At 37.8% G+C, this 72,089-nt stretch overlaps 1 long non-coding RNA gene across 1 annotated transcript; it reads left to right on the top strand.

Moving 5' to 3' along the window:
- Nucleotides 1-24,187: 24,187 nt before the first annotated feature.
- LOC123567110 (uncharacterized) lies at nt 24,188-66,491 on the top strand. Its single transcript, XR_006689802.3, has 4 exons — nt 24,188-24,362; nt 25,030-25,125; nt 57,424-57,561; nt 59,061-66,491. It is a non-coding gene; the product is annotated as an uncharacterized lncRNA (long non-coding RNA).
- Nucleotides 66,492-72,089: the final 5,598 nt, after the last annotated feature.

The raw sequence follows: 72,089 nt of genomic DNA, 5'->3' as shown, positions 1-72,089 counted from the left end.
GAACACATGGAAATGAATCTCATGCTGTTGGCAGTGTTTATGTATCTGCAGGAAACCCGAGGCACAGTCCCACTATAACTGAAATAATTAAATCCTTTGCTTATGTTATTTCACAGCTTTTGCAAGATTTTGCCAGGAATGAAAACTGAGACAACTATTGGTAGATGAAAATAGTGATTTGAGGGGACCTGGAGGTGGATGTGTTGTAATGATAAAGAGACAATTTTTTAATGTGATTGGACTGGATGTAAAAGGCAGGGTGTCTACACCTCAGAGTGAAGTGGGCAATGATCAGGAGTAGATTATTGTCTGCTTCTCCTGGTGCTGCACAAAATTTAAGAGCCATTTACAAAATGGAACAAATGAAAACATAAGCTAAACATCAAGTGGTAAGAAAAGATTTCATGATACAGAAATTATTACTAATTATTTTAAATATGTAGTAGCAACATCATGGTTTAACTCATTTAATTCTGGTCTGGACAACAAGCAATGAAGGATAAGGAATAACCTAAGGAACACTATTCCTTTGGTGATAGGTTTCTAATGAGTGAAGATTTATCTGGTTCTGTGTTGTCTACACTCAAGTGTTTGGAAGACAAGGCAAAAAAGTTCCACTAATTCAGACACTTAGAGAATGGGCTAACTTTTGGGAAACCAATATTATGGGAACAGAGACACCCCTCGAACCTTTGAAGAGGTGGAACAAAACCAGGAATGGCTTGAGAATCATGGAGTTGTCCTCTAAAAAAATGCTCTTTACCTACACATAAGCCAGTTGGGCATGGGAGGGAAAGAACGTGGCATTCCTTTGTGTGTCAGAGAAGCATATTGACTCAAAAAGAAAAGGAAAAAAAGAGAGAGAGAGAAAGGAAAAGAAAGAGAGGAGGCAAGAAAAATTAAAGCAACAGGATGTAATTATTTTATCTTTTAATGTCTGTATCATCACCTTCAGAACTCTGATTTTGATTTGATTGGTTCCTTTTCATTTAGGATTGCAACTCTCTATATAGTAGCAGGTGTGAGAAGCAAAGAGTATTAGGACAATACCCCTATAAGCTTCCTTGAAAATTATGCTACCTTGTTTAACTAACCAAATAAATGAATGTATGTTGACTTTCTAAGGGAAAGATCCATGGGATTCATTCCAGAATTCTTTGACAATGCTCAGTTTTCCCAGAGAAAAATAGAAACTCTCATTACAGAAACTTTATACCTGGGCTTCATTTCTCATATTCTCAAAGTTTTCACCTCTACCATCAATGTGGCATCCTGTAACTGGCAGCCTTATCTTTGTCTTTTTATTAATATGAAAACCACACCGCAGTTGACCTTCACAGTCTTTGCTAAGCTGGTAACAGTGCCAATGAGGACCCAGAGTGGGAAATTTACCTATGTTTTCTCCCCTCAACAGCTGCAAGTGAGATCTGAAGTAAGGGGCTGGATAAAATATTCTCAGGACATTTTGGTAATTATGATTTAATCCAAAGGTACAGTTAGACATCTTTGAAAGGAATTGTGAGCATGTTTCTCTGAATTGCTGAGGAATGCCAGGGTTCTGACATACACATAGTTTTTAAGGAGATCCAAAATTTCTTCAGTATTTATCATCTTTCTGAGACATGGTTCCCACAATGCTCCTGAACCTGCTGGAAAAGCACATAGCTTCATATTTCCCTTTGCATAATGATTTATTTGTCTGTTTCAATTCGACTTAGATGTTTTCCTATAATCCTAAAGATGCCCATTTGTTATAGATGATAATGTATCTATTTCCTTTATGGGCAAATGCTGTCATTCAATGTGGAGAGAATTCATGCTTGACATTCCATGTAAGTCTTGTGAAGTGTCTGGGAACTTTCCAAGTCTATACATTCTAAGCAGTGGTGGGGAAAGAGGTAAAGAGTGTGGGCCATGAAGTCAGATTGACTGGTTCAAATCCTTCTACTGCTTCACTGTTATGCAACTATAGATAAGTCCTTTAATCTTTCTGTGCCTCAATTTCCTATCTACAAAATAAAGAAAATACTAGTATCTAACCAGAAAAATTGTTGTGAGGCTTAATTGTGCAGCCCTGCATGTATATGAACCCCTTTAGCTGTGGAAGTCCAGAAATATGCATGGAGTTTCTAGCATACTTCTGGGACAAAGTCGGGGAAACCTTTCTTAGACATTTCCCTGGAACATGTCTTTTATTGTTCCAATGCTTCTAGTCCTACACTGGCCTCCTAGTTAAAACCGGGTGGTACTGCTGATCGTTCATGGACATCAGTCATCAATTGACCTACAGCTCACAAGTAGCTGGTAAAGGTTTCACTGTTGTCATATATGCCATCCTTATTGATGGACAGAAGGTTTTAGCAATTTCAAATGTCTGGATTCTGTTTCACCACTTACTTAAAATTAGATCCAGAGTGATGAAGCAAAGATTCACCAGATGCTGCAATTGCACCTAATTCTTTTCGTTTAAAAAGCATGGAATATTAACGTTCCAATGACAGAACATTCATCTTTTTCTAGAATATACCAGGGGCACATCTCTTAAGTATAGTCTACCTGCACCAGTAATTGTAAACACTGAAAGCTTTTAAGCAAGCATATGTCAAAGTGGCCATTTGTCATCTTTGCAACAATGACCATGCTAACTTTAAAACTTTGTTCGCTACTCTTTCTTTCCATTAGCCTATTAACTAGGACACTTTAGCCCATGAATCATATCACTTATTTTTGGAACTGGAAGGGAGAAAGTCATGTTGTTTAAAATATGATTTATATTAAGGAATGTAAAAATAATTTCTGTCCAAAAATAACTGAAATAGCACTTGCCAATACTCTAGGTTCAGAAGGCCATCAAGATTTTTTTTTTTGCAAATATTTATAACCCCACATAATCTATTACCATCTATCAGGTACATTTTCTAACTTATATGTTCTAAAATCCTAAAATCCTGAAATGTTAGATGTAAACTTGGGAATCATTTAGTTCTACCACCCATTTGATGCTGAAATTTCAAACCAGATACTTTTTTAGTTGACTGACATGCTTTCTGCTCTTTTTTAAAACTAAAGTTTCTTTACAAGCTCCTTTAAATTATCTTCTACCCATATTTGCTAAAAGCAGTAATGAAGTCAAGGGTCACTGTTCTGGGCAGATGCCTGTGGATATCAGATTCCTAGGAAGACCAAGTTTAGGAATTTAGCTTTGGAGGTCTAAATTCCTTTGAAGCAACCACGTTCATGTCCTGTTGCTTTAGAACCATGAGCTCAAACAAAAACCTTCTTCTGAGGCATTACACTTTTGCTTGTAGTTATCCTTAGTACTCTTGTTGTAGCAGGTCATTTTTCTTGCTGCCTTTTCTGCTAGTTTTACTTTTTTTGAAATATATAAAATTGTTTGAAATATAAAATCCCACCTCTCCTCAGCCTTATATTTGGAGTGTTCTCTATCACATACTGAATCTTTTCATATTCTGTGGAAGCCTGATGGCTTTCTCTGGAATTCAGCAAACTGGGCACAGTGGGTCTTTCAAAGGAAAGTGAGTATTGTGAGCAACACTTTTTCAAGGTGAAGAGTGTCCCCTTATGTCCCCTTATTCAGATAGCACTGCCCCTGAGAGGTCACTTACTGTTTCTGCTAAAACTGACCTTGAGCTCAGGTGTCCTTTAGACATGACTCTGAAGCTGAGTTTCTCCATTTCCTAAGCCTGATTTTGGACAAACTGTTGGACCCTTTTGACTCTTCATTTTGCCCCTCTGTGCATTGGGAACCAGGATGCCTAGTTCAGTGGTGGCCATGAGAGTCCACTGAAGCAATGCAAAACATTCAATGCAGTGTCTGGTGCCTAGTGGGCCTTCGGCAGCCTTGATGCCTTTGGGGCAGGCTTACTTTAGAAGTTTTAAGAAATCTCAAAATGAGTTCTATGATGTTTGCCTTGCTTGGACACAAAATGAAAAACAGAAAATCTGCCTTCTCACCCTATGGGTGGAGTGTTGCTCTTCTATATTTTAATTCTTTTTAATAAGAAAAGGGCGTCTTGAATGTGGTGGGAAAGGGCAGCCCACATGGTGGGAAGTCATGTAACACAAGATACACTTTATTGCATGGCGTGTTTCTGTACCACAGATGTGCACACAGATGTGGTCATCAACAGAGATAACTAGTTTACAAGCCCTCCCTGGAAACTCCTCATCGTTCTTAGTAGAAAAGTGATTTTCAGCCAAGGCCTGCACTGAAGCTCATCCCATGATTAAAGCATTTCCAACTGTTCTACGCTGAAAAGAAAGAAAAGAAATGATCAGCAGTGCTTTTCCAGCCAAGGTGTGAGACCAGAGGTCACCTAAAAGGCTAAAGTCTATTAAAACAAGTATCTGCTGTGGCCTTTTCTTTCTGACTTTCCCTCCTTCCCTCCCTCCTTCTTTTCCTACCTTCATCCCTACTTTCTTCTTTATTTCATTTCCTTCTTTATCATATATTTTTTCTCCTGCTCTCTTCTTCTTTCTCCTCTCTCCTTCCCCTTTATTCTTCATAGAAAAATATCACTTTATGTCAAGGAAACACTGAGCAACATCTACTTATCGTTGAGCCTGTCAATGTGGAGAGGACACATTTCTTTACTTTCTAAATTGTGTAACTTTAATATTTTTTTTTTATTGGTGAGATGGGATGGAAGTTTTATGCAAATGTCTAAGGCTGCAGTTTGGTATAATAAATAGAATCTTTTTAGGATTCAGGAAAAAACTTGGGTTCAACCCTGGTTCATAATTCTCAACTATATAGTATTCTCAAATACAGTAGCTCTGTGGGCTAAATAAAATAAATGTATGAACACAAGGTATCTCTATAATACACATAGAACTACAGCTTAAGTCTCATTCTCTATAATAGAAGTAGGGCCTGAAAAACAGATTCAGGTGCATGTCATTTTGGGCCATAAACATCTCAGAAGGAAGGGGAGTGAAGGAAGCAGATGGAGCAGGTGGAGGAGCTGAGCTTAGGATATGGTCTCTTCTGGAGTCTGGATTTACCCTAATCCCACAGAGAGCTCTGGAGTGTGAATTACACACATGGAGTTGTTCCTGCCTTGACGTGGGTGCCTGGTCTTTTGTATTATTCATGTCAGTCAGCCCTTGCAGGTAGGAGGCTGCCCCTGGGCTGGGGGTGGTGAGGTAACCTCCTGGGCAAATGGCCAAGAGGAATTCTCTGGAGAAGGGGGCAGTTATGAGCCATAGCAGCCTCCGCTTGCAGCACCTGGGGCAGAGGCACCAGTCTGGTAAAAGGCGTTGGCTGGGATACCAGAAGCATCCACTATGGGGCTCAATAAATGGTAGCTAAACTTAGTATAATTCTTGGCTGCCGTATGTCTAGTTCAAGTCCTTTGCTGTGGAGGGTCAATGTACACCTATCGTAGTAGTTTATGGCCTTCTCAAAAATCGGAAAAGCAGGTTCACTTTTAACAAAATAACTATACTATTCTCTATAGCTAGGCTTCTCCATCCACCCACACTGAATTTGGTCAATTCCCTTCAATGATTCACTGATGGGAATAAAAGCCTTTCATTGCAACGTACTGAAGGTTTTCATAACTGGAGAAGAGGTACAAGTCTCGTAAGTACAACATGACTTGGAAAGAGAAAGCAATCACATACAAACCTGGGCTCTTAAAAAATCCAACAACATTATCTGCAAGTAAAGACAGTATAAAATAAGATGCTGATGAGAACCAAGCAAGAATGACTATTGTAGAAGAACAATTAGCTAGACTTGAATGTATTTTAGTTTCTCCAAACATTGGGTCTTTACAGTGGTTTGCGATTTGAATATTTTGTTTAACATTTATTGGGTCTCCTAATTGATATTTTCCATCATTTCAACTCAGTGATGGTGCCTGGGTGGAAGGTAGGGGATTTACAGAAGACATTGTCCAGATTTGTTTTGAGTCTGTAAGTCTGGCCATGTCAAAGTGTAATAAGACAAGCAGGAGAACAATGACAACAGCAGTAAAAACCTTAATTGAAATTATACCCATGACTGTTTAATCTAGCTCTGCCGGTTTTGCAGACTAGGAGCTAATTCTTCCCATCAACATTCTTCCCTTGGCTTGCTCTTGACAGCTCTTCTGTCTATATAATATTACCTTTGCACACATAAAATCCCGTTTTTTTTTTTTTTTTAACTTGAAACATATGAAAGCTTTGGAAGGGTTTTCATGGGTATCCTCATTCTCATTCCCTTCAAATGCTAGTCTCTTCTGTTCTTCAGACTGCTGGATCAATCTTTTTCCACCTTCTGATCAAATTATAAGATTATATTTACTTTCCTGTTAATGAAGAAGGTACCTGTGATAGAGCTTTGCTATTTATCACTCTGCCCTTCAAAATCTATTAAATGAGGAAAATATAAATTAACTCTTATTTGCAAAAATTATACCACATAAATATAGTTCATTTTTTATATTTTATAACCTATACACCTCTGTGGGAGACATGGGATATTAATTAGCTTTGTAGAATATAAAAATGATACTATGGTAATTAACACTTAATGTTAGCCTATGTGTGTCACCCCAATAACTTCAGATATACTTCCTTCCTATGTAAAACAATACATTTCCCTTTGTCTTCTGGAAGTTAGAATGATGGTTGACCCTTATAATTATTAAAATGCTGCCCAAAACAATAGCCTGATTTGGCTTGCTGTATAAAATAATTTATATAATAAATTAGTTACATTTTCCTGTGATTCAGAATTCTATCTTGGCAAGATACTTTTCTGGACATTGGGCAATAGCAGTGCTATCATTTTCTTGTTTGTTTGTTCCTGAACAACAAGAGGCCCTCTTTCACTATCCCTGGCTTTTTCTCCTTACATAAGTGAAATGAGTTCATGACAAAGTAATGTTCAAGAGAGCAAAATGATGACAAAGCCAAGAGCATGAAGTGACTAAGGCTTTGTTGCTTGTGGCTTGAGGGGGTGGGAGGCACCACCCTCTGAGGTGTCTGAGTGGGTCACCCAACAGACTTGCCAAGGGCTGGGAAGGAAAAAAAAAATAAGTTGGACAACTCTGCTCTTGGGACAAGTCTCAGAGTTACATCGTTAGTAGTGATAAAAATGTGTGTGGGGATTAGGGCACGTAAGTGAAAGGAAAAGAAAGGAAAGGAATGGATTGGAGTGGAACAGAGGTAGAGAAGAGAGTTTTGAAGTGTGATGACTCTGGCTTCCACTCTAAACCATACTTCTCATCTTTACAAAAATCCAGGATGCATTTTGTCTATGAACTAGCCCTTTAAGATGCCTACACACAAGCGGAAAACAGAAATGTTTGAACTTTACCATTATTCTTTTTTGGCATAAAATATATTTATGTAAACAAAAATAAGTCACAAGTTATCTCAGTGGTTGATTTTGCCTTAGAAACTTCAGCTTTTTTCTTTTCTTTTTTACCTTGAGTGTTATGCTGAGATATCGGGGGGAACTACTTGTTTGCAAGTCAGGTCATAGCTAAATCTAGTTTCAGTTCTTTTCTCCAGCACATACACTATGTGATGCTAAAAGTATAGCCATTTTACAGATAAGAAAACTGATCCCTGTATAGTGAAATGTATACTATTGGCTAAATATAGTGAAACAGAACTTTGACTCTGGGCAATGCTAACTAGGAAACTGCACTCATAAGCATTGCTCTGAGTATTGCTATAAAGGGCCCTAGCTTTCACCAGGCCTTTTAATCTTTCCTTTACCCTGTAGTCAACATGTTCTACCTGCATTGTGAATCTATTCATTTATCTTTCTGCTTAAAATCCGTGGGTACTGTTAAAAGGTGAACTGTATCCCCCAACATTTATTTGTTGAAGTCCTAACCCCCAGCTCTTCAGAATATGATCTTATTTAAAAATCAGGTTCTTGCAGATATAATTAGTTGAGGCTGTTAGAGTAGGCCCTAATTCAATATGGCCAGAGTCCTTATTTAAAAAAAAAAAAAAAGTTGGACACAAACATACATATATGAAGAACACCATGTGAACATAAACATGGCCATCTACAAGCCAAGGAGAGAGCCAGGAACAGATTCTTCCCCCACAGTGCTTAGAAGGAGCCAACCCTGCAGGCACCTTGATTTCACACTTCTAGCCTCCAGAACTGTGAGACAATTAATTTCTGTTGTTCAAGCTGCCCATTTTGTCGGGCTTTGTAATAGCAAACCAATACAGATACCTTTCCATTATTCTTAGCATGATGTGCAACATCCTACACCTGGAAAGCAAGGAGTAGAACATCAAACTAAAAAGCAAATGTGACTCAAGCTAAGCATAGTAAGATTTCTGGAACTGTGAATGGGCTTAGTAAAAATTCATTATGTAATTGTCATAATCTTACATGCCAGGAATCGTATTTACACAATGCAGGAATCTTACATGCCAGGAACTGCTGCATATTTAGGTGTGAAGTAAACTGACACAGTGCCTGTTCTCAGGGAGCTTACACTGAGGCAGGCAACTAATTACACATATAATTAATTACAGTAAGAGTGAAGAGTAGTAGCAGAATGTCCTAAAAAGTAGGATGCTAGAGGAGCCAGCCTTCTTGAAAAAATCAGGAAAAGCCAGAAAGGTTTCTGTGAGGCAGTCATGTTTTAACTTATATCTGAAGAATGAGTAAAAATTAGTTAATAAAAAGAGATGTTGGGAGAAGTAGCTCTGAGGTCAAGGGGACAGAAAATATGAAGATTCCAAAGCCAGAAGCATTATGCCACTTTCCAGAACCCAAAAGAGGAAAGTATAAGTGGAGCAGAAAAGGCGAGGTAAAAAGTTGTGCAGATGGAATAGAAGCAAATAGTCATGTCCTGTGGGCAGTGACATAATCAGAGTTGCAGACCAGAGTTAAAATGTGCCTCTGGCTGCACTGTGAAGAATAGAGCTGAGGAAACCACTTACGAGGCTACGGTAAGAAGTAACAGTGGGCCAGCAGTGGATGGATTTAAGAAGTAGTCCATTGATGGGATCTAGTTGATAAGGTCCAACTATTAAATAAATGTCATACAGTCTGGAGAAAGGGAGGCATGTGTTCAAGTTGACTGCTCATTTTCTAGCTTGGCCAACTGAGTGGAAGGTAGAAGGTTCACTGAGATAGGAAAGATTAGATGAGGTCATTTTTTTTTTTTTTTCTTCTTGGGGGAAGGAGGGAGAGAAGAAAAAGTTGAGTGCCTAATCATGCCTTTGAAGCAATTGTGAGATGTCTGATGTCCTGCAGGACCTCAGCCTCATTGGTCAGGATGTCTGAGCCACTGGAGATATAAATTTGTCTGTCATTGGGATACAGATGGTAACTGAAGCCATAGGAGCAATTGAGATCACCTGTCAATAGAGGGTAGAATGAATAAAGAGAAGACTGTGCACAGTTGAGGAATTCTAGCCTTTCGGGTTTGACTGGAGGAAGATGGCCCAGCAAGAATGATGAGTGACAGGGGGAAAAGGAGAACACCCAGAACGATGTGTTGTCATGGAAACCAAGGGAATAAAAGGAGCTTCAAGAAGGAAATCATGGCTGGTAATCTGTAAACCATGGAAGCAGTTTAAGTTTAAAAAATATTCTGGCTGTTGTAGCCATTTGGCTCTTAGCAAGACCTCTTGCAGGGGCTTGAGTGGAGGAACAGATGGAAGGTGTAGAGGATGATATTGGTGTTCTGTCCACATCCCTCTGAAAGTCACTTGCATATTCCAAGGACTGCTTATTATGAACACCTGTAACTCCTTGCTTAGGGCTTTTATTTATTTTCATTATTTTATGGCTGAAGAGTACCCTTAGCCTAAGCACAGAGCAAGTCAGAATGACAAAGAGTTTATGTCCTCAGACAGCTCTCAAACAATGACAAACAGAGATTTGAAAACTATTCCAATCCACTGACCCTCAGTTGGAATAATGCTGAAGAATGTTTCACACTGTCTCTCAGAGTTCCCCAGAGGGATCGACTGGTTTGATACTAATCTTCAAGAACTTGCTGTCCTGTCTTTCTCTGATATACTCCTCTACTCCCCACCAGTGTTTCTGGGAATCACCTACCAAATAAATTACTCACTCTTGAATCCTTGCCTCAGTGGCTGCTTCTGGGAAACCAAAATCATATAGAAGAAAAGAGTTAGACCAGTAAGTATAAACTTAGTGAGAACAGCTGAAAAGGGGTATCAGGAAGAGAAACAGGGTCAAAAATGGCTTATTATAATCAAGAAAGTGTGCTAAGCTTATTTGACGGAGGGTGGAAGGAATATAAGAGAGATAGGGGAGAGATCTTATAGGAATTCATATGCACAAATATGTTTTTTTTTCTGATGCTGTTGGTTAAAATATAAAAGGAGAAAAAAGAAAAGAAAAAATAATACAATTTGCATTATAAAACTTAGGAAACCTCTTTCTAGATAAGATAGAGGCACAAAAGTTTCCTCTTCAAAAGCATAAAAGAAGTCCTGATGTTCTTGGACTTTTGTGTGTTTAGGAATTTCCAGCATCTCTAGAATCTGTTTAACCACTCCATGACACATTTTTTCTCTCCAGATGTAAAAACTGAAGAGTCAGTTGTCAGTTGAATACTCTAGTATTATTTTCTCAGCAATTATTTTAAGGAATGCATTTGAATAAAATGCAGTTTTGGCATCATTTTAAAAAATGGATGATGATTTATGCTTTTCTTGCAGGGACAAGATGGCTGTGGGCATGAGTCATGACTGTACGCTGGGAAGATTCCGATGGGAACCTTGCTTTTGCTGGTTGAGCCATAACTTACATGGACTTGAGGCTGTGCGTGGCTTTTATTAACATGTGCATTTTGCTTGTTAAGGCTGGAACTTCATCTTTTTCTTCCCAGCTAAAGCCCTGTTTGTATTTCACACACACCTGATTCAAAATCTGTGCTTGGAACCCAGAGTGGCTTGGGAATAGTAATTCGGAAAGATATTTGATTATTTGTCAGTTAAAGTAGAATGATGTGTTCTCAGCTGCAGCTGGGAAATGGGCTATTTCTCTGCAGGGGAGTAAATTCAAATGATAGACAAAATTCTAACTCTTCCAACATCCCTGTCTTTGTGGAGAAGGTTTGGCACAAATCAAAATTGTTTAAAGGCCAAGAAAGGTACAAATCATAGCACTGATCTGTGCTTTTCTCAACTGCACAAAGAGCTGTTTTGTATACAGTTTTCACATATAATTTTTCTGGTGAAAAATCCCTGTCCTGGAGCAGATGTTCCGTGGAAACAACATTGAAGTTTTTAAGGGGCCAAGGTGAATGAAATGTAAGACTGGTTCTTGAAGTTTTCCAGGTTAAAATCATCTCTCTCATTGTCCTTGGAACTGGTTTTCAAAATGTGTTTTACAGCTTTGCTTCTCAGATTTTAACATGTGTACAAATCACCTGGGGATTTTGTTAAACTGCAGACTTTGTTTCAGTAGTTCTCGTGTGGGGCTTGAGATGCATTTTTGATAAGCTCCCAGAGGATACTGATGCTGATCTATGTTTATCCCTGAATCCTGCTTCGAGTGGCGAGTAACAGAGGGATATAGAACGTTGGTCATGCAAGATTCTGTCCAATACAAAGATTCTCTAGTCTCATAAGTTCAAAAAAATTCACATTTTTATCTTTCTCTCTAGAATTCTGCAAATTAACATATTAAAGACTCTGAGAAGATTTGCACTGATAAAGTGTGCGGTCAAAATTGATAGACCAAGAACTATTTTAATATGCTGTCTCCCAACAACCTATGGAATTTGATTTTGTGAAAGGAAAGGATAATCTGATGTGCTCTATTCATGGGAATATGTGTTCGGGCACTTAAAGAGATTGAAGGGGAATTTTAGAAAATGTTTGACTCTCTTTGTGGTGACCCTTGTAACCTTTCTCAGGTGAGTGTTACTGCTTCTCTAAATAAGCAAGATTCTAAGTCCAGCTCTCAATATCCCCAGTAGAATAATAAACTTTCCACCTAGAGTTTTGGTATTGAGAATGTATGGTGTGCCTTCTAATCAACTCTAAAAATTGTTCAGGGTTTAGGTGCCACCATGCCCTGTCAAAAGGCCAGCTTAGGAAAGTGTCAGACAGGAAAACTAGACCAAGGGAATTTAAATGCCTCCAAGCATCTTAAATTGTTTGCGAACCTCTGTGTGCCTATGAATTGATTCTCTAATAATTTCCCATGAAGATTCCTGCCTTCTGCCCCAGAAATGATTATTCTTTGAGTCTTGGGTATATCCTGAGAATCTTCATTTATTTAAGCGTTTCCAGGATTTTCTGATGCAGGTGTTGTAAGGACCACATTTTGAAATTAAGTTCTATTTCCTCAGTTATAGAACAAGCAATTGGGCCTCTTTGTTTTGGCTTTCTGAACAGGCACCTTTGTGAGTCATGCTTTAATGTTCTACTCTGGATTTTTATGGAGACTATATATGAATGAAGGAGAAGGCGTTAGCATTTTCTCTGGAAATGTTATTAAAGATACTGTCATTATGCCAGGCTTGAGAAACTTCTGTAAAGGGATCCTCTTGGCAGTGAAATATAACCTTGATCCTGTGGTTTGGAGTATGAGATCACTACGACAGATCATCACTTGACATGTCTTATGGTAAAAGTAAATGCACATTTTGCTCCTTTTTTCTTAAGAAACTCATTGGCATTACTACAAACACATAAGCTTATGTAAATTTTACCCAAAATTGTTAAGTTGAAACTCTAAGTCATCTGTGGCTTTAGGCACACCCTGGCATATCCCCATACTCTGGCGATATTTTCTCCACAGCTTGAGAAATATAGGGCTGTATCCTGATTAGGGACCCAGAAATAAAGAATGAGTACATTCGCCTTACAAGGTTCTTTAGAAATAAAGACTTTCTGATATTAATATTTTTATATTGAGATACTTTATAATAAGAATTACATCATTTTCTTTTTAAAAATGTCAACTTGATTGGTTAGAAATTCAGAGCAAAATTAAATGCTTAATTAAGGTAATGTTTATTGGTCTAGTTGTTTAATATATTTGTAAAACATTTCCAACTTTTCTATATACATTTAATTTCAACTTTTCTGGTTAATTATCTTACTCTATATGTGATTTTTAAAAATTATACTTTAAGTTCTAGGATACATGTGCACAATGTGCATGTTTGTTACGTAGGTATACAAGTACCATGGTGGTTTGCTGCACTCATCAACCCGTCATCTACATTAGGTATTTCTGCTAATGCTATCCCTCCCCTTGCCCTGCAACACACAACAGGCCTTGGTGTGTGATGTTCCCCACCATGTGCCCATATGTTCTCATTGTTCAACATGTTCTCATTGTTCATATATGAGAACATGTGGTGTTTGGTTTTCTGTTCCTGTGTTAGTTTGCTGAGAATGATGGTTTCCAGCTCCATCCATGTCCCTGCAAAGGACATGAACCCAACTTTTTTATGGCTGCATAGTATTCCATGGTGTATGTGTGCCACATTTTCTTTATCCAGTCCAATATTGATGAGCATTTGGGTTGGTTCCAAGTCTTTGCTATTGTGAATAGTGCTGCAATAAACATACATGTGCATGTGTCTTTATAGTAGAATGATTTATAATCCTTTGGGTATAAACCCAATAATGGGATTTCTGAGTCAAATGGTATTTCTAGTTCTAGATCCTTGAGGAATCACCACACTGTCTTCCACAATAGTTGAACTAATTGTCACTCCCACCAACAGTGTAGAAGTGTTCCTAGTTCTCCACATCCTCTCCAGTATCTGCTGTTTCCTGAATTTTTAATGATCGCCATTCCAACTGGCATGACGTGGTATCTCATTACGGTTTTGATTTGAATCTGTCTAATGGCCAGTGATGATGAACTTTTTTTCATATGTTTGTTGGCTGCATAAATGTCTTCTTTTGAAAAGTGTCTGTTCATATCTTTTGCCCACTTTTTGAAGTGTTGTTTGTTTTTTTCTTGTAAATTTGTTTAAGTTCCTTGTAGATTCTGGATATTAGCCTTTTGTCAGGTGGATAGATTGCAAAAATTTTCTCCCATTCTGTAGGTTGCCTGTTCACTCTGATGACAGTTTCTTTTGCTGTGCAGAAGCTCTTTCATTTAATTAGATCCCTTTTGTCAATGTTGGCTTTTGTTGCCATTGCGTTTGGTGTTTTAGTCATGAAGTCTTCATCCATGCCTATGTCCTGAATGGTATTGCCTAGGTTTTCTTCTAGAGTTGTTATGGTTTTAGGTCTTATGTTTAAGTCTTTAATCTGTCTTGAGTTAATTTTTGTATAAGGTGTAAGGAAGGGGTCCAGTTTCTGTTTTCTGCATATGGCAAGCCAGTTTTCCCAACATCACTTATTAAATAGGAAAACCTTTCCCCATTGCTTATTTTTGTCAGGTTTGTCAAAGATCTGAGGGCTGTAGATCTGTGGCATTATTTCTGAGGCCTCTATTCTGTTCCATTGGTCTATATATCTGTTTTGATAACAGTATCATGCTGTTTTGGTTACTGTGGCCTTGTAGTATAGTTTGAAGTCAGGTAGCATGATGCCTCTAGCTTTGTTCTTTTTGCTTAGGACTGTCTTGACTATATAGGATCTTTTTTGATTCCATATGAAACTTAAAGTAATTTTTTCTAATTCTTGAAGAAGGTCAATGGTAGCTTGATGGGAATAGCATTGAATCTACAAATTACCTTGGGCAGTATGGCCATTTTCACGATATTGATTCTTTCTATTCATGACATGGAATGTTTTCCCATTTATTTGTGTCCTGTCTTGTTTCCTTGAGCCGTGGTTTGTAGTTCTCCTTGAAGATGTCCTTCACATCCTTTGTAAATCGTATTCCTAAGTATTTTATTCTCTTTGTAGCAATTGTGAATGGGAGTTTGCCCTTGATTTGTCTGTCTGTCTATTATTGGTATATAGGAATGCTTGTGATTTTTCAACACTGATTTTGTATCCTGAGACTTTGCTGAAGTTGCTTATCAGCTTAAGGAGTTTTTGGGCTGAGACAATGGGGTTTTCTAAATATACAATCGTATCATCTGCAAACAGAGGCAATTTGACCTTCTCTCTCCCTATTTGAATACGCCTTATTTCTTTCTCTTGCCTGATTTCCCTGGCCAGAACTTCCAATACTATGTTGAATAGGAGTGGTGAGAGAGGACATCCTTGTCTTGTGCCGGTTTTCAAAGGGAATGCTTCCAGCTTTTGCCCATTCAGTATGATATTGGCTGTGGGTTTGCCATAAATAAGCCTTAATATTTTGAAATATGTTTCATCAATACCCAGTTTATTGAGAGTTTTTAGCATGAAGGTGTGCTGAACTCTATTGAAGACCTTCTCTGCATCTATTGAGATAATCATGTGGTTTTTGTCATTGGTGCTGTTTGTGTGATGGATTACGTTTATTGATTTGAGTATGTTGAACCGGACTTTCATCCCAGGGATGAAAATGACTTGGTCGTGGTGGATAAGCTTTATAATGTGCTGCTGGGTTTGGTCTGCCAGTATTTTATTGGGGATTTTCACATTGAGGTTCCTCAGAGATATTGGCCTGAAATTTTCCTTTTATGTTGTGCTCTGCCAGGCTTTGATATCAGAATGATGCTGGTCTCATAAAATGAGTTAGGGAGGAGTCCCTCTTTTTCTATTTTTTGGAATGGTTTCAGAAGGAATGGCACCAATTTCTTCGGTAGAATTTGGCTGTGATTCTGTCTAGTACTGGACTTTTTCTGGTTGGTAGGCTATTAATTACTATCTCAATTTCATATCTTGTTATTGGTCTATTCTGGGATTTGACTTCTTCCTCCTAGTTTATCTTAAGATGTGTATATGTCCAGGAATTTATCCATTTCTTTTAGATTTTCTAGTTTATTTGCATAGAGGTGTTTATAGTATTCTCTGATGATAGATTGTATTTCTGTGGGATCTGTGGTGATCTCCACTTTATCATTTTTATTGTGTTTATTTGATTCTTCTCTCTTTTCTTCTTTATTAATCTGGCTAACAGTCTATCTATTTTGTTCATCTTTAAAAAAACAGCTCCTGGATATACTGATTTTTTGAAGGATTTTTCATGTCTCTATCTACTCTCTGATCTTAGTTATTTCTTGTCTTCTGTTAGCTTTTGAATTTGTTCACTCTTGCTTCTCTAGTTCTTTTAATTGTGATGCTAGGGTGTTGATTTTAGCTCTTTCCCGCTTTCTCCTGTGGGCATTTAGTGCTATAAATTTTGCTCTAAACACTGTTTTAGCTGTGTCCCAGAGATTCTGGTATGTGCTGTTTTTGTTCTAATTGGTTTCAAAGAACTTATTTATTTCTGCCTTCTTTTCCCTATTTACCTAGTGGTCATTCAGGAGCAGGTTGTTCAGTTTCCATGTAGGTGTGTGGTTTTGAGTGAGTTTCTTAATCCTGAGTTCTAATTTGATTGCACTGTGGTCTGAGAGACTCTTCGTTAAGATTTCCATTCTTTTGCATTTGCTGAGGAGTGTTTTGCTTCCAGTTATGTGGTCGATTTTAGAATAAGTGCTATATGGTGTTGAGAAGAATGTGTATTCTGTTGATTTGGGGTGGAGAGTTCTGTAGATGTCTATTAGGTCTGCTTGGCCTAGAGCTGAGTTCAAGTCCTAAATATCCTTGTTAATTTTCTGTCTTGTTGATCTGTCTGATATTGACAGTGGGGTGTTAAAGTCTCCCACTATTATTGCATGGGAGTCTAAGTCTCTTTGTAAGTCTGTAAGAACTTGCTGTATGAATCTGGGTGCTCCTGTATTGGATGCATATATGTTGAGGATAGTTAGCTCTTCTTGTTGTATTGATCCGTTTACAGTTATGTAATGCCCTTCTTTGTGTTTTTTGATCTTTGTTGGTTTAAAGCCTGTTTTGTCAGAGATTAGGATTGCAATCCCTGCCTTTTTTTTTTTCTTTTGCTTTCCATTTGCTTGGTAAATTTTCCTCCATCTCTGTATTTTGAGCCCATATGTGTCTTTGCACGTGAGATGGGCCTCCTGAATACAGCACACTGATAGATCTTGACTCTCTATTCAATTTGTCAGTCTCTGACTTTTAATTGGGGCATTTAGCCCATTTACATTTAAGGTTAATATTGTTACGTGTGAATTTGATCCCATCATTATGATGCTGCTGCTTATTTTGCCCGTTAGTTGGTGTAGTTTCTTCATAGTGTCGATGGTCTTTACTTTTTGGTTTGTTTTTGCAGTGGCTGGTATAGGTTTTTCCTTTCCATATTTAGTGCTTCCTTCAAGAGCTCCTGTAAGGCAGGCCTGGTGTTAGCAAAATCCCTCAGCATTTGCTTGTCTGTAAAGGATTTTATTTCTCCTTCACTTATGAAGCTTAGTTTGGCTGGATATGAAATTCTGGGTTGAAAATTCTTTTCTTTAAGAGTGTTGAATATTGACCCCCACTCTCTTCTGGCTTGTAGGGTTTCTGCAGAGAGATCTGCTGTTAGTCTGATGAGCTTCCCTTTGTGGGTAACCCTATTTTTATCTCTGACTGCCCTTAATATTTTTTCCTTCATTTCAACCTTGGTGAATCTATCAATTATGTGTCTTGGGGTTACTCTTCTCATGGAATATCTTTGTGGTGTTCTGTGTATTTCCTGAATTTGAATGTTGGCCTGTCTTGCTAGATTGGGGAAGTTCTCCTGTGTAATATCCTGAAGTGTGTTTTCCAGCTTGGTTCCATTCTCCCCGTCACTTTCAGGTACACCAATCAAATGTAGGTTTGGTCTTTTCACATATTCCCATATTTCTTGGAGACTTTGTTCCTTCTTTTTCATTCTTTTTTCTCTAATCTTGTCTTCATGCTTTATTTCATTAAGTTGATCTTCACTCTCTGATATCCTTTCTTCTACTTGATCAATTTGGCTGTTGATACTTGTATATGCTTCACGAAGTTCTCATGCTGTGTTTTTCAGTTCCATCAGATCATTTATGTTCTTCTCTAAATTGGTTATTCTAGTTAGCAATTCCTCTAACCTTTTATCAAGGTTCTTAGCTACCTTGCATTTGGTTAGAATATGCTCCTTTAGCTCGGAGGAGTTTGTTATTACTCACCTTCTGAAGACTACTTCTGTCAATTTGTCAAACTCACTCTCCATCCAGTTTTGTTCCCTTGCTGGCAAAGAGTTGTGATCCTTTGGAGAAGACACATTCTGGTTTTTGGAATTTGTAGCCTTTTTGCACTGCTTTTTCCTCATCTTCGTGGATTTATCTACTTTTGGTCTTTGCTGTTGGTGACCTTTGGATGCAGTTTTTGCATGGCCATCCTTTTTGTTAATTTTGATGCTATTGCTTTCTGTTTGTTAGTTTTCCTTCTAACAGTCAGGCCCCTCTTCTGCAGGTCTGTTGGAGTTTGCTGGAGGTCCACTCCAGATCCTGTTTGCCTGGGTATCACCAGCGGAGGCTACAGAACAGTAAAGATTGCTGCCTGCTCCTTCCTCTGGAAGCTTCTTCCCAGAGGGGCACCCACCAGATGCCAGCCAGAGCTCTCCTGTATGAGGTATCTGTTGACCCCTGCTGGGAGATGTCTCCCAGTCAGGAGATATGGGGGTCAGGGACCCACTTGAGGATGCAATCTGTCCCTTAGTAGAGCTCGCGTGCTGTGCCGGGAGATTAGTTGCTCTCTTCAGAGCAGGAAAGTTTCAGTCTGCTGAAGCTGTGCCCAGAGCTGCCTCTTCTCCGAAGTGTTCTGTCCCAGAGAGATGGGAGTTTTATCTATAAACCCCTTACTGGAGTTGTCACCTTTCTTTCAGAGATGCTGTGCTCAGAGAGGAGGAATCTAGAGAGGCAGTCTGACTACAATGACTTTGCAGTGCTGTGGTGGGCTCCGCCCAGTCCAAGCTTCCAGGTAGCTTTGTTTACACTGTGAGGGGAAAACCGCCTACTCAAGCCTCAGTAATGGTGGATGCCCCTTCCCCTACAAAGTTCGAGCATCCCAGGTTGACTTCAGACTGCTGTACTGGCAGTGAGAATTTCAAGCCAGTGGATCTTAGCTTGCTAGGCTCCATGGGGGTAGGATCTGCTGAGCAAGACCACTTGGCTCCCTGGCTTCAGCCACCTTTCCAGGGGAGTGAACAGTTCTGTCTTGCTGGCATTCCAAGTGCCATTGGTGTACAAAATAAACTTCTGCAGGTAGCTCAGTGTCTGGCCAAATGGCTTCCCAATTTTGTGCTTGAAACCTAGGGCCCTGGTGGTGTAGACACCTAAGGGAATCTCCTGGCCTGTGGGTTGTGAAGACTATGGGAAAAGAGTAGTATCTGGGCTGGAATGCTCCATTCCTCAAGGCACAGTCCCTCATGGCTTCCTTTGGCTAAGGGAGGGAGTTAGCTGACTTCTTGCACTTCTGGGGTGAGTCAATACTCTGCCCTGCTTCTGCTCGCCCTCCATGGGCTGTACCCATTGTCTAACCAGTCCCAATGAGATGAGCTGTACCTCAATTGGAAATGCAGAAATCACCCTCTGCATTGGTCTTTCTGGGAGCTGCAGACTGGAGCTGTTCCTTTTTGGCCATCTTGCCCGGGAATCATGATTTTAAAAATAAGGCACATTACAGTATTATAGCTTTAAGTTGATAGAGGATAAGTTATTAATGATTTTTGATTATTGACTTAAATTATCTCATCCATTGATATCTTCTTACTATTTAAGAAAATATTGAATACTCTTCAATATTACTGTGGTTGATTCAGGAGGTTCTTCTTGAGGGTTCAGCATGTAAAACTTGGAGCTGCTATAAGGCAAGGTGATGTAGAGGTCAAAAGAGAACAAAGATTATTTTTCTGAGGACTTCTGGGTAGCTCTGCTCCTTTACGCAGAGTCCCAGAAACCGTATCACTGTATTCCTCTGCCTTTACATATCCTGTGAAGTATTTTTGCATACCTTCTCTTATTCAACCTTCCCCAAAGCACTATAAGCATCATCTTTACCTTAAAGGCTGAGGATTGAGGCCCAGAAGACATTGAATGACCTGCCCAATGTCAATCAAGGAAGACACAGAACTGACATTGAAATTTGGTCTTTAGATCCCAAATCCACAATTATCCTCCTAGAGCACAACTCCGTATAGTATGCCTGAATTGTCTCATTTGTTACAGCCTCTTGACTTTGCCATTTGTTCAAAAGGCAAAGTGGTTGGATGAATAATAACTAAGTAAAAGGTATGTGTAAGAAAGCAAAAGAAAACACGTTTGTTTTAAGAAATCAACATGCCAGAGTTTGACAAAGTGCTAACTGAATGCTTCTGTTTGGTTATAAGGTATTTGGGTTTGTCTTGAAATAAAATACAGGGATGACTTTAGCACAAAGGAATTTTCTAAAAATTTCAATTCATTGGCTAAACAAAGCATATTATTTTAATAGGAATAAAGTCCACATGAGTATTGCATACAGATAATTTTTCACCAACAAACTGCATTATCCCCATGCCTTAGTGACGTCCTAGACTAGGAATTAAATGACATCCACCGAATATCATGACAACAGTTAACACTGGAAACAGTTAACACTGGGAAGCAAAACCAAACAAAACAACCAACAGCAACAGTCAATTAACGTATTGTTTGTTCCACATTATCTCAAACATTTATTCTGATTTTAAATATCTTAATTGCCTCCTTTATTTGATGGAGAAAGTACTCAGTTGTGGACCATTTGAAGTGCTGCATTGATCCTTTCAGGTTGGAGAAATTTAAGTTAAACTGACAAATACAGTCAGTCTCAGTCTCTCTGTCTTTCTTATACATGTACACACACACCCCCCGCCCCCATACACACTCGAGAACAAATATTGACATATGCAATGGGGCATGGTGAATACTTGATAAATAATTATTGAAGAAGAAAGATCAGTGAGATTGCCCTCTGTCTTAGCCATTCTCACCATAGCCACCCAGTGAGATGCACATTGACCATGGGTCACTATGCTGATGAGGAAAAGGCTTTATATAAGTGACAAAATCCCAGGGCAGAGCCATTGTGGGGACATTATAAGTGGGTAGTAATCATCTGGAGACCAGAGACATGTCTGACACTTGCTCTATATCATCCACACTATCTAACACTATCTAACATATCTAGCACCTAGAAGATGTTCAATTAGACTTCCTGACTGGCAGAGTGAGAGAACCAATGTCAACTACTTTCATTGTCTGATACTGGTGAAGTGGGAAGGGAGAAAGGTTGTGTAGCAAATATGTATGGAGTAAATGGAAGTCAGGAAAAAAGTGAATATTTTCACTTTTACCTCTCCCTTCTATGTTTTTTCTTAGAGCATATATTAATAATTATAACAATCAATGTTTGTATTGGAATATGGTTTATTATGTAACTTATACCAGTTATTATTTACCACTATTTTTACATTTCTTTATGTACAATTATAGCACATTTATAAATAATACACGACATATCCATTAGATACTTATGTGTAAAAGTTATACATATTCAACATTTAACTTCAAAGTCAGATCCTGTAATATGAGAAATTTTACTAAATGTAATGCTCTAGTCCAGTGACAATAAAACTTATAACATGGAGTTGATTCTCCCGCAAAGGCAACTTCCTTTGCCTTCCTAGCGGAAGTGAAAACTTTGACCTAATGAAATAGTAAAACAAACCCCCACTTACATTCAGTTGCCAACAAGAAGGTCCACAGCCCGAACACAGGAACTGAGCACAGGAAATTCAATATTTGTTTTGCATTATAAGACTATTGGAGCCATAAAACTATTTTTTTTTTAAATTTTTGATTATTAGAGATTTGAACGATGTTTATATGCAAGATACCAGTCCATAGGACACTATATACTGGCAGAATGCCAGCCTGTACACATACAGCCTCTATTGTGTGCACAGACAGTGGCCATTGGGCTTTGGCTTTTATAAATTGAATTAACAAACATTTAATGGAAACCAGGTTTAACAGATAGCTTGGCCAGATTGAGGAGGAGGTTTTTTTGTTGATGATTTTTTTTTTAAATTCCTTCCCACTGACAACTGTTACAAAAGCAGACAAATATTAACTCTTCATCTTGTCTATCAACTCATAGCAACACACATCTCTTGCATCTACTTAATTTTTTATTTTAAATTTTAATTTATTTATTAATTGTTTTTACAATTTTGGATTCTCCCAGACATCCATTTGCTTCTTACCTTCAAACAATGAGCTCCGATATGGTGGTCATGGGCATTGTGGCTGGGGTTCTTAGGAGGTGGGTGTACAGAATTGAATCCACAAGTACTGTTTTCTTGCCAGTGAACACTTTGAAAGACACTGAGAATAAATTGTTAGGGCTATAAAATCTATATCCTCTTATCACATCTACTCTGCGGGATAGACTTTTCCACAGTGGCTTGTGGAATCAAGGGTTCCTGCTCTGTTTTCACTGTCAAGTCCATCAAAGGCACAGAGTAGCCCCAGAACATTAATGACTACATGAACACTTATAAGGTTCAATTTCTATTCATTCACTCCCTATGGTGAAATTAATTGTCATATATGCATATGAAATATGAAATCCTACTGTGCTTTATTAATATAACTTTATGGAAAAGTTTGTTTTGGAAAACATTAACTTATATGCCAAATTCAACAATACTTTTCATTATAAATTAGTGTCTTTATTCTGAATACTTACAGTAATTCTCCTTGAAAAAATCTTCAAGAATATAACTCCTTGTTATTGATGGTTTGTGGTAGATTTAGGGTTATCAGATAAAATAGAGGATGACCAGTTACAATTAAATTTCAGATAAATAAGGGTTTTTTAGTATAAGTGTATCCCTAGAAATATGCAGGACAAAAATATTCTTTGTGTATGAAATTCAGATTTAACTGGGCACCTTGTATTTTTATTTGCTTAATCTGGCAACTCCAAATAGATTGTAAATGTCTCCAGCTATCAGAGTTTAGGCTTTTCATTGTCTAATACTTGCCCGGCTTGCATGATGACCTCTAATGATATAAAATCTTACTAAGAATAGAGATTTTTAAGTTTGGTTCAAAGCTCTCTACATTTACTTAATAGACACAGTATTCTTAGGCACTATTTTAGAGAGTATGAGTCATATTTGATAATATTGAAATTGATTATGGGACATTTTTATGAGTCATTTCATTGTTCTTTAATCAAAAAAGGCAGTGGGATGTCAGGAAACGAGGAGCAAACCAGAATTCTGGAGATCTGAGTGCTAGTTTTGTCTCTGACTCAAACTATCCCTGGGTCCTTCTATTACCTGTGATTGTGAATACATCAATGACTGTGGTGGATTCATTGCACTAAGGACTCCAATTATTTTCCCCTTCCTGCGTTCACAACTCTGACAAAAAAGGATGGTGGAGCCTATTTGCCTACCCCTTGATTCTGACTGTGGCCATGTGACTAGTTTTGGCCAATGAGATATTAGCAGATGGAACACATGCAGAGGCTTGAAAACCAACTTCACTTCTATGTTTCTGCTTTTAACTATGTGCTTCTGCCTTTGCTAGGAGAACATGCCAGGACTGGCCTGTTGGAGGGATGGGAGAGTGAGGTGAGGAGCAATATTTAGGTTTTATGCATTCCTGACTCTCACCCAAGAGAGAAAATAATCAGATTGACAGATTTCACTTTTCTCCAAGACTCATTACTCATTTGTTGTGTGTAGATTTCGGCAGGGGTTCAAGAAAGCATATTGATGCATGTATGTTGCAGTCTTAATGCAAATCTGATCTGGCCTTAGAACTCTGAGCATACCAAGAACCTAAGGGTAAATTTATTTTTCATACTGCATTATCCCTTTGAAACTTAAAGAAAGACAAGGAGGAATATAGAATAAAAAGCAGATTAAAATGAAGGGTGCATGCTGAAAGCTGGTTGGTCCATATGGTAAGAGTTTTATGGGCATCTTAAGTGGGACATGTGAGGGTGTTTAGGTGTTCATTAGTGTGGTCATGAGATTGGCTGAGTTTGGAAATGAATGCTGAATGGAACTTATTTCACCTAACTGCATGTCCAAGTTTCTATGACTCTCTGACTTGTTATTTACAGCCATCAACAAACAGAGTAGGAAGATATGAATGTTTTTGTTTGCCATGCTTGACAGAATGTTGAATTAATATCTGAGCTCTACATGTTAGCAACAGAACTTTTCGTCCTGATTTACAATTAAAATATTTGATTTGTTTCCATTTCTTCCAGGTTAATTGAAAAGCTAGGATCATCCAGATCAGACCCAGCTGGATGTCTTATATCTCCTCTTCTTTGTCAGTAGACTCCTGAGTTACTAAGTTCAATAAGAAAGGAAAGGGATGGAAAGGAGTGCCTCATTTCAGGTGTAAGCCTTTATGATGTCTTCATATACTCCTGTACCAGTAAGTAAATTGAAGTTTTACAGAAGGTTACAGCCCAGGCTTAAATAAAACATGCAAGGTACTATAAACCTAAATTCTCATCAGACTTTGACAAGGGTTCAAGAGTGTATATTCAGAAACCTGTGCAAATAATAGTAATAATAATAATAGTAATAAAATTCACATTACTAAGCAGCTCTAATCTAAATGTCAATATAACTCTAAATAATATAAGCAGATGAAAGCAGTGTGCATTTTCTTCAAAGTTTCTAACTTTGGAAGGAATTCCTAGATATAATAGGTATGTGGGAAAAAAAAATCGTGTTGACAGCACAACAATTCATTCACTTCCTAACATGACTAGTCATGTACTGTACTTTAGTGCAAACAATAAGGTTATTGTTCGGATGGGAAAACAAGCAATTTGTTGGAAGGTGAAAATGTTCTATAACCTGATTTTATTTTGGCAGCCTGCACGTCATTTTTTAGTCTTAAAAGATGTATTTAATAGACACACGTTTAAAGATTTGGCCATTTGTGAAAGCAAGGATTCCTTCTAGTTTTTTTACTGTTTTTGTGTGGGATTTTTTTTGCCTTTTTATTTTTATCTGTTTAGATCCAGTGGCCTAACATTCTGATCAAGGATAGCAGGGTCCCAGATAACACTGTCTGTTCTATTTCTCTCTAGGGTGCAAGCGTTGGAGGTTTGTAGTTGGAAATCCTTCAACGGTGACAATATGCCAATGAGTTGATATGAACCAAGACTGGATGAATGAAGCTACTGGTAGGTTCGGTTTATGCTCCAATTAGAGGACTTTGCCAGAGCAGGCTCATGGTTGGGGCCACCTCCTTTCCTTATTTTGCACCACTTTCTTGACTGACTATGGTCCAATAAGAAGTGGAGCAGGGAGGAGAGAAGAAAGAGCCAGGTACTTTGAGAGAAACGATAGAAGTTTCCAAGGCCTTGCATCATGTCTATTCCCACATTTCTGAGCTCTACAGAATTAAGGCATTCTGTTTAAGTTAATCGTGTCTGGATATTTGCAAGGTGGCTTTGGGGGTCCTTAATGATCTCTGAATAAATACCACTCACATAATGTTTAGAATCTATTTTAAGCAAGACACCTGAATTTAGTCTGAGGTTTTTCTGGAAGTTTCTAAACCTAAAGACCTGTTTATGTTTTTCTTTTTTGTGGGGGAAGGGGTTGCCTTTTAGTTTTAAAAAATACCCTATTTGTATTTTCTTCCTTTGTTTTGTTTTGTTTTGTTTTCAGTGGCATGATCATAGCTCACTGCAAACTGGAACTCTTGGGCTCAAGCAACCTTCCCACCTCAGCCTCCTGAGTTGCTGTGACTTTAGGCATGTGCGGCCATGCTAGAATAATTTTTTCATTTTTTGTAGAGATAGGATCTCACTCTGGTGCCCAGGCTGGTCTCTAATTCCTGGCCTCAAGCAGTCATCCCACTTCAGCCTCCCTAAGCACTAGGATTACAGGTGTGAGCCACTATGCCTGGTCCTGTATTTTCTGTCCAAGCAGAGAATGGCAGGCACTTAGCCCTTTCAGGCCACCTTTTTCCCGCCAAAAAAAAAAAAAACTTTAGGTACACACACACACACACACACACACACACACCCCCGTTAATAAGCTCTTCCCAACCTGCTCCTCTCAGTTTCCATCCTTCCATCCTAGTGTGAAATATAAAAATATCTAAGAAAGATTTAAGGCAAGTTCTTAACTAGAAGGGGCTGGATTTCCAGCTCCTTATATTCTGTCTACAGAAACTGCTGTGGGCGCCGTGGTCAGACGAGATGCTTCTTCCTACATTTGTTTATAGGTTCCTCCCAAACATTTGGATCACTCTGGTTTCCATTTGAGTGTCTGCGGCTGAGAGCAACCATGTGAGCAAAAATAGTCCAGGGGCAAAACAAACTCAGACAGGCCGTAGTGTGCAAGGAACTGCAGCCTGAAATATCTGCATTGTCATCAGTCAGTGCTAAAAGGAGGTCAGTGATGTTTCTGGATTTGAGGCATAAGCAGGATATGGAATCTTGGAAGGTTTTATTCTATTGATATCCATGTGATTTGGGGGTTTTTGCTAATAGTTCTTGCTGCTAACTTTGAGTGCCAGAGTAAATAACAGTGGCCAAGGAAAAAAGACCTCTGGAGCTCATTTAAAGAAAAATGAAAGGAGTTTTTTCCTGCCAACCTGGGCTTCATCTTTCAACCCACAATTAAGAGAGATTGAGACTGAGACAGATATGCTGCAGTCTGGCGGACAGTTTGTAAAAGAGGAGTAGTCATTTTCAATTTAATTTTTATGTATTGGTCTTGATGACTGACCTGATGATTATCGTATTATTGGGTGTTTACTATGTGCCTGTCATTAATTATGACATTTAGTTCTCTCCAACAATACTTACAAGTAAATGCTGTTACTGACCCCAATTTGCAGATAGGAGAACTGACAGATAAGCTATAAGTGGTTTGCCATTGATATATGGTTGGAATGTAGGGAAAATGAAGATGGATCTGAACTTCAGGAAGGTTGCATCCAAGTAACGTGCCTAGTAGTTACCCAACATTTTTGTTAATCTAGCCTTAGTTTCTCAACATACTTTACTTTTTCCCCTTTTCATGAGGCTACTCTGAAAATACCTGGGATCTAGATTAGAGAGTATGGAGAAATCAGTCATTGACATGGCTGTTAAAGTTTGAGGGATATTAGGGGATTTCAGTGGTTTCTGCCAACACTATCATCAATAAATGCAGATAATCAGGAACTGATTCTATCCTAATTTACACAGCCATCTTACTCTTGCTAAGACATATTTCCCTTTAATGTTTTTCCATTCAGAAAAGTAATTTCTGGGATTTAGAGACACACCATCTTCCGAGGAACTCCACAATCTTTATATCCAGATTTTTTTGGTATATAAAACTTGGTACCTGTTTGACCTTAGAAATGGCCTGTAGGTTAACTAATAGGATGAAGATGTCAGGGAGGAAGGGGATGCCGCCTAGCATAGTGATGATGATTATTGGCTGTGATACCACTAACCAAGTCCAAATATTGATGTTAACACTAATTTTTGCCTTTGGCAAGTTAAGTAGCCCTTCTATGCCTCAGTTTCCTTACCTGTAAAATGAGTGTAATAACCGAGCCTGCTTCATGGAGTTATGAGGTTTATAATGGGCATTTTAAGCATTTTAAATCACGTTCTTTACCAATACTCAATACAAATTAGATATTTTTACTCGTTCTTAAAGGTGTGACACTTCAGTGACACTAAAGTCACCAGGTGTAGATTGTGTGTACTTTCTGAACAAAATATTCTAGAGTTTTGCTTATCAGTGATATAAGATTTTCTGTGTTCCATGCATTTAATTTCATATGTAGATGGCATTGCCTCTCTGCAATTAGCCAGGTTGGAAAAATAGGTGTCATTTTCAGAATCTCCTTCTTCCTCCCTCTGTGCATACAATTTGCCACTCAAACTTATAGACCATCCCTCTGTTGTGACTCTGAAATTGCCTCCTTTTTGTCCACCAAGTTGAAACTACTTGGCATCTAGTGCAAACCAGTGTCCTCATATCCCCACCTCCTGCTCCCACATGGATCCACCTCTTACTCAAAGCCTCTTGGCAGCTGTTCCATATGAGATTCCTTTGCCCTCTCAGCTGCCTTCTGCAGTTTCTTCAGATGCCCTAACTCCAGCCATAACTTTATCCCTTCTACTCACTTTCATGGCCCTTTCATTTCTTAGCAAATTCTTATTTCCCACCTGTACTTGAGGTCCTTCAGCCTTTGCATTATCCCCCACTTCCAGAGTGTGCCCCCATCCTGCATATTATTAATAATTTCACATTTCCTTTGCTCTTCACTCAAAGTTTTGGGACAGGTCTAGCTCTCTGAAATCCAGCGTTGCTCAGAGTTATGGTCCATAACCTTGCCAAGATGGGAATATGCAACATTTTCTGTTAGACCAGTGTCTTTCATACTTTACTCTTTCAGGGATTTGACTGAAACAGGAGATTCTAGGTTAGTAGGTCTGGGATGGGGCCTGAAATTCTGTATTTTTAACAAACTCCCAGGTGATGCAGCAGCTGCTGCTGTATCTCCTACGGAACCTCTTAATGTTTCTCTCTTCCTTTCACCCTCACTCCTCCATCAGCTCTGCTGCCAGAGCTGTTCCCTTAAATAATTCTGCTTAGTTATTATTAATGGTTCCGCATGGCTTATAGAAACAATCCAAACACATGTGTGGAGCATTCAAGGCACTCTACTTGAAATCCTACTGAATATTCAAGGACCAGATAAATATTAATAACAACTCCTCCGCAACTGACCTCTACTCCTTGTCAGCCTTCATCATCCCTCTGCACACAGGTTCCTACTTTGCACCTCTGTACTGCCCTTTCATTCCTTTACATTCATAGATACTAGGTGCTCTGAAGAGCTCCTTGAGCATCCCCCACAGTCCCAGAATAAGCTAAGAGCTGGGGGTATAGCCAGCACTCACGAAGTGCCTGTTCACATGAATTGTGTTAGACTTTGAGTAACCAGGGCAAGGCCACAGGGGTTGGTCCAGCAATGGAGTCCAGGCAAATGATCATGATGAAAGGTTTTGTTATAAACCAATTAAAAAAAAAAACTGGGGAAGAGGTCAGTTGTAAATAATAGAGCTATGCATACCAGATGCAGAACAGAGAGGAAAAAGTACTAAGCCTCAACACTGAAAATTTTAAGCACTGATTGAAAATTACTACCAGCTTCCCTCTTTGGCAGATGGTATTTCTTGAAAAGTGTTGTTTCTATGACAACATGGATCTGAGAGAAATATATCATTAATATCTGGGTGTTAGATTTGAGGGTTGGTAGGACATTATTGATTCTGTCTTCATGGTTTTATAAGAATATTTACCCAAGATTTTGAATCCCTTTCTTTTTCTGTCTTTGATAAATTCTTAGAACTCAATGGGTAATAATTCATTACTTCAAGGATGGGTGAAGATCCATTTTTTCCCATTATAATCTGCTTTAATTATGTATTTAATTATACTTATAAAATGTAAAGTTACAATTTTTTAAAGTATTACTTTTTTGTATACTAGGAAAAAGTGAACAGTTTTACAAATGAGTTTAGTTGTTATTATAATAATCCTGAATTACTGAGTCATTGGTTCAGACTCATTCTCTATGATTAATTTATAATCCCAGCAGCCAATACCTACTTTAGGAAATTAGGATTCAAACAAGCTTTCCATTCTTAACATTATATGGATACATTCACCGGAAGCTGCAAAGACTCCTTTAACTCAGGACTTGCATGGAAGCTGCTGTGTAGGCAAACAGTGGCTCCCCAGATCCTGTTTTATTATTTGGTTCAGCCACTAAATAGTGTGTGATCTTAGACTGTCCCCCTTAATTCCCTGAACTTCAGTTTTCTCACATACAATAGGCTAGATCTGGAAGAAATTCATTCAATCAGAAGTATGTATGAGATGCTGGTAGACCAGGGGATATGCTTGTGTGATTAGAGTCCTGTCCTCCAGGAACTCATAAGATACATATATAAGTTGAGTAGATGAGAGATAGAATGCAATGGGAACTTGTGAGCTAAGAAGACAGGATTTTCCTAGATTCATGAGCTCTGTGTTCTTACCATATTGAGTTTTTAAAATTTCTGTTTTTTGTTTGTTTGTTTGTTTTGGAAACCGAGTGTCGCTCTGTCACCCAGGCTAGAGTACAGTGATGCGATCTCGGCTCACTGCAACATCTGCCTCTCGGGTTCAAGTGATTCTCCTGCCTCAGCCTCCTGAGTAGCTGGGATTACAGGAGTGCGCCACCATGCCAGCTAATTTTTTGTGTGTTTAGTAGAGATGGAGTTTCATCATGTTGGCCAGGCTGATCTCAAACTCCTGACCTCAAGTGATTCTCCTGCCTTGGCCTCCCAAAGGGCTGGGATTACAGGCATGAGCCACCATGCCCAGCTGAACTTTTTAAATTTTATAAACACAGAAGCGTCTTTCCCATTCTGTGGTTTGGTGCCTTCTGCCTTTGCATAAATGTGACCTTTTTCTTTCTCTCTGCAACTCTTTCCTTTGTTTTTCTACCTTTTCCTGCTTATCCTTTAAGATTTACCTCAAGAGTTACTTCACACGACTAGGTCTGGACATCCATAGCCCTCGTCTTTGAATTGTATCTCAGCAGCATATTATGGTATCTATTTATTTATCTGTTTTCTGACTAAATATAAACTCATAGGACGGGATCTTTTCAAAAACCTGTGATAGTAATAACTACTGCATAGTAGATACAATACATATGAATTAACCAATTAATGAATTAACTAAAAAGGGTCCATAATTGGTTAATTATTATTAGTATTATTATTCTTATTTTGAGACGGAGTTTTGCTCTTGTTGCCCAGGCTAGAGTGCAGTGGCACAATCTTGGCTCATTGCAACCTCTGCCTCCCAGGTTCAAGCAATTCTCCTGCCTCAGCCTCCCAAGTAGCTGTGGCTGGGGTTACAGACATGCATTACCATGCCTGGCTAATTTTTTATATTTTTAGTAGAGACAGGGTTTCATCAAGTTGACCAGGCTGATCTCGAGCTCCTGACCTCAGGCGATCACCCACCTTGGCCTCCCAAAGGGCTAGGATTACAGGCGTAAGCCACAGCGCCTGGCCCCAATAATTAGTTAATTACCAGTGCTTGATAATGTCAGTACTTTATGTCTCTCAAAATATATCTCTTTATAGCTCTTAGGTCCTTGTTTACAGAGCTCAAATGATTTTATAGTGATGTGCATCATATAAGGTAGTATGTGACTGTAGAATTGTTCTATTTTGTAACAAAAATTCAAATAAGATGAGTTTTGGTTTGACACTTTATTCTTATTTCATTTATGGAGCCTTCACCTTGCCTCCCAGCTGTCTCTGACTTTGGACTCAGAACCTTGACTGAGTCTCTGACTCCTATTTGACCTTTCTCATATCCAGCTTTGATTTTCTTTCTGTTTAATGTATGTGTAATCTTTACCAATGCTTCTGTGACCTCCCCTGGTCCCTGAAACATGTATAGTTTAATTGCTCTTTAAGAAATTTACAGCACCCATGAATATAAAACTAATTGTTTGTTGGCTGCATATTTGTAGCCATTAAAGTGGGCAATATACCAACTTGTGGCAGGTAATCAATGACACTTTGAGAAAGAATAGACCCTCAGGTTTGGTGTAGTTAAGACAACCATTTGCAAGTTACTGCTTTATTTACTAAATCTCCACATATCTGAAGGATCATGGAGAGGAGGATAAGAGCCGTGTCACAGAGGTGTAAAGGACCAGGCATTCCAGCCAGGGCTACATCAGAATCACCTGTGGGCTTTTAAAGCATCAGATGTCCAGACCCTTTCCCCAGAGAATCTGACTTGGGAGGTCTGGGATGGAGCCATAGCATCATGGTGCGTAAAACCCCTACAGACAGCACTGACAAAGAGCCAGGTTTGGGAAGCTCTGTGGTAAACTTAAGACAATTAGGATAGATTTGTCCCAAGGACTTCATGACTCCCTCAAGGGATGGACAAAAGTTATTGCTTTTGAAAATGTGACCCTGAGGGCTTCCATTGTCTTTGTTTCTGAGAATATATTTTGATTTTAAAGCTGTTCGTGTGAGCTAACCAGTTTTCATGAGCACAAAAACAATGCATTAATTAAAGTCAACCATTAAGTTGAAGCAGAAATGCCAGTCTATGGACTTGTTGATTGTTGACAGATTGTAGCTGAGGAAGTAGAGCCAGTTCACAGCCTATGCATTGTACCAACAGGATTAAATGAGTTGATCTTTAAAAATTCTGTAGCAGACGATTTAAATGTATTCATGGACTTTCTTAGAAAATAAGGAGGCTGTGTGGTCTCCAGAAAAAGAAATCAGGACCTTGGACCTCCTCCCAGGGCTGCTACTAACCACACATGTGACCTTGGGCCAATTATTTAACCTCTTGAGGTCAGTTTTCTTATCTGTAAAATGCATGGACTGTATTTATTCTCCAAGTCCACCCTCAATATAAAACTCTATAATTTAATATAATTTAAAGAATTTTCTTATATTTCTAAAACACCTAACAAGGTAAAGTTCTCCCTGGAAACAAAAGCCAAAAACTGAAATATAACCAATGTTATATTTTGTCCTGAATTTCATGTATCAAGATAATTTACGTTGGTTCACCAGTGTTTCTCAATGTGGACTAACAGAGGCTTCCTGCTAATACTCCATACTTGGTTTAATCTCTCAGCATTTCAGTAGTGACATTCATGGAAGAAAGATAAATCTGAACGACCCCAAATAATAGATCATTCAGTTCAGTTGAGTAAGCTTATTCTCTTACATCTTTTTCTGAAGAATAACATGCAGAGAGGTGCAAAAATTTTATCTATACAGTTTGATGATTTTTTCCAAAGTGAATGTGTCCGTGTAACTAGCAGTCAAGTCAAACCAATAAACAGAACATTAAAAGTGCCTCCAGGTGCCACCTGGCATGCTCCCTTCTAGTGACCATCTCCCACGCTCTAAAGGGTAAACTCCCATTATCCTGACTTGCAATATTACAGACTAGATTTTGCCTATTTTTATGCATATTTGTGTTTGTCTTCTATTGATATTATGTTTTGAAATTTCATTCACATGGCAATGTGAAACGGAGATTGTTCATTCTTAATTGTGTATAGTACTTCATTGTATGTGTATGTCACAATTTAATGTTGATTAGCATTTGGGCAGTTTCCAGTTTGAGGCTCTTACAAATCATGCTGCTATGAACACTCCACTCATATGTCTTTTGATAACATATATCTGCATTTCTGCTGGGTGTATTCCTAAGAGAGGAATTGCTTGGTCATGAGGTACATCACACTGTTGTTTGATTGCTTCGTAAGAAACTGGTGTATTGCTCTGTGCTGAGGTCCTAGATATGTTCTAGCACTCAGGGGTCCAAACCATCACTTTTGGGTTCGAAATGCATGAAAGAAACATGCACATCTATCTGAACTACAAATAAACTTTCTGCTTAAGTCTACTTAGGCTAATGTTGAAACATTTGTTCATTCAACACAAACCACATGGTGGCAGAAGGAGAGAGACCCTCATTACACCACATAGTAGCAATAGGACCTGCAATGTCATAATGAGTTAAAAAAAGAATGCCTCTTTAAAAGAAAAAAAAACAGGAAAGAAAGAAAAACATCATGTTCTGCTAATAATCCCATTTAAAGTCATCTGGGGGGTATTAGGTACGGCGGGACTGCACTTTGTTTTGCTTTGTTTTTAGTTTAACTGAGGTTGTAGACAATACACTCAGGATCTGGAACAAGGGCCCCCCACACATCAGTCCCTCCACTTGATCCTAAGATTTGGTATATAAAAAGTGTTATGGTTCTTTCTTCCAAAGTCTCCTGAAGGATCCAATTTTAGGTCTCTCAGGTCACGTGCTCACTATTTCCACTGTGCATGGGTGGAGCAGTTCCGCCTGAAGGACAGTTCCAATGCCTTTTTGCTACTATTATTGGAGATTTGTTTCTGCCTGAGGTCACGTCCACCTCATCAGTTAGTGGCCTGCTGGCCCTTCAATGAAAGGGGCCACTTTAGGTGATGCATTTGGCTTAGATTTGCAGCAGATCCTGAGAAAGTCTGTGGGTGACTGAATGGGTGTCTTCAGGAAATTGGAAAGACCTCACTTATCTTTATCAGAGACTCGATCAAGGTCTGGGAAGGACTAAATGAGTCATAATGCCTCTCCCTGTCAGCTTATGAAGAAGGTCCACTCCTGTTGTACATATAGGGTCTTGGATGAGCTTTGCTGGAAGCAGAGCCTGAGACAGATTTGGGTGCACATGACTTAACGAGGATGAGCTTTTGTAAGAAGGCGATGAGTGAAGCAGAGTAAGGCAGTGGAAGATATCAAATGTGTCATTTTGCCTGCTTCTATAGCAGAAGGAGGAGCTCTAGAACATAAATCGTATGACCCAGAGGCTTAGGGGCCAGCATTTTGTACCCTCTTGTCATTCATGTCAATTAGTCATCGGTTGTAATGTAGGCTGCCAGTGAACAGGGCATGTGCAATCTCTTAGGCAGGGACACTCTCTTTTGGCCAAGGATATTTCTTCAGAGAAGTGGACAGCTGAGAGCCATTAGTAGCCAATAGAAGCAAAGGGATGGACGCAGGAGTCAGGAAAGGGAATCCAAGTGGGGATGGTAACAGCATCTGCTGCATACAAATTGTGATTCTTAGAGACCTTTCTCCAGGGCATAGGAGTAGGGGGACCATTTTTTTCTAAACGTCTGGTTGGTCTTACTTTATGATGGCATCTTCTGCTTGCTGATAGGTATCTGGCAAATTTTCATCAAACTCGTTCTGGGGAAAAAAACTGTCCCTTCTCACCCAACTCCCAGTTTCACAAACACTCTATACTCTTTTCCTGATTCCTAATATCACTCACCTCTTATATCCAGCTGATAATCTACTATATCTCTCACAATCTGGCAAAATATCTCACCTCCTCTCCAAAATCCAAAGTATGTCTCTCATCTTCAGCCAAATTTATCTCCTTATTCTATGGCAGTCAGCTCCTGACACACAGTCTAACATTTAAACGCTGGTGTTGTTCACTTTTGAGATGTATTGTATTATCGTCATACATAGACTATAAGACTGCTTTAGGTAGGGATTCTGCAGACCATGAGACCGTGAGAGGAAGATTTAAGTGTAAAGATGTGATTCCAGGAAGCACTGGTAGAAAAATGTTCAAGTGAGACTGGGGAGGGCCGACAAGCAATTCAAAGTACATTGCCAAGGTTACCACTGTCAATGATTGGCACATAATTCCACCAAGGACTTGTGGGATGATCTTCAGTGCATATCTTAAAATTGCACCACCCAAGGGGAAATAAATGGGACATTTATCTTCCAACTCTTGTTCATTATTAGTGAAGGCTTCACCTGGGCAGCTAACTCTTTGGTACTACTAGTGTGTATAGGCCAACCTCTTCCTACCAGAGAACATACTTAAGCTGATAGAGGTAGGTTCTCACAATAAGAAGTCTGTGAAAGTTGAGAAGATATGGGTGGGATATCTGCCCTGAGCTTCTGGAAGACAAGAATGACATATGCATCAAATTCCTCCATTCCAGTTTACAGAGATCATGTATTAACATTCTTGTTTCACTGATATGTTGGTTGCTGATAACTGAGAAGTGGTGTTAATGTCAGTGTTAAATACATATTTATATTAGCAGTCTTGTAAGATTTAAGGAACCTAAGGAAGTAACTCAACAGATGAAAACTAAACTTTTCCAGGATTAAATGTCACTATATTTTTACCACACCAATTAATGGAAGTTGTTTATCAGGAGTTTCATGAATTTGATGAGGCCGTATCATAGGTTGAATACTCAAGCATATTGTATTTGGGGGAATATTAGACATCTATGCAGTTTGGAGCATCTACCACAAAGGCAAATTCCTAAATTCAGCCTCTAGTTGTCACGGCACTCAATCACATTTCTCATACTCTTCTTTCTCTAGGACAGTTTTTTATTTTCATTTTTTCCAATTTTTCTCTAATGTTTTCCAAATTCCTATAAACTAGTTTGGTTCTAAAAACAGATGTAATGTTGGTCGTCTTTCCTTTCTGTGTCAATACCAAATGCACCCATTTTATAATTGGGAATCTCAAAGTTTAAGTTCTGCGTGCAAACTTGCCTCTTTGAATATTGTGTTTTTTATCCTTTCATGCATTCAACAAATGCTTTTTCCGTGCCTGCTTTGTGCCAGGCACAATTCTAGATGCTTGAGATACATCACTGAACAAACATCTATTTACTTTCAGTGGGCTTATACTGTAGATGGGGAATAGTGTCATTCAATACGCAAAATAAATGAGTAACTAATATAGTATATGAGAATATGTTGTATTATGGGGTGAAATTAGGATGGGATAGGGGTATAATGAACATAGGTGGGTGAGTACAATTTTTTTAAAAGATTCTAAGCAATGTTTACAAAGTTTTAATCTAAACTAAGAAGTGAAAAAAGGGAGGTTTGTCAATCTTTTTATTTCCGTTGGCTGGAAGCTACATTATTTCCTTTTCTTTGAAATATCTCTCATGTTTTCTTTTATGTCTTCTAGTTCCTGAAATTAACCACCAAACCTCCCTTCTCCTGAATGCTCTTAGCCCATTGTTACCCATTTCCTTTCACATGTAATAATTTTGACTCTCATGACTTTCGCCTGGCTTTTTCTAACACAAATATCACTTCACAGAAGCAAAGCCAATTCCCAAACACTCTATATTTCTCCTACTTTTACAGTCAATCTTATTACTTCTTTTGACATGCTTAACGTGTTTCTTTGGATGTCAACCTTGTTTTCTTTCCTTTTCTTTGCTTAGACTATCTCCTTTTAGGAATAGAATTTCTTCTTGCTCATTTTCTACCCTCCCTCCTTCTCCCCATGCCCATCCCATACAAAAACACCACCCACAGAGGTAAAAACATAAGTCTACACAGTTCATATGCTTAATTTAGCTGATTCTATGTGTTTTGATGCACACGGGACCAAATGGCCAAGTGCTACTTATGACTTCTTTCCAATCTAAATGACTGCTTCTTCAAGGAACATTTCTAAAACATGATCACAGTTTGTTCTCATGCTTTTTTTGGGGATGGGGTGGGTACATTTCTAATGAATCTAAGCAATGCAAAGATTGCATTTTTCAAGAATATCCCAAATGAAATGCCTTTTCCTGCCTAATTGTGCTCTGTCAGATGCTACAGACATTTGGTTTCTTCTTGTGGGATCTCTGCCCAGCATATTGCTTTATTCAACCTTGTATTTATCCATCTGTCCTCTCTGGTCTTCAACAGATATATTGTACATTTATAGATAATGAGGAATTCATTATTTCAGAACCCAAATATGAGAAATGTCTCTGAATTCATATCGAGTTGTAAAAACAACAGAGTAAAACTATTTTTGCTTTCTCTTGCTTTCCAAACATATTTAGGACCAGGAACAAGTTTTATTACATTTGCAACTCATTGGAGCTTTACTTTATGACTTAAGTTAAATATAAGTGAATTTATTTTTGTAAGATCCAGAAGAAATTTTTGTTACATAATTTTTGTAAAAGCTGCATATACATTAGATTTGCATAAATCAAATCTTATTTTAAATGTACAAAATGGCTCAATGTACAGGAAATTTATCTTGTCTACAAGTAATTCTTTTAAAAATTAATATCCAAGTTCTCTATGGTGAAATGTTTCAAATTGTTTCCTCCTCCTCCTCCTCCTCCTTCTCCTTCTCCTCCTCCTCCTCCTCCTCCTTCTCCTTCTCCTTCTCTTTCTTCTTCTTTCTTCTTCTTCTTCCTTCTTCTTCTTCTTCTTCTTCTTCTTCTTCTTCTTCTTCTTCTTCTTCTTCTTCTTCTTCTTCTTCTTCTTCCTCCTCCTCCTCCTCCTCCTCCTCCTCCTCCTCCTCCTCCTCCTCCTCCTCCTCCTCCCTTGGATAGGGACTTGCTCTGTGCCCAGGCTGGAGTTCACTGGCATAATCAGGGCTTACTGCAGCCTCAACTCCTAGGCTCACGTGATCTTCCTGCCTCAGCCTCCTGAGTAGCTAGGACTACATTAATGCACTCTCCAGTTATTTTATTTGTTTGTTTGTTTGTTTTTGTAGAGACAGAATCTCACTATGTTTTCAAGGCTTTCTTCTTTTTATTTGATTTCAAATTAGGTAGCCTAAAACTGGGATGAGACCACCAATACAATTTTTTTTCATTGCGACATATTTATAAGTAATAAATTTAATTTATACAATTCATCAGAATGTATAACTCTGAATTATTTTTATATTCTTTATCCTCTGATTGTCTTAAGGATTTTATGACTTGTCTGGTGAATTTCAAGACTTGCCACTGTGGAGTGGTAAGGAGTAGAGTTTGGCCACAGAGGTAGTCCAAACCACTTGAAGAATGTGCATTAACCCAAACACCTCTAACTAGACATGTTCACGTGTCAGAACACTGAGTCCAAACTTGGACTCGGTAAAATATTGGATGCAACAGCTTAACTGGTTTAGGCTAAATCTCCCCTTGAGATTTCCACTGCAGTTGGAAAGATTCACAAAGAAATAATAAAGCTTTTTGGTTATTGTTTGGCCTTAACATCAGAAAACACTGAGTTTTTTTTTCTTTTTGTTTCTCCAGTTTTTGTTTGTTTGTTTTGTTTTGTTTTGTCTTTTTGTTCTTAGAGAGAAGGACTCATTGATATATTTCCTAAACTCTTTTCCTGCTACCCAACCTACCCCAAACAACAAAATCCAGGGGAAACTAAAAAGACCTGAATCCCATTTTAAACTATGTGAAGTTTAATTTTTTTGTTACCAAAAACAAAAACAAACAAACAAAAACAACAACAAAAAAATGGTGATCTGTATTTTTGTCCCGGGATTTGGGAAGCCTGGACTCAAAAAGTGGTCATTAATTGGTATTAGAGTTACATTTTTATCTACTAAAGATGTGAACTAGAGAACAAACTGAGGCAATGATTAAGATTATTTGCTTAATTGAAATCAGAGAACCCCCTAGAATTTTGAATATGAATCCATATCAGAGCCTTAAAGGTTTATAATGCTAGTGTTATAGATGCATGTTTTTCTTTGACTATATTGAAGAAATTTTGAGTTCAAACACAGAGAAATGCACAATTCTAAAACTATAGCAATAATTATTATTAATAGTCCACCAAGAGTATCCTGATATTTATGGCTACCTGTGCTCCCTGGCTCCTGAGCACTTCTGTTTCAGCAGACACAACTTAAGAAATTAATCAGTAGGTTAGGATTTTTCTATGTGCTTCTCTCACTAGGTAACTGGTTGTAAAAAAATGGACATTCTTAAATTCCCTTGGGGCTTTTCTTTCTCCATTTGTGAAACGGGACAAATACAACTTGATTTTGTCTTTAAAGCAATGATTAAACAAAATGAAAACGAAGTGGCTATTGTACAAAGAGTCTCTCTCAGTATAAAGTGTCTTTATTAGCAGGCCCATTTTGAGGATTAAAAAAAAAAAAGCATTGTGATATTGAGAAATCCAAGGTCCTTGGTTCAAATCCCAGGCCCATTGCATATTTTATTTTTCATTCCAATCATCTGTGCAAGTCCTTTCTTATCTCAGAACTTCCATCTTCTCCATTGTTCGCTAAAGTGACTAAAATCTACTTTTATCTCCCATTTGTGAGAATCGAGTAAAAAATATGAATAGGAGCATGTTGTAAAAGGCAATGAGCCCACTTACCTAAACGATTGTTGCTGTTACTTTAGTTGTTTTTGTTGATATCATTATTACTATTGCTGAAAAATAAAATAGTGAAGTCATCCTGGACCTGGACGTTTGAGAGATAGTTTGCATCCATCTGAGGAGGACATAGCAACAGCGTTCAGCTAAAAAATAATCACAACTGAATAAAAATATCTCTTTAAATATTAATTTTGAAATTTATGCTCTCACTTCTTCATCTTCTATAAAATTTCTCTTGAATAATTATACTTGTTAAACAAATAAATAAGTGAATGAATGATTCTACATGCTGCTTAAATGTTTTTAATTACTCTATTATTCTGATCAGTGCTTTGCCTGCATTCACTTAACCTGTATACATTTTACCCATATAAAAGTGTGGCTTGATGGTATTCCCAGCTGACTGCATAAAATGAAAAAGACAAATAATATCAAGTATTGATGAGCTTTCCAACATCTTACGTGCTGTTTGTGGAATGTAAATTGATACAGATCCTTTGGAAATTGGGGAATGTTTGTTACAGGTGAACATATGAATTCCCCCAAAACCAGTAATTCTACTACAAGGATTAAATATCCCCTCAGAAATGCATGTATTTGTACACCATACAAGAATGTTCATAGAAGATTTATTCCAATAACCAGAAACCTGAGGCTACTCTGACACCTTTCAACAGGTATATTGAAAAAGAAATTGTGGTATATTCATACAATGGTAAACTACATAGTAATGACACTGAATGTACTACAACTATCCAATGACATGGGTGAATTTCACAAACATAATGTTGAGCAGAAGTACCCAATCATAAGACTATATAATGTATGTTTCCATTTGCATGAAGTTCAAAAGCAAGCAAAATGATCCCATGGTGTGAGAATTCAGGGTTGTGGTTACCTTTGGGGACACGGGCTGTGATAGTGACCAGAAGTCATCATAAACATAGCTTTTGGGACATTAGCAACTCTGTCTTGATTGAAGTGTTGGCAGCTTATGAACGTGATCTCCATATGTGAGAGTTTTCCAAGCTTTATGCTTAACATGCATGACTTGATTTGGATCCCGATCTCGAGACTCTAAGAATGACTATGACTAGTTAACCAGTTTGGTGAGATTTTTTGGAACTTAAGGAAAATTTATTTCCTTTGTTTTCAGAATTAGGTTGGCATTTTGGTGACTTAATGCTGAAAGAATGACTCTATACTCTTAGTCTATTTGTCTTCAGGACAAACTGGAGTTAGAAGCCCCTAAACAAATGGTGATTATGACATCTAAACTTTGACGGCAGAGCCATGTAGGTCCTTAGTTAGACCATGTATGACATAACTCAGTTAACTGAGGCAAGGTCTGTTTCATGGCCATGCAGGGGTCATGTTCCTTGGGACACGCAAGTGCTCTGTATGAAGCCAGGATGGACGTTATTTCTCATGCAGTTATGTGGGGACAAAAAGCTGATGAGGCCCTGTTCCAAGTCCTTCAGAAACTTACATAATGTAAATCCATTGACAAAGTCTTTATTACTCTCATCTCCAATTGAAAGTGGCTGGAAGCATCACCCTGCCTCTCTTCAAAGCAGTGTAAGATGCACCAGCTTGACTCAGAGCTGGAAGCAGAAGTCATGCATGACTCTATATTTGCACTGACATCAGTTCTACCACTAAAATACCTGACCAGTGGCTGGTGTTTGTTATTTCTGTGGTGCCTAACATCTGCATCATACGGCAAGATTCATCTCAACTTCTGGGCAGTTCCCTACTAAACTCGACCTGGAAATTGATTGCCTCTGTGCAGTTGATGCCTGCACTTCCGGGCTCAGTGGCAGGGTTGACTCGTATCATGGCCTACAAAGCTCCTTGTGCAAAGAGCTCTCCAGTAATCTGGTTGACCTGGAGCCTGTTTCCACCAGTTGATAATTTTGCTCAAGTGCTTTCAGAAGCTAGAATGGCCTGATAAGTTGGTCTTTGTATAGAAAAAAAATGCAAAAAACTAGAAGACAACTTGTTCTCACAAATCATGTTTCAAGGAACTATTTTTATTCCAAGATGTGAGAAGCAGTACTTCTGACATGTTTTATTGTCTGGTGGCTAAAGTCAGATTCTTACATAAAAGTAAGAACTAAAAAATGTTAATGTTATTCGAGTATGTAGAGACCACCCTTGTCAACACCAGCATATTATAGATGAAGGAACTAAGACCAAGACACTTGCTCTGTCATTATCTCTATTACTATGAACCCTCAAATGGTGCCTGTCCTTCTTGTTTTATTTTCATATCCCTCTTTTCTCATTCTTACTCCCCTCTGTATTTCCCTTGTCACTCTCCACTTTATAGCCAAAGAGAAACAGAAAGAGTGTAACGTAAATGTGGGAGGTACACATACAATTTTCTTCTGTCACGTCTTTTAATCAGCATCTCTTTCAACTCATACTATTCTCACTTTATCATCTCATGTTTTTTTTAATTTGGACACTTTCAATGTAGTTTTATCATTAAGAGACATAAAGGTTTCAATAGCCAGTGGTGATTTTTAGGATTACACAGCTCATATTTTTGGCTTTTTAGTGTCAAAAATAAAACAATATGGAAAGTGCCCAAATCAGCAGTATAAGCCCTTGTTGCAAAATTATACCCATATTCAAATTACAATATTGGTAGTCAGATTCTTTTTCCCTTAGAAAGGACATTTTTAACAATAGTTTTCAATGACAGCAAAGAGTCACTTATGTGTAACAGAAATCATAACCTAAAAAAAAAGCCTTGAGAAATTGACACTTACTTTAGAATATCTTTTTATATTAATTGTCCTAGTGCCAATCTGGTAGATTTAAGCTAAATTACTTTAGAAAGCATTCCCAGGCACAAATGTGGCCAGGGAACTCTTCTACAATTTGTAAATTTTGCTGGAGGACAAAAAGTGGAAGTGGTAATAAATTGAATTTAAAGTCACAACTAAACAATGGTACTTGTATGTGTGTCTGTGTGTGTCAAACGTAAATGCAACTGGCTCAGATCCACAGAGCACACAAGAGCAAGTCTTCTGAATTTCAGAACTGACCAAAGGCAGAACGAACTTCAAATCTGGCACGTGACACTCTACAGTGTCTCCATCTGATGAGTTTGCAAACTTCCAGTGAAAAAAAAGCTATGTATTATTCCATTCATATAGCTTTAGAGTATCAAGTTTTTAAGTACTGTAACTGTTTGACCTCCATAGAAAAAAGGATAGTTTTAATTCTTTCCAAAGCTGTAGTTTGTGCATCTGTGGACACTCCTTCAATATTTTAGGAGAAGGTATGAGGCATATTTAAAATAATACCATATTATTACTCACTTTGTCAACAAAATTTGGTGGTTTTTCCAAAGTGCCATATGAAGCCACATGAGATTTCTCTTGATGGGCTAAAAACCTGGCATCCCATCAAGATGATGCTGTTTACGCATTCAATCATCATTTACTTTGTGGAGGCAGAAGGAAACTTTTCAATTAATTTTTAAAAATTGATGTTTAACATAAATTCATAATTTCTGACATATGTATTTTCTGAACCAAACAATCAATTTCCCTTTTCTTTTTTTCTCTTTTCTTTTATTTTCCTTCCCTTCCCTGCCCTTCCCTTCTCTTTTCTTTTTCTTTTTTTTTTTTTTTTGAGACAGAGTCTTGCTCTATCGCCCAGGCTACAGTGCAGTGGCACAATCTTGGCATACTGCAACCTCCACCTCCCTGGATTAAGCAATTCCCCTGCCTCAGCCTCTCAAGTAGCTGGGATTACAGGCGCATGCCTCCATACCCAGGTAATTTTTTTGTATTTTTAGTAGAGATGGGGTTTCACCATGTTGGCCGGACTGGTCTCAAACTCCTGACCTTAGGCAATCTGCCCGTCTCAGCCTCCTAAAGTATTGGGATTACAGGTGTGAGCCACCATGCCAGGCCTCTTAATAAGAGGCATATCAAACCATTTACATTTAGAAAACAAATGCCAAATGCCAGGTGAACAGCCTTTTGCCATGTGTCATTCAGTTTTAGAATTTCTGCTCACTTTAATTATATTTCTGGCAACACTCAACTGCTTCAGATTGTACCATGAAACCTACACTTACGTGGAGCAGAAATTTTAATAGAGCTAAGGCATGTGAGCAAGAAGTGCTTTTAAAATTTCCACTGAGGGCATTCTCTACTTTGGGGACTAAGGAGAGTTCTACATTTTACCAGTTATGGAAGGACTCTCAAGTTGAAATCTAAGTGAAGTGGTTCCATTAATCCAATTTATCACTGTGATAATGTAATGTACTGTATGGATTGGTGATCAGGGCAGTCGACCAGTTTTCTCTCCCTTAACCTGGCTTAGTTTCCTCATAGAAGAGACATTTTAAATATACTAAGTTTCGGCTCTTGCCTAGCGAGTTTTTTCTTCCATTATTCTTTATACTGGAAGAGTAGCTGGTTTCAAAGACATAAGTTTCCCAAATCCCCTAGCTGATGTTTTCAGGGCTTCTCCCACATCCTTAGTCTTTACCATTTCGGTACATGTTTGCCCGAATCCCGACTGCCAGAGAGCTTACTCCTTTGCCTGAGGACTTGCCCTGGATCCCGAAGCCTGTTTGCCCATGCAGGAGGCAGGTTGGAAGTCCCAGGAAATTAATGATCCTTTGGAGAAGTCTTTAGTCAATGGCTGAAGAAGTCAGTGTATAAATACCCCAGCTCTCTCTCCCGTTGGGGAAGCTAATCCGGAAGCATGTGCTCCACAGGCTTCCAGAGTTCCCCAATAAGACTGAGATCCAATTGCCCACAGTGATGACTTGCTTGACAAAGCACCCCTATTGGTTATCTTCCCTTGCTAGTCTGACTGCCCACCTCCCCTACTAGTATTTCCTAAAATCACCTCTGAAACAATTTCTTCTTGAATCTTTGTCTCAAGTTCTACATCTAAGTCTACATCTGGGGAAGTTCTGAATAATTTGTAATAGAAACATCTTTGGCTTTACTCTTCCCCCTTAAAAAAACTAAATAAGCCACTTCTCATCCCCAATTATGCAGGGGCTATGTCTCCACTTTAAGGCATATTTTCTAGGTATTTTTTGTGGCATATTTTTGCCTTGGAAAATCTGCCAATATATATATAAAATGACAGCTCACTTTAATCACACTTAATGAACACTTGCTCTGAAACTCTGGCTAGCAGCCAGCTGATACCTGGATGCTCCAAACTTCAAAAGTTGTACAGCTCAGCGGCTCTGGTAAATGCAATTCAATCTTGAAATTAAAATGTTGCAGAGATAGTTTCTGATATTGTTTTCCAGATAATTGGCCTTAATAGAGTAAAAATAACGTTCATATTTAATCTTCTTTCCTTTTCCTCTCAGCAATTTAAGGAAAAGTTTAACTTAGTTTACCAAGGCCCAAGGCAATGCTCAGCTATATCAAAATAAAATATAATAAAGCTTTCTTAAAATACATTTCTCTGAATTCTATCTCAAATCTGTAAAATCAGGACCTTTGAAATTGAGGAATTAATGTTTTACAATTCCCCAAAAATAATTTTTATACAGTCTCAGGTTATATTGCCTTGGTGTGTGATAGTCGTTTTTTTTTTTGTTTTTTGTTTTCACTTTTCCTTTCTTCTAATCTCATAGTTAAGTTGAATCAGATTGCCCTATTCTTTTGACAATCTAAAGGAAACATATTTGTATGTACACCCTGTAGAACAGTATTTACTTAAGTCTAGGTTTAATAGAAAATAATAAGTCTAATAAAATACCCAAGTTCCTATAATAAAAATGAAACAATAAATGCATAGAAATATGAGGAAGAAATTACACCCATTAAATGCACCTAGCCTGATGAGTGATAGGACGGCTGCTTATTCAAGTTGCAAATTTTACACATGATCGAAGCTTTATTTAGTCGAATGGAATGTGCTTCCTGAATCTGGCTTCTAACTAAGCCAGAGCACAATAGCAAGTATTATGTGATTGGACTGAGCTCATTCCCTTCTCTGAGTCATTGTGATTCAGTCTTGACTGCCTCGTTCTCTCAGGTAGCCTATCACCTTACTTTTCCCCTCTGGTTTAGAAATTCATTCAGAATGTTATAGAAACCAACTTGATCATCCTTATACATCATGGGTTCACGCTCCAGTCTTTCTCTAAAAACTTCTGAAATCACTGGGAATATTTAGCCTTATTTTACAGTTAGAAAACATAAGCTCAGTGATTTATAGAGATAAAATTCACAGAAAGTGTCCCACTAGAGGCCAAGATGAGACTGTCTCACTGCTAGAGGATCACATGGGTGGATGAATGCCATGCTAATTGCACCAGCAAAGTAGAGATGACTCCAAAATATATTTTTAGGATAATTTAATATTTGCAATTCTCAAGAACAATATTAAATATATCATCTTTAGAGGTTTCTGAACACTCATATATGTCCTTACATTTATTAGTCTTTATTTTGACATATTTAGAGAAGTAGGGATATATCAAAATCAAATTATAACTTGTGGCTTCTGAATATTCTTAATCCAAATATTTCCTATCTCCATGCATTGCTTAGCCACTGAGCACAAACCCATAAGATATAGTATGAGGAAAGCATTGTCAAGATGATTATATATTCTGGAAAGAATTTTGGTTTTCTTACTGGTTACCCTGGGTTTTCCATGCACTCATCCAAGTCAATGCTAAAGTCTCAAATTGTTTTGAGCATCTGAATTAAGGAAACTTAATATTAGAAGAAACATACTCCATTCCTAGACAGGTTCTCAAGGCTAACACATTTCTAATGCAGATGGAAAGGTTATTTATTGGTCAGGGGTGTTATAAAGTGGCCCATCTACCATGGCTCTTAGACTTTCCAGGAAAGTGGCAAACCTCCCTGTCTTTGTTCTAACACTCTGTTTAGGTCTTGCCTTTCTAAGACTTCTCCTTATATACTGTATCTCTGAGTGTGTCCCCATACAGCAAGGAGATGTTAGGCTCTTACCATCAATGGAAGAAGATTCCCATGTTTCTCTCAAGTCATCTTCCTCCAAAATTCAATATGAGCTCATTCTGGGCCACTGATCTGACTATGAATTCTGGGAAGTGTGCAGTTATCAGATAGTGATCTAGAATTCGTACAACCTACAAAAGACATTGTTTGTAATAACTTAAACCACATCAAAGCTTCCCCTCCCCTGGAGACTGTAGTGAAAGCAGAGCATCATTAGGCAAGATGCCTGACAGAAACATTAGATGCTGGTTCCAGTTCCCCAACAATAAAAAAAAAAAAAAAATCCCAAGGACTTTAGCCTTGCTGACCACATTGCTAACATTGTTGATATCATAGGGCTTCGTGGATAGTCCAGGCTGGCTTCCATCTATTTCCCACCTATAGTCCTTGACATCTTCCATGCCAGTGTCACATTGCTGTGCTCAGGGTGAGAACTCCTTCTTCTTCCCTCTAGCATTAACTTGTAATCATTTTGATCAGATCTCTGACACAGAAGTTTTGGTGACTTAGTTTGGCATAATTCTTTTAGCATAACCACTCACATTTAACTCATTTTTCCATTTTTTATAGCCCCAAGTTCTCTTTGGAAATACAGGTTGGCTTCTCTTGGAGATAGTTCTAAAGATGATCTGAGTAAAAATATACAATAGGATACATCGAACAATTCCCTTACAGCTAAAAATCCCTGGACTAAGCTGAGTTTCTTCTGAATCTAGAATGTAAGCACTGGGGTAGCAGATTGGGAAGAATATAAATTCACTGAAATGTAAGTTAACACATGAAAAATTCCACTCTCCAAACAACCAATTTGCTGAGAGCCAATCTGGCTGCCACTTGCATATGTACATTGATTGTTCAAGAACTATCTAGGGCTCTTAAAATGGGAAAGCTAACTTTTTTCTTACCCTGTATTATCTGAAAATCACTACTTGATATGGTTGGCTGTGCCCCCACCCAAATTTCATCTTGAATTGTAGCTCCCATAATTCCCACATGTTATAGGAGAAGCCCAGTGAGAGATAATTGAATCATCAGGTTGGTTTCCCTCATACTGTTCTCGTGATAGTGAATAAGTCTCATGAGATCTGATGATATTATAAGGAGAGTTTCCCTGTACAAGCTCTCTCTCTTAATCTGCTGCCATCCATGTAAGATGTGACTTGCTCCTCCTTGCCTTCTGCCATGTTGTGAGGTCTCCCCTGCAACGTGGAACTGTAAGTCCATTAAACTTCTTTCTTTTGTAAATTGCCCAGTTTGGGATATGTCTTTATCAGCAGCATGAAAAAGGATTAATACACTACTAAATCAAAGCAATTTAATTGTACTTTGCTTTTTACAAAGTATAAGTAATTTCACCCCTGTCTTTTTACTTCTTATTTTCTACTGTGATGCAACCTATATATAATTTAAACAAGCAAATAATTAAGTAAATAAGTCAACAAATAAATCTCAAAAAAACAAATCTTTCCAAACAGTGGCCAGAAAATATCATTGGTCCAAAGAAGCAATATAAATTATATAATACAATAAATACACACAAACACACCATCTTTAATACAATTCACTGACTTTCTCTATAACTTTAATAGATAATAGTACAGTTCAATTGAATGTAGATTAATTTAGTGTTTTGGATTTGTAAACTTCTTCTCAATCGTTTACCATTTTATAGATAAATGAGAAGTTGTATTAGTCAGCATTGCTGAGATATCAAATGATCCTTACATTTTAGTGGCTTAAACCACAAACATTTATGCCTTGCTCACATTTCATGCCAACTAATTTGGGACTGCTCCATTGCATTTCTTCTCATTTTGGAACTGAGGATCAAGGAGAAGTGCTCTTTTGGCTTTGCTATTCTCTTGGAAAAGGAAAAAAGATGAAAGTCATTTGTGCAGTATCCCCTAATGCTTCTGTTTACATGTCATGACAGTTTATATTCCATTGAATAAAGCAAGTCATGACAAGGTTCAAAATGAAGGGGGCAGCAAAGCACATTCCACCCTTGGAAAGGCACAGAAATCACATAGCAACAGATGATGGTGCATATTCTTACAGGCCAAAGAGGCATGAATAATTGAGAACAGCAATATAATCTAATACAAAATTATTTTTCTTAAATGCCATTATTTTTTCCTGGATATAGAAAAATGAAGAAGAAGATGGAGCTTCATTACTGATATACCAGTTTTACTTGATTCTGGGTGTGTATTTGTAAACAAGAGTGGAAGGTTCCATGTGAACATGAATATGGATGCGGTCAGGGGCATGAGCCTGATGAATTAAGTAGGTCAGCATATATAACATAATACAAAGGAAGACAGAAAACCATCCTGCAGTTTCTATCATTCTTTACACTTGTGATATATAAAACACTAGAAGTTAAGATGCACTGGAAGTTTCCATTTCAAAAATGACAGTAGGCAGTACAATCACAATGTAAATTGTTATATGTGTCAATTAGTAATGACTGTGTACCAATCCTACCCAAATCTCAGTGGCTTAAAATAATAAGATTTGTTATTTTCTTAAGTATATGGAAAGATTGTGTGGTTTTTATTCTCTTAGCTGTATTCACTCATACATCTGCGGTCAGGTTTTTCCACCTATTTGGAATGCAGCTGGATGTATGTAGACTGACCTAGAATGATTATAGCTGAGGCAGTTGGTTTGTTGTCCATATCTCTCATTGTTCAACAGGACAGCCTAGGCTCGTTCACATAGCAGTGACAGGGTTCCAAGAAACAGAGCAGAAGTTGTGAGGCGTCTTGAGGCCTGCCTAGGAACTTGCACAACAGCACTGTTGTCATCATAGCCATTCACCAGATGAGCCCAAATTCAAGGAAAAGGGAAATAGGCCCTACCACTTGAAGGCAGAAGCCAAGATATCATATTACAAAAGATAATCCTTTTAGATTAAAAAATGAGTTATTTTAGAATACTTTTATGTATACTGAAAAATTATGAAGATAATAGAGAACCATATACCCCAAGCCCAACTTTTCCTGTTATTAACTTCTTATATTACCATTGTGCATTTCTCGCAACTAAAGAACCAATATAAATGTATTATCACTAGTAAATTCCATACTTTATTCAAATTTTCTGAATTTTTATCTAATGTTACCTTTCTCCAAGGATCCTATCTAGAATACGTTACATTCAGTCATTAAGTCTTGTTAGGCTCCTCTTGGTTGTGATAATTTCTCAGCCTTTTCTAAGTTTTGATGACCCTGACAGTTTTTGTTAGAGTACTGCTCAGGTATTTAGTAGCAATTTTTTTTTTTTTTTTTGCTGGCAAGGGAGTCTCACTCTGTCACCCAGGCGGGAGTGCAGTGGTAGGATCTCAGCTCAGTGCAACTTCTGCTTCCCGGATCCAAGCGGTTCTCCCACCTCAGCTTCCCTAGTAGCTGGGATTACAGGCACCCGCCACCATGCCTGACTATGTTTTGTGTTTTTAATACAGACAGGGTTTCACCATGTTGGCCAGGCTGGTCTCAGACTCCCGACCTCGGGTGATCCACCCACCTCAGCCTCCCAAAGTGCTGGGATTACAGGCGTGAGCAACTGCACCCGGCCAGAATGTTTTTCAGTTGGAATTTGTCTAATTTTTTTCGCATAATCAGATTGAGGTTATCAGTTTTTGGAAAGAAGACCACAGAGGTTAACTGCCACTCTTATTACATTAAAACAAGAGTACCTACTATTGACATGCCATCACTTTTGATATTGACCTTGTCCACCTGAGCAGCATAGTTTTGTCAGTTTTCTCTGCTATAAAGATATTCTCCTCCCCTTTTCTATATTGTAATTGTTGGAAGGGAGTCGCCTTGTACAAAACACAAATAAGAGTAAAAAGTTATGTTCTGCCTCCTTGAAAGTGAAGTAGCCAAATAAATGAATTATTTGTAATTCATCTGCATGGGAGAGTTCTCTATTTTTCCTATTTATTTATTTATTTACTTGCTTGTTTAATTATTTATTTGTAACAGTATAGACATACGAGTATTTATTTTCTACTTTGGGTTATCATTTAAGAGTATTAATACTATTTTCATTATTTTCTTTCTCAAGTTGTTCCAGCTTTGGCCGTTGGGAGCTCTCCATTTCTTCTGCGTCTCTTTGTCATACTTCTATTATTGTGGAGGATTTTTAAAAAACGTTTATTTTTTAGCATTCCCTTAATTTTTGGCATTACAGAGACTTCAGCCTTCTCTTTTATATTTTCTGAGTTCCAGAATCAATCATTTCTTCACGAAAAACTTGTTCCTTGTGTTAGAGAATAGTATTACAAACTAAAAGCTGGGTCCTGGGTGTGCTCATTACTGCTGGAGTGTTGTTGCTGCTAGGCCCTTTCAGCCAACAGAATGATAAAATGCACGGGTGTATACTCACCTGTGCATATCCTTGTATCTCTGAATATTTCTATATGCAACCCTGTGTACCTATATTAAGCAAAACATGAGTTCTTACTCATATCTCCAACTCTATTATGATGTGGATCATTTTAGCTTCCTCTCTTTGCTTATTTGTAACCTCTTACTCCAACACTAAGAAAGCTGTCACTTTCCATCTGCTATCAATTTACTTGATTGTTCAATTTCAGCATAAATGTATAGTGGTTTCAGAATTGTTAACTTGAACTCTTATGGGAAACAGCTTTATCAAGTAGAATACAGTGCTTATGTGCAGTTCTTTTTCATCTTTTCTCTCATTTCCAAAATTATTTAGGTCAGCACCTTTTCTTCTATCCTCTTCAGTTAGATTGTTTCATACATTTGTAATATAGTTAGATTCTTTTGCCACATTGTAAATTCCATTCTGGAATTTCCTGACCTCCTAATTTTTTTATTTGCATGCACTGAGGTTCACTCTGTGTTGCAAAGATCTAGGAGTTTTAACATATGCAAAATGTTATATGTCCACAATTACTCTATCCTACAGAATAGTTTTACCTTTCTAAAAAACAAACCAACAAACACAAATACATTTTCACCTATTCAACCCTCTTCCCACTCAGATGACCAGCAACCACCAGCCTGTTTCCTGTCTTTATAGTGTTGACTTTTCTAGAATGTCATGTTAATGGAAGCGTAAATTTATAGCCTACTTAGCCTGGTTTCTTTCACTTAGCAATACGCTTTTAAAGATTTATCCATGATTTTGCCTGGCTTGATAACTCACTCTTTTTATCCCTTGATAACTCACTCTTTTATATACTGTGAAGGATGCAGAACAGCTTGTTTGTCCATTCATCTGTTGAAGGACATTCTTATTGCTTTCTATTTAGGAAGATTAGGAATAAAGCTGTTATAAACATTCGCATGCAGGCTTTTATGTGGACATGTTTTCAAATCAACTGGATAAAATCCCTAGGAGCACAATTAGTGGTAAGAAACTGTCAAACAGTTTTCCAAAGTGGTTGTACGAGTTTGCATTCATATCACCAATGAATGAGAAATCCTGTTGCTCCACAATCTTACAGTAATTGGTATTGTCAGTTATTGGATTTTAGCCATTGAAATTAGTGTGTAGTGCTATTTCATTGTTATTTTCATTTGCATTTCTCTAATGATCATTTTTATAATCAATCTACTGCATCATACATAGCAATCTTTAATGAAATAATTTTTGATTATTCATAAATTGTATGAATGGTTATTCAACATCTTTTAGAATATAAATTATTCATCACGTAATGGTTGGCTAGTTTAACTCTGGGGAAATCTGCGGCCCTAGGGATTATATATTTATGTTGCTTACTTTTACATCCTCAGCACCTGATACATGTTTAGTGCTCAATAAATTTCCTTCTATGAATGGACAAGCTTAAATTCATCCCTGCTAAAACATTTAAAAAATCAAAATATTAATTACTGTGCCAAGAGACCCAGAATTTCTTTGGGATACTTCTCAGTTTTTTAAGGTGTATTTTTTTTTCCTTCTTATTCTTGATCATCCTTTTCCTAGACCTTGATGGTAACACTTGGAAAGATGGAAAAGTATAAAAAAAGTGTATCTACTTCCTACTCTCTTTTAGCACTCTTTAGCTGATATAAAAGCACTAACTTACATTAACATATTGGCTTATTGCTGGAAGTCTCTATGAGAAACTGGAGATTCTAAGGGAAGGCAGTTCAGTGATGGGGAGACAGGGAGAGAGACAGTTCTTTAGTTTTTACGTGTAGTTTTGATATCTTCTTTTCCGTGTGCATTTAATTACTTCACACTGAATGCATGCAAAGTAAAATTTTTTTGAAGACAAACATTCCACATGTATTTTCATGCCTTTATTCTTGTTCTAGCCTGAAAGTGCATACTCTGTGTAAAGTTCATTTTACCATTTCCTGTCATTATACTTTATATCCACACGCACAACTGACTTGGATTTTTTTATTGAAGTGAATCATTAATTTGCCAGTAAACCACTGTTAAACCTTATTAAGAAATCAGTTATTTCTCAATCATCTGTTTAAATAATTGCCCCTTTTTAATTAAGGTTTTGAACCAGCTTGGCCTAAGTCAATGGCGTTATCCACACAAGTACAGTACTTGAAAACCAACAATATCAACAACAATAAAAATAATTTAAGATTGTTTTTCAGGAAAGACTTTCTTGAACTGTGTAATTTCTCTGATTTCACATCACCACAGCAATCATCAACAGAGAAGACTTCTGTAACCAAAGATGTGGATTTTTATTTCCCCACACGCCAAGCAGCAAACACCAGCTGGGTGTCCCCCAGTTCAATTCCAATGCTATCTACCTAGACATAACATCAGATCCCACAGAGTGGGAGCTCTGTCTCCAAACCTGCCTGCCTCCAACTCTTTTCGAAAATTTTTATGTTTAAGTTGCAAAGTACATGTATAGGATGTGTAGGTTTGTTGCATAGGTAAATGTGTGCAATGGTGGCTTGCAGTACCTATCAACCCATCATCCAGGTATTAAGCCTAGCAGGCATTAGCTATTTTTCCTAAATAGGAAAATATTTAGGAAAAATATTTCCCCACCCCCTGACAGGCCCTAGTGTGTGTTGTTCCCCCAGTCCCCTGTCCATGTGTTCTCATTGTTCCCACTCATAAGTGAGAGCATGCAGTGTTTGTTTTTCTGTTCCTGAGTTAGTTTGCTGAGGATAATGGCTTCCAGCACCATCCATGTCCGTGCAAAAAACATGATCTCATTCCTTTTTATCTGCCCCCCACCTTTTTAGACATCAGTTTCATGTCTAGGCCTTTGGGACTTCTGACTGGCTGATTTCAAGTTGAAGTTCCCACAACCCTCTCTTTGGGTTGGATTAATTTGTTAGAGAAGCTCACAGAACTCAGGGAAACAGATTTACTGGTTTATTATAAACAACATTACAAAGGACACAGATGAAGAGATGAGTAAGGAGAGGTAGGGGAAAGGGGTGTGGAGCTTCCATGTCCTCCCTGGGCAGCCACCCTTGTCCAGCCATCCAGAAGCTCTCAGAACCCTGTCCTTTTGGGTTCTTATGGAGGCTTTATTACATAAGCATAACTGATGACACTGTAGAAACATGACTGGACAAAAAGTGCATGATTTAAGCCCAGCAAAGCCTGTCTGTTCACACTTTCTTGGCCTCTTTGGGTAGCATTCCTTCCTCTAAGGTCTGGGGCAGAACTCTGGCTGGAACGAGGGTCTTTTGACTCACAATCAGATTAGTGTCCTACCTTGCGCTGATGAAGGGGGACAGAAGAAAGTCAGAGAGAAAGAGAGTGAGGGAGAGATTTTGTTTCCTGAGGCCTAAAGTGCCCCAATATTATAATGAAAGACCATGGCAAGGGTTATGGGAGTTATAAGTCAGGAACTATGTACGGACACACACAAATACGTAAAATATCACAAATTGACTCTCTGAGGGAAAAACTGTCTTGACTAATTCTTTTCTTTGAAAAAGCTGTTACTTTTCTGTAATAAAACTGTTTAAATTTCCACCACTATGGAATTCCATGGAAACTGAAACACCAAGTGATACTGGTACGCTGGTCTTTGTGAAGACAGGGCAGCTTTCTTGTCTTCTTGTTACGAACTCAGGGTTAGAAGACAAGGCTTTGCTCCTAGAATGTCAGTTTCTTTATTTCAAAATGAGAATAAGAAAACTCATTTTGTTTCGTACTCTCTTCCCCTACCCCCATTTTATTGAGATATATTTAACAAATAAAAAATTATACATGTATTGTATACAACGTGATGTTTGATGTTTTGATATATGTGTACATAGTAAAATGATTAAGTCAAACTAACATATTCATCCCTTCAAATACTTACTGTTTTTTTTTTTTTCTGGTTAAATCTACTTTTTTTTTTTTAGCAATTTTCAGGCAAAGTATACATTATTTTTAACAGGAGTCACCATGCTCTATAAGAAATCTCCAGAACTTATTAATCCTGAGTATAAAACATACTGCATATTAACTATATTTATACTTCGACTTCAGTTACACCAATTGTCAATATTGATAACTGAAACTGTACCCTTTTGCTTGTTTCATTTCTTTCTAAGTGGTATAAAGTCAACCTCAAATGTGGACCCATAACACAGGTACCACTTGTGGAGCTGAAATACGTTATCTGATTTTTATGGTGGCAAAGCAAGTAATATAGGGGGCAAGAGGAATTTTCCATGGTTTGCTGATGACTGAGTGCATGAAAAGATAAATTTAATCTGATGGCTATTAATACAGACAACTCTGGGTAGACCAAATCGAATAAACCCTAAGCAAATATTTAATCAATATATTGTGGTTTGAATAAAGGAGACTGAAAATGCCTTAGCCCAGGGCTCAATGTAATCATGCTGACCGCAGTTCTGAGAGCTGGTTGCTGTCTAAGGAGAATGATGATCAGCGTTTCCCAGACGCATCAGTCTAACACTAAATCCACCTATTTGACCGGCCCTATTAAAACCATATCAATCATTGGAAACTGTATTCCCAGACTATGCTATTTAAATTGCTGCTTAAAAAATCAGCATTTTCCATTATGCTAAACATCTCAACCCGTTCGTTCTGCAAAGCAATGTTTTATTTTTAAACATTGGTTTATTTCACATGGAGGAATCAGTCTATACATAACTCTAGAGAATATTCTTTTTTCCCCTTTAATTTTAGAAACAAAAGGAACCAGGTTATTGTGGTCTATTGTTGTATCATACCCATTATTCAGTCTCCTCTTGTGAGAAAAGTATAACCCTCAACTTGCTGCCATGCAAATTGCAGTGATTTCCCTTGGAGGGAGGACTTCCTTAGCTCAATAACATCATTCTGCCCGTGTGACTTGCTTTCATCAGTGGAATGTGACCAAAGTAATGCATACCATATCTGTAGTTTTAAGTCATTTATGATTCCATCATCTTCATTTTTCTTTTGCTATGAGAAGGGTATGTCCCCAAGAAGGGCCGATTCTACATCTTGGATTCTGGGATGAAGAGTATGTATCAAGCAGATTTGTAGTTAATGTGCAGCTTCCATAACCCAAATATAAGGCAAAGAAGAAAGTAACCGATATAAACCTTTGTAGCTCAGAGCTGCTGGGTTTTGGAAGCTGTTGGTTATTGCAGCATAATGTCGTAAATATTGGCTTACGCGTTTAGCAAGGATTCCGAACGTAGTGAAAAAAATCCTTTTCTTAGAAACTTGGTGATAGCCAAGATCTTTCTCAAGCTACATTTATATTTATCTATTTATTATTTTTGCAAACATACAAAACATTTCAACATTGTGAAATTTCTTCCTTTAAAAATAATACTTAGGACACATAGGTTGATACTTTGTTTTTAAATATCAGGTTGTGTTATATTCTCTACCAGGTCCTTATAAATATTTCCAAGTCTTAAAATACCCCACTGATAAGTTACTTTGGAGCTCCATTTTACAGAGAAGGAAGTTGAGACTCAGAGGTGACATTCTGCAAGCCACAAAGACAGGGTTAGGATTTCAACCCATGCCACAGCCCCCAGCCATGCACATTTTATCACCTCTGTCACTTAATAATCTTTCAAATTAAATGATGTTTTAATTATTCAACCAACCCCCACGAACTCCTCCAGAGCTCCATTTGAAGGATAAATTGGTCTTTAACAGTTTTTTTCAATGCCAACATTCTGAGGCATATCACCTTTTCCGTATTTATCTTAGACACGGAACATTTCCATATTCCAGTGTAATCATGCAGATTTCAAGGATGCAATTTAGAAAATTAGACAAAAATTTTAGTAGGATGGCATTTCCTTGAGTTTCATTTTATTAATATTTGCATTTCTGTTACTTCTAATAACAAAAGTAATTCACTTTTTTGTAGAAAATTGAAAAATGCAACAAAGCTGTAAAACTAAAATAAAGAGTGCTATGATTGATGCATTTCTCTGAGTATAATTTATATTTCAACAGAAACTTTGCATACATTTAAAAAATTATGCCAAAACATTGATCTAAAACTTTTAATTGATAGATGCATTTATTAGCAATTTATTCAATACTTATTAGGTAGCTACTCAGTGCTAGACTGGGCCTTCGGATACAGTGAATCCAACAGACACTCAATATCATTGACATTCTACATGGAAGACAGATAATAAACTGGCTTTAAAAAGGGACAATCAAAGCTGTTAAATATTGGGGCATATCCCCTAAAGAAATTTATCAGGGTGAAGACAAAGATGACTCTTTTGGATAGAGTGTGTAAGAAAAGTAACAATTGGGTTTCATTTTAAGGGATGAGAATGAATCAGCCATGCCAGGAACTGGGGAAAGACCTCCCAGTCAGAGAAAAGAGAGAGCAGAAGGCACTGACCAAGGAAAGAGTGACTTCTATAGCAGGGACAGAAGGAAGCCTGCACGGGTAGAAGTACAGTGAGTAAGGGTGGGAGCAGTCTCGGGTGGTGAGGAGATGGATATGAAAGTGGAGTTCATCTCACGTGGAATCTTGTAGGACGTAAGTAGGAGTTTGGATTATTTCGGGGTCAGGGAGAAAGGGAAGTCATCAGAGTGATTATATGACTAAAGCTTTAGCATGTTCACTTCAGACGCTACATGGCAAAATGCACCAAGAGAAGGCCAGAGTGGAGACTTCTATTTTATTTACACATTTTGTCTGTATTGATCGCACAGTTTCATCTCGGAACCAATGACAATAACTTATTTTGCAACGATTTGGCTAATAGAAAAGACAGAAAAGGGCCGGGTGTGGTGACCCACTCCTGTAATCCTAACACTTTGGGAGGCCAAGGCAGGCAGATCACCCGAGATCAGGAGTTGGAGATCAGTCTGACCAACATGGCAAAACTCTATCTCTACTAAAAATAATAATAATTAAAAAAAACTAGCCGGGCGTGGTGGCAGGAGCCTGTAATCCCAGCTACTCAGGAGGCTGAGGCAGGAGAATTGAACCTGGGAGGCAGAGGTTGCAGTGACCCAAGATGGCGCCATTGCACTCCAGCCTGGGTGACAAGAGCAAAACTCCATCACACACACACACACACACACACACACACACACACACACAACAGAAAAGGGGAAATTGCAACTGGACATTTTTTACAGGATTCCAAGTAATAGATAAGGGTAGTTTATCTGTTACTTGGATCGAGATACACGTCATGACAAAATAATTTTATCATGTGATATAAACTACTCTTATCTATTACTTGGATGGAGAGAAATAAATAGATTTCAGGTTTGTTTTGGGGAGAGAATCCATAGAATTCAGTGACAAATTAGATGTGGTGTATAAGAAAAGATCCCTCAAGCATAGTTAGCAGTTTTCTAGCTATAATGACTATGAAAGACATGGAAGTATTTTTTCAGATGGGGAAGATGTAGACCAAAAAAAGCAGTTAGAGAAGAGAATGTTGGACACTGAAGGTTTTTGAGGGACAAATAGAGATATCAGGAATCAATTGTGAGATCCAAATGTTAGGTATTGGCTCAATACATAAATTTGAAGAACTGAGCATTTAGACCAGAGGTTAGCTAACCCTTGCATGTGGGCCAAATCTAATCACTGTCTGTTGTCTTACGGCTGTGTGAATGTTTTTCATGTTTAAATGGTTGGAAAAAAATCAAAACAAAAAAAAATTATGACATGTGAAAATTAAATTTTAGTGTCCATACATGAAGCTTTATTGGAACACAGCCACACTCATTTGTTGATGTATTATCTATGGCTACTTTTATACTACAAAGGTGGAGTAGAGTATCTGTGACAGAGACCATATGGCCTGCAAAGCCAAAAATGTTTACTATACAGCTATTTATAGAAAGACTTTGCCTACTATTAATTTAGATGGTATTAAACCTACGAGACTGGACTGTACAAATCCTAGAAAGTTTTGCTTTGTCTTTGCATCCAGCCAGCCAGATGTCCTGGAAAAATGTGGGAACTTGGAGAGAGGACCATCCATTCACTTGCCTGCTGTGAGTCTCACTTGTGGACTCTCTAAGGAAGAAACAACATCAGAAGAGAATGATAAATGACTGAAGCCAGACAGGGTTCCTGCACTGCAAGCTCCAAATTAACTCTAGAGTGAACAGATCTGCAAAGTTAAAAAAAAAAAAAAAAAGAAAATATGGGAAAAGGGCCTTCTGTTTATTTTTTCCCCCTTATTAATTTACCACAACCACTGTCAAGTATCCCAGTTTCTGTCTGGGAAGAGCAGCTGGCGGGGACAGTGATCAAAAAGCAGTTGGGAAACCCCAAGAAACGATGGAACCCTCATAAAAGAATCAAAGGACAATGTTTTTCAAACCACTTGAAAAACTAAAGCCTCCATTCTGGTCATGCCATTGTGTTTTTCGTGATGTGTTAACTGCAATGAAGGACATGGGCAGTTGTGGATTGGGGTGGAATATTTTCAATGAAACACCAGCCTCCTGAGGGACAAGATTTGCAGGAGCCTGTGCTTTAGCATGAAAATAATGTCCGCAATGTATCTTAACTGAGAACCAGACACGCATTTGTTTAGTAGAACTTCAAACAAGTGTTTACAATAGAGTATAAAACATATTGCATATTGGCCGGGCGCGGTGGCTCAAGCCTGTAATCCCAGCACTTTGGGAGGCCGAGACGGGCGGATCACGAGGTCAGGAGATCGAGATCATCCTGGCTAACACGGTGAAACCCCGTCTCTAAAAAATACAAAAAGCTAGCCGGGCGAGGTGGCGGGCGCCTGTAGTCCCAGCTACTCGGGAGGCTGAGGCAGGAGAATGGAGTAAACCCGGGAGGCGGAGCTTGCAGTGAGCTGAGATCCGGCCATTGCACTCCCGCCCGGGCGACAGAGAGAGACTTCATCTCAAAAAAACAAAAAAACAAAACAAACAAACAAACAAACAAAAAACATACTGCATATTAACTATATTCACACTTCTACTTGAGCTACACCAGTTGTCAGCATTGACAATATATTTACTACACATCTTATAGGTAGTAATAATTCTTTTGGGGAAGGTTTAGCTGATAGAAGGGAGACGGGGATGGTAGTTATGTACCTCAGGATTGCAACTTGAGAGTGAATGGCAAGGAAATCACTTAATCTTTAAAACACACACACACACACACACACACACACACACACACACACACACACAGTATTTCAAAATCTTCACTAGGTATTTGAAGTGGTTTTTTATTAGTGTTTTGAAATATTGACTGTGACTCAAGAAAGGCTAGAAGATGCCACATCCATTCATATTTTTCTGCTAGGATTCTTATGGCTTCTAATTGTGGTGAACCAACCTCATTCTACCAGTCATACAAGCTTACAATGACTTGTCAGCTTTTCCATTCCCTGGTCACTTAAGTTAAGTGTATCCATTTATTTACTTCTCTTCAATATTGCCCAAATCTACAGGGAGGAAAAACATTATCTGAGCCATTATATGTTGAACTATTATTAGGAAATATTTGGCATTTGTGTATAAATAGTTCCAAGTGTAGAACAAAATGCCTATATTAAAATTTCTGGAACTTCTTTTTCAGAAAATTTTATCCTTTAAATAGGCTCATAAAATTATTTTGTCATGACGTATATCACAATGTAATATAATCTGTTTATTTGTATTTGTGTGCATATACACACACACACCATACATCAGACATTATGTTATAAATTTCCTATAGCCAGTGGCTATTCAATAAATTTTGGAAGAAAGAAATACAGACCTATCCATACATCTGGAGTAGCTTTGACCTTGACCAACTTAACTTCTACTGTCCATAATCATGTAGTATTCTATTTAGAGCATCCCAGTGTTGTTATTAGAGCACCTTGCATATACCAAGTGCTCAATAAATGATGGCTGAATGCGGAATAAAATCAGTACTGACACTTTCCTTTTTAATCCCCAAGGGCATGGCACATATTTCAGTAAATACCAGGTAATTTCAACTGAAAATAATTTTACTGTAAAATTTACAAAGTGTTTAAGTATCCAGTATCTCATTTAGTCCTTACTATAGTTCTACAAACTAAGTAGTTTTATCCACATTTTAAGATGAGAAAATTACGCCCAGGGAAGTTAGATGACTTGCTCAGGGTCATCAACAAATAAGTTATCATGAAGGGAATGAATCCAAATTTGGTGCCTTTGCATCATCCACTTTTTGTGTAGAGTTGATAAGTCAAAAGCCTGTCTCTCATTTTTAAGTCAGGGTGCCAGGCATACGATCTTGAATGTTGAGCCTCAAGCAATTTGTGTTGTATGAGCAATTTGTGTTATAACCAAATAGTGTTGTTTAGCCATTTTAGATCAGCATGTATGGTATTCATGCCTATGAACCTACCTCCTTTTCTCTTTACAAACTCATAGGCTGACAATTTTTGTGTGTGTGACAATTCATTGAAATGAGATTATTTCATTTTTGCCTCTTGATTTTTGGTGTGCTTTCTTGTTCTTGTTTAAAACATTTGTTTTTGTTTTGATATTAAGTTTCAGTGTCACTCTTGTGAAGATGTAAGATAGAATCTATACATGTACAATACAATGCATACTCCCAAAGCTACAATAAGCAGTAACATTTTTGGAGGGAAAAATCTTGGTAAAGTGAACAACACGTATTTTGGGGTTTGAGATCTAGGTTTGAGGCCTAGCCACAGCACTATCATGTTCTTTTTGACCCAAGCCAAATCACTCAACCTGCTGCAATCTCGGTTTTGTTTTCTTTTTTAATCCTGGGTGATGGGCATGATGCTGACTGTTCCTCTGGGTGGTTCTGAGGATCTTGGGAGGATGGATATAAGTGCAACTTAAACTCTGGAGCCTTTATAACTGCCAGGCAGCATTATTCACTCAAACATAAAAATAGGTCATTAAGCATCATCAAAGGGAAAAGTAAATGTTCAGGGATCATCTCTGCTGCACTGTTGCTGGGGAAAGAGGCTCTTTGTCCCTTTAAGAGCTCTCAGACACATCTCTAGTCACATCCTAAAAGCCTTCCTAGTTGTGTAGCTTAGGTGCATCCGGTAGCACAGCCGTGTTCTGATCTTCCTGGCAGATGTCATAATTTACTGTCACCCCCATGCAGGAATGCCGGGCGAGGGGCCCTCATGCCGGCTCTGTGATCCATTGCCTGACAAGTCCTGAGTGTCAACCTCAGGCAGGCCCAGCGGAGGTGGAACACCATTTACCTGATAGTGCCTGTGATAAAGTGGGCAATTAGACGCACTTGGAAAAGCCTGGCTGGAAACTGGCTGGCATTTACAAAACATTACAACCAAGTCAGGCTTCATAAAAGTTAATGGAGAAAAATGAAGTCCTTCAAGATCTACCTTGCTCTCTAAGGAAGTCAGGAACACAGGACTCTAGCTTTATTTCTTTTTGTGTCTCTCCCACCTTTTCACTCTATTTCCCCCAGACAGGGTAATATATTCTCATTGGAGATGGGAGTAAAGAAAAGCGAATTGAGAGTTAAGGTCTTAAGTGTTTGATCTCAGAGGCATGCTATTTCTTTAGTCTTCAATCCTCTCTCTTCACCTCCTCTCTCTCTCTCTCTCTCTCACACACACACACACACACATGCACACACACACTCTCTATACTTCTACAGAGTACACACACTCCATATTTCTCTTTCTATCCCTGTCTCTCTCACACACACATATGCACACACACAGACATACACAATCACAGTGCTAGGATTTAACTTGGCACCTTGGCTTACAATTTGCCTCTCACTGGAGTTTCTAGAGATTGGTGCCAGTTCAAGAGCGTGATTTGTTTGACATGAATTCTACAGCCCCCCTTCATTTCCTCCTAACTGGATAGCTTCAGTTTGCCAATGATTAATGAGTCTGGAAGGTGAGCGACAGTTATCTTAAGGGCTCTCAAAAGTTTATTTCAAGAGACTAGCCAAACTCTCCTGCTACATTAACTGCAGTGAGGTTTCCTGTTTAACAGCCCATGGAAAATAACTGCCTGCCGCCCAAACTGCCATGAGCGCAGCTCTGTTTATTGGCCAACAGTGTGCGTGTTCTCCCTACCACTTCCTTTCAGGCAGATGAACATTTTACCTATGAGAAGTGGGAAGTCCATTGTGAGGCTGGTCCAATACTGGGACTCATTTGGACGTAGAGGATTTCTGAAATTGGAAAGTCAGGACTGACCTGGAAAATGTGCTTACAGATAGTGGAACAGGAAAATGATTCCCTCCCCAAGGCCAGTTCCTGCTCCTCTGCTGGGTGGAAAAGGTGGGAGGAAGGGACAGGGTGTTCTCTCTGTGATTGGAATTCCCCTGTAGAGTCATAGAGGATGAGCAAGCCTTTGGTTTTCCTTTTTCATATTTTATTTTGCACCTACAATAATAAGCGTGCAGAGAGGAGACAGAGAGGCCTACATGAGTTTTTTTCCTTTCTAAATAATGACCAGCTCTATATCAACCTGAAGGCTACTGAGGGATGCTGGTGGCTGGATGGTGGGGCCTATTTAGGGTTTTGGCCTGATTAAAAGGTAGTCCCAGGGACATGGAGGCCCACAGGGTGCACACTGGTGCCAGCCACTTATTGGCACCAGTGCCAATATTATTGGGCCTGCTGCCTCAAGTTTGAGAGGACATCTGGGATTCTGGTCCAACAATGTCACAGTGTCTTTAACACGAATAAATAGGCTTGTTTCTGCAGTTGTAGGTTGGGGAAGGGTAAGCTAAAATGGAAAATAAATACTTTAAGACCCCAGAAAAGTTCTGGAGACTGAAGTAGAGAGATGATGGAGTGCTCTTCATCCATGTACACTTCAGCCTCTCATGTAATCTTGGTGACACTGCCAAAATAGACCCAAGTTACATTTTCCTTATGATCTCATTTTACTGGGCTTGAAGCCTACCTCACTCAACATCTTTGGAGAGTACATTGAAACGAGCTGTTTGTAAGACAGTGTTAAAGGAAGTGACATTGTGTGTGTGTGTGTGTGTGTGTATTTGTGTCATATACATGTATGAAACAAAGATATTTGAATATATACATATAGAAAGACAGTTTCCTAAAAATCCATCTCCCTTGGGGAATAGTCTCACCTTCAGGGAGAGGTGCTAGAGAGGGTCAGAGATTCTCCTGCTCTATGCCATAAGACCAAAGATAGATTGCAATTATGATCCCAATTCTTTGCCTCTGCTCTATCTATGCTATTTGAAAGCCCCTCCCATCAAGAGGTGAGGTCTGGGTCTATTTCTCTACTCTTAGATTATTGGCTGGCCTTGTGACTTGCCTGGGCCTATAGTGGAGGTTACACTGTGCAAGTTTTGCCTAAGCCCCGAGATGTCTTGTGTGTCTCCTCTTGCCCACTCAATCCCTGTAAGTTGCAGCCACGACATTATGCCCTGAATAGCCTTCTGGAGGATGAGACATGAGGGGACAGAGCCACGTCATCCCAGTGGGTCTAGCCAAGGCTGTCCTAAATCAGCCAATGGCTAACAGATCCCTGAAATATGAATGGGCCCAGCAGAGCCCAGGCTAAATCACCAACCTACAGACACAAAAACTCAGTAAATCGTAAATCTTATTGCTTTGAGCCAGAGTTTGGGACTGGTTTGTTATGTGTGTTATTTATTATCACAGCAATAAATAACTGATGCAGGTGCCTCCGCTTAGTGTTCTCTTTCCAAGTCTCACTTTTTTTTTTTTTTTGGTCACTCATTTACATCTTTGGTAGTGAGGCAGTCTGATAGTGCCCTTTATCTCACACGATTTTTCAGTCCTTCATTTGGCTTTACCTTCATTCTCTTTTTCTTTCCTCACTCCCACTCACTTTGCATAAGAACCCATTTTGTTTTTCTGTGACACTCTTAAGTTAACAACAGACAGCCCTGTCTTTAGTAGGGAATTTTTCTCAGTTCTTCCCAAGCATCTTCCACATTTTTGGTTCTTTTGATATTTGAGAGAAAGAAACAAGCAATAAACAAATCTGTGATGCATCAGGTGATACATAGTGCTATGGAGAAAAATTAAGCAGCATCTGCCAAATAATGAGAGTTGAGGAGAAGGGTGCTGAGTGGGGAAAGGGGTGCTTCTTTTTCATAAAGAGTCCCTGGGCAAGGCCTCTCTGAGAAGGAGGCATGTGAACAAATTCTAGGTGAGTTGATATTTTTCTAGACTATATTGGAGTAGGATGAAGGACATGTAGGTCACTCCCCTGGTTACCCATTTCAAGGATTGATATGGAGACGTAAAGAATCACCATGTAGACATAAAGAATCACCATGACTTGCCCAATAAAGTGCCACTCATCCATGGTCACTGTGGGAAGGAGGCAGCATTTCAGGGCTTGCAGTCCTTTACGTGCTTAATCCTTCTAGTATCAGAACTTTACCAAGCACCTGCTGGGCCTGAAGTCTAAAGAGCTAGATTTTTACATCTATGCTGCCACAAGAAAGTCATGTAACATTGACAAAGTCATTATTTTCTCTGGGTTGATTTTTCTCATCTGGCAAGTGAAGGATTGAACGAGATGCATTTTAAAGAAACTACCAAGTCTGTCATTCTATGGTTTTATGAGATTATGTAGCTGGTGCTACATTGAGTTTTGCAGGTGAAAGAAAAGAAGAAATAATTGTGATAATAATATTGCCCTCCTCACCATCCCTTATAATCTCCTCTAATTCTTCACAAAGACGAGAGAGAGAGAGAAAGAATAATACAAGGGGGTAGAAAATAATACATGCTTTACGAATCCAAGCAATACTTTTTCTCTTCCTCATTGAGTCTTTGTGCCTTCTGTCCCAAATCCAGAAGAAGCTAGTCTGCTTTCTCAGAGCTTTCCTATATCTAGAGGTATTTACTCCTTTAGGCATCTGCCAGATCCTAATTCTGAAGGATGATGTAGTATTTGCATGTTAAAGTTGCTACTGTGTCCCCAGTTCAGGGCTCTGAAGTGTCTCTTGGTGATGGGGCACGGCTGCTGATAATTTTGGATGAGAGGTTACCCATAGTGAGCTTCCACTCATTTTCTACTCAACAATAAAGGATTTACATGACATGTGAATAGAGGGCGGGATGGCTGGCAAGGAGGAATGAGGCCAGAAATGGAAAAGAATACATAAGCCAGAAAAAACCCAGCTTCTAGAGGAAGCATTGATAGCCAAAGCCTGCCTGCTTGGGCCTGGCTCAGCACACACCCTCCATTCTTGATGCAGGTGTTGTCAAGGTTAGAGCACGCTGAACTGCTGGAACTGCACAGAAAATGTCATTCAGGAGACAGTGAGGGAGAGGAAGTGGGGCTGCAGCAGCCAGAAATGGGCATAGGGCCTTCCTGCATGGCCATTTTCACAGCACAGTAAGAATAATAGAATGAGAAAATATGATTTTACAAGAAAAAATTATTAAAGAAAAAGAGACAAAACATCACCATCATGCACACTCACAAACACAGACACACACACACAGAACAGGTTATTGACTACAAGGAATGAATGTTTCCGTTCTATCGCCAAAAAGATCTGACTCTCTTTAACTGCTATTTACCATTTTTTGTTGTTTTTTTATTATTATTTTCAAAATCCTAGTTAAGCAATTACCTCAACCACTTCTGAAAATGTAGTATAGTGAAGTGGTTAAAAATGAGAGTTCTGGAGCTGAACATCCTGAAACCAAACCCCAGTTTCTACCACTTTCTGTTTTGGGTCTGGATACATTAGCTCCCTATTCCTTAATTTTCTCATTTATAAAATGAAAGTTATAACAACTTATATGTCATAGAGTTTTTATGAAGATTAGATAAAATTATATGTGTGAAGCACATAGAAAATCAATGCCTTAATCATTTGCTACAAATATTTTCAACTCAAATACAATGCAGCAGTTTTCAGAGGTCTAATAATGAGTAAGTATAGTGGTTGGGGGTTATGAGAGATTTAAAATGTATACATAAAGCCATTCCTCATTTACAAATTAGTTTAAGAGGAAGAATTATATGTAAAGAATTTAAATAGGGCAATTATTCAAGACAAAATAAAAAGTAAAATCAAATAGAAATATTAATGAAATAGAGAAGTGATAGGTTCTCTATTTCTTTTTACAATGTGTGAAAAGAGAATATAGTTTATTGGAAATCAATATTAAGGTAGAAAAGAGAATCTCTACTTTTTTATTTAGGCAGCATTTCATCAGTCATTTAGTTTAATCTTTTGTTTATGATACGAACCTTTTTTATGATTTCTCTGAGATCTTATCAGTTAAGGAGTGATTATTTTATATGGCTCATAGTTCATTCACTCAGGAAGCAATCTATTCCATTTTTGAACAGCTATTAAGAAAAGATAAATAAAAAGCGATTTCAAAGAATACTTATTGGAAAGAAGAAAAGGAGTAATACTGTTAACTTGGGAAGAGCTTAACTGGAGTAATTCTATTGAAAGTTTGGTTATTCATATTGATATCTCTGCTAAAAATAATTTTAAAATTCTGAATAAAATATTTTTAAAGGATTAATATGAAGTGTTAAATAACTCATAAGATGGAAATTGTAGAAAAAGATGCAACTCAAAAGATAGACAGAAAACGAAGTTTGATTTTACCATAAAGACAATGGTCAAAACTGAGAAATGTGAACATTGGTTTTGGGAACTTTAGCCTTAAGGAGAAAAAAGAGAAATAAATTATACTCAGAGCCTTCTAAGGCTGAGGAATCATCAATTTCAATGAGGCATTAAAGGATTGTACCATCAGAACAGAAGTGAAGAAGAAATAAGGTGGAACTTAGATGAATTTGCCAACAAATTTGCAATTCCTTGGTGCCTGTTTAGAAAAAAAGAAAACACACACACACATACACATACACATACACACAGTTAATTTTAATTTAGAGTAGTACCAGTGTTGGTAGTGACAATGAGTATATGAAACAAATAATACTCATCTTGACTAAAGAAGGATAACATTGCCATAGCCTCAAAATACTTCTAAAAAATAATTTTCAAATAAAATGAGAAACACAAAGTCAAATAATTCCAAGTACCTACGGAAGCAAGGAAATGTGAGCAAGAACCAGCAGAAAACTGAATATAAAAATGAAGAGTGAAAGAAAAGAAAACAAATGCCAAGATTGTCACATTCTAGAATTATTAGACACATTAGAGAACAATTTGTTTCCTGGATTTAAAGATTTAAAGCCACATTTGAAAATGTTTGCAGAGAATAGGAAAGTTTAAGAAGTGATCTAGCATATTTTTCAAAGTAATATTTCTATCCCATTGGTTACTCCTTTTTAAAAACTAAAAAGTATTATTTCTAGAAATAAAAATATAATACTTAAAAGTTTTAAAGTTTAAAGTATGAGTTTAAATGCATATTAGACACAATCCAAGAGAGAATTAGAACTACAAGAAATTTTAGAATAAATTATTCAGGATGTTGCATGGAGAGACAGTGGATGGAACACAGAAGGTCAAGAGGCAAAAATGATAGATTGAGATGAACTAATATACCTTTAATTTGATTCTGTAAAGGAGAGAATAAGAGGTTAATGTAGAGATAATATTTGAATAGATAATAAATAAAAATTTTCTAGAACTCTTTAAGGACAGCATCTAGAGATTTTTTTTAAAAGCTAATAAATCTCTAGAAGGGTAAATAAAAAGACATTTACACCTAATCATTCTTTCATGAAACTGCAGAATTCTAATGAAGAAGAAAAATCTTGAAAATAGAGAAAAGAAAAACAGATTTTTTAAAAGAAATGACTGATGGCTGACTTAGTAGCAACGGTGAATGCCAGTAGCAATGGAATGGTGACTTTAATGTGCTGAAGATGGTAAGTGTCATCCTGAAAATCTATCTCCAGTGAGAATTACCTTCCATGTGAAGAAGAAATTTAGATTATTTTCAGACAAACAAAAAGTGAGAGGATTTGCCACCAGCAAACCTACACTAAAAGAATTAGTAAAGAATGTTCCTGAGGCAGAATCAAGCTGAATCCAAAGAGAAGATCCAAAGTGAACAGGGAATGAAGAAGAGGGAACAAAGTGAATATGTGGGTAAGTCTAACAAAATATACAAAATAACAATAATTAAACATGATAATAAGGTATTAAAGATTAAGAGAGAATTTAAATGCAAAACAACATTAAGAGATTTACTTGAATGTGATAAAAATGAGTTGAAATGTTCTAAGGACCTTGTCTTTTCTAAGGGAAATTTGAAGTATTGATTAATTTTCAACTTTGATGTATATTAATGTTTTAATTTGTAAAGTATGATTTTCAAATTAATATTTAAAAATTAGAATAAAAACATTTAAACTGAAATATTATAAGAAGGAGAGGAAATACAGTAGAACAGTCAGAGAAAAATTAAAAGTAAGGTGGTATATTGTAAACACAAATGTATTAGTAATCATTTAAATGAAAATAGACTACTTGAAATGCAAATAGACTGAATAATTACAAGTAAAGAATATTAGTTTGGATTAAAGAAAATTCCCATGAAATCTGGTACATCCATAATCCCTGGAAGTGGGGAATTCATGTTCTAGTTTATGAGGGTGGTGTTCCCTGAAGTTGTGTAGTATACATCCTATGCGCCCCTGGATCTAACAGAAAAATAAAACAGAAGTAGAAGCTTGGAAAAATATATACTATTTGAGAGTAAAACAAAGGAAAGGTGGTGTAGAAACAGCAATACTAAACATAATAGATTTAAGGCAAAAGGTATAGTCACTTTATAATGTTAACAACTTCAATTCACAAGAAGATGTAATGATTTTACCTATCTATGCACCTAATGATAGAGATTCACAGCATATACGTCAAAAATTGATGGAACCACAAGAAGAAGTGGACAATAAGAGAATCAGAAGAAGATATAGGCAAAACTACATTCATATGAGAGACTTTTAACACATCTCTTTCAGAATTGAAGGAACAAACCAACCAAAAATAACCATTCAGAATTTTAGCATATTATCTTGCTCAGTAGTTAATAGAATTGCAAGGAAAAATCAATAAAGTAAAAAGTAGAGGCTGAAATGCACAAACTAGGTATTTGCATTAGTCTGTTCTTGCATTGCTATAAAGAAATACCAGAAACTGGGTAATTTCTAAGCAAAGAGGTTTAATTGGCTCACAGTTCTTCAGGTTGTACAGGAAGCATAGCACACCATCTGCTTCTGGGGAGGCCTTAGGAAGCTTACAATCGTGGTGGAAGGTGATGGTGGAGCAGGTATCTTACATGGTAGGAGGAGGAGCAAGATAAATCAGAAAGCACCACACACTTAAATGACCAGATTGCAGGAGATCTCATTATCACGAGGACACTAAGTGCTCATTATCACGAGCACTAAGTCATGTGGGTTTCACTCCCATGATCCAGTCACCTCCCACCAGGCCCGTCCTCCAACAATAGGGATTACAATTCAACATGAAATGTGGGAGTGACATATATTCAAACGATATTAGCATTCATTACAAGGAGTAACTAAACCTTCACAAAGTAAAATAAAGCAGTACAAATGATAAAAACAGGGCAGAGAAGATAAACATTGCCAAAATTTGGTTCATTGAAATGACAAACGAAATTTTAAAACATTTAGAAAATTAATTTTAAGAAAAGGAAAAAAAAGAAAGCACAAATAATCAAAATCAGGAAGACAAGGAGGCCATCATACACATAATGCAGACATTTTTAAGATATTATGAACATTCTTGCATATAAATGGAAATTTTAGAAAAAACTTGAGAAACAATCTTAGAAAAATATAACCTGACTCATCTTACTACTTTTATATACACTTAATGGGAACCTACAGGGGTTTGAATTTTAGAAACAATTGTAAATGGTCTTAAATATGTTCATATACTTTTACTTAGTAGTCTAAATTCTCAGTAAGTTTTCAAAGGAATTATGCCTAAATGCAAACAATAACAACAACCACCTTGCAGTACAAACACATTCCACGTAGTTATTTATTCAAAGAGAAAACTGGGCCAAATCAAGTGTGAAACTATTGATGAACAGCTAAAAAATAGAGTCAAATGGACCAAACCATTGTTTTCTTTTAAATTCACTTTTTTGAAAAATGAGAAATCTATTTTTATTTCATTTTGTTTATATTTGGGCATATACTATAAATGTCCAGCAACAAAAACATTAAGTAAATAAGTAATAGAACTATAGTATGAAATACAATGAAATCTTTAGAGATGGTTGTGTAAAAGTCTTTTTATATTTTGGGGACTCTTGCCCATTTGCATAAGTTCTGTTAATCCTATGAGAGGAAAATACAGAACCAGTAGGGAAAAAAGAACAAGATCATGGCAAACTGACAAGGCACAAAATTTCAGTAAATCAAGTCAGGATTCAAAGAGAAAATCTAGCTTTATAGGTAAGCAGTATTAATAATAGTAAAACCCCATTGTCCATTGTAAAGCTTAAGACAAGGCTTCATATTTCAGCTGGCGGAATTATTACCACCCTCGGGACTCATGAGCACAAGTCCATCTGTGATCAAAGTAACTCAGTTCCAAGTTCCACTGGATTTGGTGGTGATGTTCCTGATATGCCTTATTTATCAGTTCTATGGTGACCATTAAAAAACAAACAAACAAAAAAACTCACACATACACACCACCACAATATTTTAAAAATTGAAGTTCATTTTATAATCAATAAGCACACTTAATGCAATGTTATTTTTCATTATTACTAGGTTGATAGTCTGTCTTAAAATTTAAGGCATCTTATTGTCAAGGAACCATAGTGTTTCCAGGGTTTTCCAGACTAGTTCGGAAACTGTGCCTGTGGGTAACACCTGGCACTGTAGTTAGCCTAGAGGACTTACAATCATTGGAAGGGAAAGGAGACCAGAAGTGAAATTGTAGATCATAACACAATCGAGATATTAACAAAGACTACTTCCGGGTCTCAAAAGCTTGTGCCCTACTATGAAAGACAGGCTAAGAA

This window comes from Macaca fascicularis, chromosome 10, assembly GCF_037993035.2.
Source record: "Macaca fascicularis isolate 582-1 chromosome 10, T2T-MFA8v1.1".
Taxonomy (NCBI): Eukaryota; Metazoa; Chordata; class Mammalia; order Primates; family Cercopithecidae; genus Macaca; species Macaca fascicularis.
This window is presented reverse-complemented; position numbering and strand designations above follow the sequence as displayed.